This window comes from Prionailurus viverrinus, chromosome D4 (genome assembly GCF_022837055.1).
Source record: "Prionailurus viverrinus isolate Anna chromosome D4, UM_Priviv_1.0, whole genome shotgun sequence".
Lineage (NCBI taxonomy): Eukaryota > Metazoa > Chordata > Mammalia > Carnivora > Felidae > Prionailurus > Prionailurus viverrinus.
This window is the reverse complement of record NC_062573.1, coordinates 6,352,713-6,413,660: the sequence shown is the minus strand read 5'-3', so window position 1 is coordinate 6,413,660 and position 60,948 is coordinate 6,352,713. Positions and strand designations below refer to the sequence as shown.

Sequence of the window (60,948 nt, the reverse complement as noted above, 5' to 3'; positions counted from 1 at the left end):
TCAGAGGCCAGCAGAACTAGCACAGGGTGACGGTCAGAGCAAGTGCTGAGCAGTGTTGGCTCCCTCTCCCTTCCCGGGACCCCTTTATCTCTCAAGACAGGCTCAGACCCCTGTTTCAGAGCACAAACAACCGACAAACAGGATGTTTGCTGCTGCGGTCAGACTGCAAAACCAGGCTGCCTGACTCCGTCTTGCTGTGTGATCTCGAGCAAATCATTTAGCCTAACTCTACGGTTTTCTCACCTGCAAAATGAGGATTCAGAGTCCCTTATCTAAAAGCTGTGAAGTCAGATGGTTTCAGAGCTTGTCTGAGTTTAAAGTCTAATAGAGAATGTGGGGTCTGGGGCATGTCTTATAATCAGACTCGTTCATTTTTTTTTTTTTCCAACAAAACATGAATGTTCACACCAGGCAGTGAAATGAAGAACAAAAATAGCTTCTGCTTGGTTCAAGTCACTTTTGGCACAAACCTACATGACACCTTCTGGCCATTGAAGCTTTGAGGATTCCAGTATTGTGGAGACGGGATGGTAGGCCTGGGGTATCTACCTCATCATGGGACTGCCATGTGGATAAAATGGGTTCCTACACACGGGTCACTCAGAACCACACAGCGAGTACTTAAAGCGTTCACACGTGCTATTCGAGAGGTCCCTCTGAAGCCCTCCCACGGCTCCCACGGCTCCGGGGTGAAGCACCAGCAATTCCAAGCAAGACCCTTTATGACTGGAGCCCCGGTGACCTGCATCCTCGGTCTTACCTCTGCCCTGCACACCCGAAACTTGAACTTCATTGTCTTTTTCCAGTTTCTGAGACACGCCAGGTGCTCTCTCTGCAGGCTCTTACACTTGCTGTGCTTTCTGCTTGAAATGCCTCCATCCCTAACTACCTCCCTCCTTTTCTTTAAAGTTTATTTGTTTAAGTAATCTCTACACCCAACGTGGGGCATGAACCCATGACCCTCAGATCGAGAGACTCGTGCTCTTTTGACTGAGCCAGCCAGCTCCCCCTAAACTTTTATTTAAGTTTTATTTATTTATCTTTTAGTAAATCTCTACACCCAACATGGGGCTCGAACTCATGACCCCAAGGTCGAGAGTCTCATGCTCCTCGCCCCAGCCCAACCCCCTTTCTTAACTCCCGTTTCCTCCTGTAGGTCTCCAGCCCTCTTCTGAGCATAAACCAAGCACTAGGAAAACTGCTGGGCTTCCCCTCTAGACTGTGATGTCTGGGAAAGCCGTGGCCACATGCACATTCTTTTCTGGCGTACTGTCATTATTGGAATGAATGAACATGCTCACCCGTCAATGGCTTTGCCATTAGCTCAGGGATTGAACACGTTTGTTGAATGAATAAACGAAACAAGGAAGATCACTCTCCCATTTGCACCCCAGGAAAAGATTCTTAGACTGCCCTCCCCTCCCTCTTTCTTCAAATTCCTTAAGTGAGTTTTTGAAAAGGGACCTAGTCCAGGCAGGGAGCCGGTAGGGGGACTTCTGGGATTGGGATAGCAGGGCCTGGGGGAGGTGGCTTCAGTCTATTAGGCAGAAACTACTTGTCCTGGGTTGGTAGAGGCCTCGGGAGTCTGGGGAACAGAGGGTGGAGCGAAGGAGGCCTCCAGCACTCCGGAGCAATTGCTATAAAATAAACTCCATAATCAGGTAAATGCATTCGTGCGGGGGGATGGTTCCCGTGCAGCTGCGGACGTCCAGGCCGGAGGGGACCTGTCTAATCTCAAAGTAATGAAAACGTGGGTCCAATTACGATGGAGGGCCGAGGCTTGGGCCATGGCCGGAGTTTGGGAGCTGGGCCTCTGGCAGCGGAATTAGAACATTTAAGCTGTCAGGCTGAATCCGGGAGAGGCCTGATTACCTGGTCCGCGAAGGGGCCGCTTTGGTTTGGTGTCGACTATAATTTCCTGGCCGCCAGCCGTGAAGCCACGGGCCACCTTCTCTCCCCTGCTATGGGGGTCCAGGCCTTGTCTTTCTGACCTCCACCCACCCCCAGACTGGCCCAGAGGGGTTGACCTGGGCCTCCCAAGCTGCGCACGTGGGGCAGAAAGGGAAACAGGTACCTGAGTGACACAGTCTGGTTATGTGTAACACGGGTTAAGGAAAGTGTGTACAGCGGCCGTATGCGAATGACACATACATAGGTACACGTGGTACGGATATACTGAGTGTCTGTAGATGATGTAAGACATGTCTACGTGGATTGTATGCAGCTGGTTTAGCGATGAGGTGTGCGAGTAAGTCGTGTACTTGGGCTGTATGTACAGGAGATGGGCATGTGAGCGTGTACACAGGTTGTATGCGGTGTGTGTTCACAGTTGTGCGTGCCGGTCTGTAAGTGCCATGAGAGCAGGGAGCAAGTCTGTCATGCTAACTGCTATACCCCCAGCACCTAGATGGGTGCCTGGCTTGGTGGGTAGATATTGATTATATGAATGTTGAATCAAGTCATATCTATACAGTGGATGCATGTATTAAAGGAAGGAGCATGTGGAGTCTGCATGGATATGTTGTGCGTGTGTGCGTGTGTGCGTGCGTGTGTGTGTGTGTGTGTTACCTGTCTCTCTTGTATAACATGGAAGCATGAGCAGTGGAATTGCGTCAACGGCCTGAACTGTGTGGTCACACAGAACTGTGCTCGAGTCTTGCCTCCTCCGCTTGTAGATTGTGTGACCTCGGGCAAGTCACTTAACTTCTCTCAGCCTGACTGTACTCATCTATAAGATGGATAATAGTAGTCACAGGTAACATTTGTTGAGCACTTACTATGTGCCTGGTATTGTGCTCTATATGCTTCTCAACAATTATTATCTTACTGACTTTTCACAGTAACCCTTGAAGTAAGGATGACTATTGCCTGCCCCCATTTTCAGATGGGGAAACTGAAGCTCACAGAGGTTAGACAGTGGGGAAGCCAGGACTCAACCCAGGCATTCTGATCGCAGTGTGAGCTTTTAACTGCTAGGCTAAACGGATAGTACCTGTTGCAGAGAGTTGCCTGAAGGATCGAATAAGATAATCCGAGCACCTATGCCTTTGTCTGGCACATAGTAAGTACTCTGTAAATGTTGGTTGTTATTATTTGCACATGGTACATGTAGATGGGATGTATCAAGTAGGTACAAGGGAATATGCAGGAGGTGTGCACGTAGTATAGCTGTACGAGAGAGGCATGTGTAGGTGTGTTTGTGGGTGTGTAGAGTGTAGGAACACATCTACTCAAGATTTATGTTACATATACTTGGGTATATGCACATAATGAACACAATACATGTAAATAAATGTATTATGATGCATGATATTGACAAGTGTTTTATGAAATTAGAAAAAACATATACTCGAGGTATGTGATATGTATGACCCGACATAGGGTATGACCCTATGTATGACCCTATGTATGTGATATGTATGACCCTACATATGTATGACCCTATGTATGACACTACATAGGGCTCTTCACATTGGGGTGCTCTGTGAATTGAAAAATATATGTAAATGAGGGTGATGACAGGTATCCGAGGTGCAGGCCTGGCCATACATGGGCACATGTGCACACAGCATAGCACATTCGTGTCTGTATAGATGTGGTACATATACTAGATATAGATATACATGCAGTGGATATATATACGGTACATACACAACACATTGCATGTGGTCTGGCAGGTGCACATGTATGTGAAGGGCTTATGCATGGGGTGTATACAGGCACATTGATGTAAACAGTGTATATGTTTGTGTAATGCATATATTTGTGTAATGCATATACATCCTTTTGAGATATATATGTTTGTGATTTATGTCCTGTGTGTCTTTGCTCAAATGTCACTTCAGTTAAAATATCCATAACCACTTTATTTGAATTTTTATTTAAATTCTAGTTAACATACAGCGCAATATTGGTTTCAAGAGTAGAATTCAGTGGTTCATCACTTACATACAAACCCCCAGCGCTTATCATCACTAGGGCCCTCCTTAATACCTGTCACCTTTCTAGCCCATCCCCACCCACCTCCCTCCATCAACCCTCAGTTTGTTCTCTATTGTTAAGAGTCTCTTAAGGCTTGTTTCCCTCCCTCTCTTCTCCCCCTCCTGTATGTTCATCTGTTTTGTTTCTTAAATTCCACAGGTGAGTGGAATCATACGGTGTTTGTCTTTCTCTGACTTCTCGCTTAGCATAATACACTCTAGCTCCATCCACGTCATTGCAAATGGCCAGATTTCATTCTTTTTGATGGCTGAGTAATATTCCATTCCATATTCCATTCCATCTTTATTCATAATTCATTATTCATTTATTGTTTGATGGACATTTGGGCTCTTTCCACAGTTTGGCTATTGTTGATAATGCTGCTGTAAACATTGGGGCACATATACCCCTTTGAATCTGTATTTTTGTATCCTTTGGGTAAATACCTAGTAGTGCAATTGCTACATCTAGGGTAGTTCTTCTATTTTTAACTTTCTGAGGAATCTCCATACTGTTTTCCAGAGTGGCTGCACCAGTTTGCATTCCCACCAAAAGTGCAGGACGGTTGCCCTTTCTCAGCATCCTTCCCAACGCAGTTGTTTCCTGTGTTGTTAATTTTAGCCATTCTGGCAGGTGTGAGGTGGTATCTCATCGTCATAACCGCCTTATTTAAAATAGACCTAATTTCCCATACCAGTCAGTACCTTCTTTATTTTGTCTAAAAAAGTATCACTTTTAAATATAGTGTGTGATTCGGGAATTCATGGTGTTTTCTCCCTCACTAGACCATAAAGCGTCAGGAGACCAAGGACTTTTTTTTTTCAGTTCTGTTGACTGCTGAATCCCCAGTGCCTCGCGCAGGGCGCGGCAGGTTGGAGATGTCCAACCACGAATGAATCAACAAGTGGACGTCTGCGCGCCTGCAGTGCGGGCCGGGTGGGAGCCGGTGGGGCCGTGCGCGGGGTGGAGCTGAGACCTAGGCGCAGAGCACAGCCTGGCGACCGCGACCTAGGGGAGGGCCACCAACCTCAGGCCTGCGTGCGCACGCACACGCCGGCTGAAGCTGTGCGCTCGCGCTCGGTGCACGTGGTGCACGTGTAATTGACGGACGCACACCAGCTGCCGCTGGGCCAGCGCCCGCTCACCTCCGGCCCTGCCCGTGGCTCTGCCCGTCCCCTGCCGTCTCCTGGGGCGTGACCCCGTGTACCGGCGCGGTGGGCCCAGGCTCCGGCCCATTTCCCGGCGGCCGCAGGGCGGGGAGCGGGAGCTGGGCTGCGGCGGGGCCGGGCGGCAGGAAGCGGCGCATTGTTCGCGGGCCGCAGCCCCGGGCAGGGAGTTCCCGGCCCCGCACGGACATAAAAGGAGAGAGCAGCGCCCGCGGAACGGCCGGCCGGCCAGCGGCCCCGCGCTCCGCTGACCCCGGCATCCGCTCCGGGCCCTCAGCCCGGGAGAGAGGAACGCGCCCCGCCCTTGCGGCTGGCCAGCCCGGGTTCGAATCCCGGCTCGCCGCCTCCCGAGCCTGCCTTTCCTCCGGGTACATTAAACGGAGCCGCTGGAAGCCCACCTCCGTCCCCGCCTCATTCAGTTTGCTTGCCCCGCTAAAAACCCAACCTTGTGCCGCAGTCCCTCGAGAAGAAAAGGTACATTAGTGAAACCCAGGTTGCAGGGGGGAATGCTTTACCTAATAAAGGAAACTTGCCGGTGTAGCTTGGGCGACACCCCTTTGTGCACACGGCTTGGAGCCCCAAGGAGGCCCTCTTCCGGGTGGAACTTTGCAGGCACCAGTGTGGGTGGGGGAAACTGAGGGAAGAGGGAAGCCGTGCTCAGGGTCATCAACCACCAAAACCGTATCAAGCAGACTTTACAAATCCAGAGTCTTTCTCTGTGCTTAGAAGTATGGCCATTTTTGTGGTTGTTCACTATAAAAGTGATCCAGTGAACACCGCTCCTGGGTGTATCTTTTTGAACCGGCTTTATGCTTGTTATTCGTTTGGCCCTCACATCCCCTCTGAAGGGGGGGCATGAGTTAACTGAGGCCCAGAGGTACAAGTACCTTGCCCAAGCAAGTTGGGGAAGGTTGGAGATGGGGGTGGGGTGCCCCTGGTCTGTTTTATCTGTTAATCCCAGCAACTCTGGCACCATAATTTTGGGTGGGGATGTATTTGCAGGAGGGTTAAGATCTAATCAGGGCAGGAAAAAGTAAGGGATTAGCAACCCCACCCCATTCCAGCCCACCCCAGCCCAGCCCACAGCCCTGAGCTTTGCCCTCCAGACTTGGACTGTGCTCTTGCCTCATTGGGAAGGAAAAGGTGGAATTGTCACCATTTCCATAGGAGCCCAGAGAGGTTAAGTGACTTGCACCAGGTCACACAGCAAATGGCTAGGAAGCTGAGGCCGTCCACCACAGCCAGACCTCTCCTTCCAGGGAGAACCCCCTCCCTGAATCCTGACATTTTGGGGACCTGTCTTGGAGTGCACCACTGGGCCAGGAGATTCTGATTACTGAGAAACGGCCTTCCCTCCACCCCTGCCCCCGCCCGGCCCTGGAACCCTACACCAGGGGTAATTGACATCAGATGCGGCTGTGACCCAAGGAATGCTCCCTAGGAACCTGGAAGCATTTATTGTCTGGAAGAGAATCCAGGGCCCTCTCTAGGCTGCCCTCCCTCCCTGGCTGTCTCCTCCCCAGGCGGCCAAAGGTGGATAGGGGCCCTGAGGAGCCTCTGGTGCTGCCCCGGGGTGAGTGCAGCCGGCCTTGATGAATACAACTGCTGAAAGCACCTTCCTGGCTTTCTCCTTCCTGGGGATACAGTTACAGGGGGCCAGACTTCCTGCCCAGCCCGCCCAGCTTCACCACGAGGATCTGCAGGCTCTCCGGGCAGGCAGCTCCGCCCCCCACCCCCAGCTGGGATGCTGGCGGGCCCCCTCTCATTCAGAGTGCAGCTCAAATGTCACCTCCTCAGGGAGGCCCTCCCTGACCACCCTATATGAGCCAGCCCACCTACTGGCAGATTCTCCCTCCCACTCTGTTTAATTTTCTTTGTATCATTTAATCTCTAGCTGGTTGCTTCATCTGTTTTCTTATAATAATGATTATGTCCTGCACACAGACCCCTGCCTCCCAGAATGTGAACTGTGTGAGGGCAGGGACTTTGTCTTGTCCACTGCTGTATCCCAGGGCCTGGAACCATGCTCGGCACATAGTAAATGTTCAGTAAATACCTACTGAATGAACAAAGCAAGAATAAACCCCTGCCTTAAGCCTCTGAATTTATAACTTGACCTTGAATCTCTGCTCTGAGCTGAGATTTATCATCCCTGATCTCCATCAGGGATGGTTTGTCTGGGATTCTCCACACTGATTCCACTCTGGTATAAAACTCCAGTTTCTGGGGCACCTGGGTGGCTCAGTTAAGCGTCTGACTCTTGACTTCAGCTCAGGTCATGATCTCGCTGTTCGTGAGTTCAAGACCTGCATTGGGCTCTGCACTGACAGTGTGGAGCCTGCTTGGGATTCTCTCTTTCCCTCTCTCTCTGGCCCTGCCCTGGGCTTTCTCTCTCTCTCTCAAGATAAATAAACTTAAAACATTTTTTTTTAACTCCAATTTCTGATGCTCACTCTCCTGTCTGGATTTTATTGTTTCGGGCTCTCATCTGGGAGCTCAGGACTGACCTCTGAGCTCACTTCTTTGATCTTCTCCCCTGGCTCTGTGATGTGACTTTGGGCAGGTCTCTTGCCCTTCCTGAGCCAGCAAACGTCTTTAAACCGAAGCTTATATGGGAAGCCCAGTATATGAGACCGAGAAAAAGTTCACAAGGTAGGAAGGGGGCCTGAGCCCTGAGTACCTTGTCTTTCCATGTCCCCAACACACCTTTGCAGATCCCTAGAGCTTTGGAGAACATGGTTTGAAAACCCCAGATTCGATGATTTCTCAGTCTCTCTTGGGTCTGTAATTCTACAGTGCAATTATTTACATGTCTAGTCTTAAGCGCTCGCTTGGTCATTAATGTACTGGTCCATCAAACATTCATGGGCCACAGTTGTGTGCTAACCTGCCCTAATCCCTGTTCTCCAATGTCTTGTGTCCAGTTTCTGGTCTCCTTTCCTCATTCAGTAAGCAGTCCGGGAGCACAGCTCACGTGCCAGGGTCGGGAAATCTCAGAGAACTTGGGCAGGGCTGCCGCTGACTGGTATTACACCGTTGTGTGACTGAAGGAAAAGGCACCCCCTTTTGGGCAGATGCGGCCTTACTGGACGCAAGTTGACCAGCAGACAGTGCCCTTGAATGCAGAAAAAGGTGACTATGTTTCTGGCAGACAGAACCCCACATTTGGGTGCAGGCTGATTAGGTCCCAGGCCCCTTGCGTAGTGCATAAACCTCACTGGTGGCTCCACGGGTGTGCGATCTGTGTTTGGTTTAATGATCTAGTAACATCGTCTTTAAATTTTAAGTAATTTTTGAACGGGGTGGGGGCTGCACATTCTCATTTTGCAGCGGACCCCGCAAATTACGCAGCTAGTCCCGACTCGATACAAAGTCCTGGTTAGATAATAGCAGCCCCCATTACACCAGGGGGAAAGCAAAGCCCCAGTAAAGAGGAACTGCCTGCCAGTGTGGCCTGGTGGAGCTTGGCAGGGCTTGGGTGCCCAGAGGCTAGTCTGCCTGCTCCCAGCCGGGTGAGGCTGGACATACTCTGCGGTGGGGAAACCGGGCATGGTCCCCACCCAGAGGTGGTCAGGAGCAGGGGGAGAGATGTGCGTGAGCGTACTTAGAGCACGAGATCTTCAGAGCAAGAGGAAGTGCTCTTGGCTTGTTGGAAGTGCCTCGCCACAGCAAGGGCTTGGCGACTGAGGTGTGGGCAGTGTAGAAGATGGAGTGACTTTTTCCAGCGGGGGCTTTGGAGAAGCCTTCTCAGAGGAGGTGACAAGGGACCTGACAGTGAGGGATAAGAGGGCTTGAATTAGGAGGGGAGGGGAGGGGCATTCCCGAGGGCAAGTCCAGCCTGGGCTGAAAGAGTGGAAGGGTGTGGTCTGGGTGGGAGAAGACACAGGAGAGGTAGGGGGTGAAAGGCCTTGAACATCAGGGTGAGGGGTCTGGACTGCATCCTCTGTGTGGGCTTGGGAGGGTCCTGCACCCCAATTAGAGCAGATCGGTATGAATCTGTTCTCTATGTCATACATGGGCACTTGGGATTTTGTAAACAAAAAATAAACAAAGATGTCGCCTGTAAGAATATGTTTGAAAGTCATAGTAATGGGGGGTGGAAAGCCAGAGAAGCAGTTCAAAGTCCCTCTGCCAGCTTCTGGCTCCCATGCAGGGCTGTACTCTTTGCAGGAGAGAAGCTGAGAGGGGCAGTGCTGGCTCTGGATCACAGGCAGTATGTAGAACCCAGGACTCCTGCCTCCTAGATTGGGGGTCTTTGGATGCTGCGCCTGCAGGAACTCACATTTACAGGCCCCTGGGTGAAGCCGTTGGTCCACTTTCCCAGGTCTCCCCTCTGTCTGCAGCTCCAGCACAGAGATGCTCCTTTTTCTTCCTCCTTCAGGGACTTTTCTCGGAAAAGGAGGCCTATGCTGCCACCTGGTGGCAACTGTGAGGTAGGTGAGGTGCAGCTTCCCTGCTCTGAAGCTTGTGGACCGTCCTGGTCTAGACAAAGGGCCCTGTGCCCTGGGGTGGGGCAGCCCTGGCTTTCAGGACCCTGGGACCATTAATGGTGGTATAGCCCACCCCATATCTGTTCTTTGTCTGTCTCACCCCATCTCAACGACTTGGCACCCTAACTGATCTTGAAGCCTGGGTGTTACCCTTGGCTCCGCCCACTCGCTTATTCCCTAAATCCAGTCTGTCTCCAAGTCCTGTCAAATCTGCCTTTGAGGGCACCTGGGTGGCTGAGTTGGGTTAAGCATCTGACTTCGACTTAGGTCATGATCTCGCTATTTGTGAGTTTGAGCCCTGGCTCGGGCTCTCTGCTGTCAGCATGGAGCCTGCTTCAGATCCTCTGTTCCCCTCTTTCTCTGTCCCTCCCCTGCTCATGTGTGCTCTCTCTCTCTCTCTCTCAAAAGTAAATAAACATTACCAAAAGTCTGCCTTTTAGGTAGACCTGGAACGTGTCCATTGCTCTCTGTCCCTAAGACCATGGCTCGGGTCCAGCCACCCTTGTCCCTCCGCCCCACCCGGTCTGCTGCAGTAGCCACATTTGGTCTCCCCACCTGTTCTCTGTGCTGCATCCAGAGGGACCTTCCCGAAACCCGCAGCCACTCATGTCACTCCCTGCTCAAAACCACCAATCGCTTCCCATTCGTCCCAGTACGAAACTCAGCTTCTCCACCGGGAAACCCATCTGGGAACCCTCCCCTGCAAACACCCCAGCCCCACGTCTCACGGGCACCCTTCAGCTTCTCCTAGTCGGACAGTACGGGACAGTGGTTGCAGGCTTAGACTCCGGTGCCTGACGGCCTGCTTTTGTCATTTGCCCACCGTGCACGCTCAGTCAGGTTACTTGCCTCAGTTTCCCAATCTGTAAACCAGGACTGATGGTAACGGTACCTACTTCAGGGTACTGAATGATCATGGGATCACGTGGGGCCAATGACAAGGTTGGAGAGCACAGTCTGTGCATAAGACTGCCCTCACTTCTGACACTACCTGCGAGTTTAGGGGGCCCCCCAACCCACCCTCAGGTCCCGCCACTTGCTAAAAGGCTCACAGAACCCCCTGAAAGCTCTTATACCTGTTGTGAAACGATACAGATTAGGATCTGCCCAAGGGGGAGATGCGGTAGGGCAGAGTCACGTAGGTCACATGGTCAGTGGTGGTGGCTGAGGCAAGACGACCCCGGAGAGACTTGCACTTGCAGCCATATTGTCAGGGAATGTGTGCAGCCTGCCCAGCCCTGAGGGGACACCGGGCAGAGGAGGGTCCTGGAGGCAGCAGCAGAGACACCAGGGAGGCAGATTTCAGTTCCACGTGTCCAAGGACCTTCCAAGAATGAAGGCTGCCTGGTGGGGGCAGTGATCTGCTGCGGGGATGGGGACCCAGCCTGTTGGGAGGCCCAGGCGGGGCGGAGGGGGTGGGAAGCAGGGGCAGGTCCCCCTCCCTGCCTACCCCAGCTCTGCAGGGCCCAGATGGCAGTGGGGAGAGAGGGGCCGGGGAAGGAAAGTGGAAGGAAAAGCCAGCCTAGGCGGAGTTCAAGCCTAGGAGGAGTGAAGGAGGGCCCTGCCTTCCAGAAGCCTTTGCAGGGAGCTTGGATTCAAGCCTAGCTGTGTGTTCTGAGGAACAGGACAGTCCCAGGATTCACATGGGTAGCCAGGGTTCACATGGGGAGCAAACTACTTGAATTTGCTCTCTTGGGCAGATGGGGCACATTCCAGGCCCAAAAAGAACCCCACCCTGAGAGCCTGCTGGGGAAGGTCTAAGGGCCAGGAGCCCTGGATTCTGGCTCCTTCTCCTGCTATCTGTCCTTGGGCAGATCTCCTTCCCTCTCTGGGCCACAGCCTCCTGATCTGTTCAGTGGAGGTTTGGGCCCAAGGATCGGAGTCCCCTTCTACAGAGAGACAGTCATCGGGGGCTTGGAGAGAGTGTGGGAGGGCACTGGAGGTCGGGCCAAGACTAGTCGTAGCGGTATCTGTCCACAGCCTAGGAACCAGTCCTGCCCACCCCCTCCCCAAGTTCTACTCTGCCCACCACACCGACCACAGTGTCCTCTTCTCCTTTTCTATTTTCAGACCTCCTAGGGTTCTGAGGAAGCCTGGCCGGCGCCAGTCCAGGAACTCTGAGCTGCTGAGGGAGGCAGCCCCAGAGCGGTTAGATGTGCAGGGAGTCACAGGCTTAGGAGGAGGTAGTGGGGGCCTCCCTTCTGGTCTGGACAAGGGGCCTTTCTCAGGCTTGGCTCTGGCCTGGACCCCCAGGATGCTCTGGTTCCTGCTGGAGCCTGGACTGGTCAGGAGGCTGATGCATGGTGGGGCTGGGAAGAATGCATTCTTTTGGGCCCAGCCCAAAGGCTCACCTTGATTGAGACCCCGACAGTCTTGGGGCTGTGCCTGGCTGGGCAGAGAGCCTGCAGCCAAGGTCTCGTGGCTGGAATCTGGCTTCAGTCTGGCTAAAACCCGAGCCCTATCCCTCACTGCAACAGGCTATGTTGTAGGAGAGCCAAACCCAGCTTCCTTCTTTCCCCAGGACCTTTGAGGGCCTCCCACTAATGCTCTCAGAATTGTCAGGAAGGCTTGGGGTCAGTGATGAATGATCCTCATCAAAAGGGCACCCAGAATGCTTCTTGTATCTTTTCTTCCCTACCCCCCTTCCCCCCAGAGAATACATGTCACTATGAGACAGATAGACAGACAGACAGACAGACAGGAAGGCACTGATCTGAGATGGTGTGGCAAGACAGATAGTTCCCTTGTTTGTGGAGATGGCTTCTGGTCTTATTGTCATTCCATCTACCAGCCAGATGGTCTGGTACCCAGACCTTCCTACCCTGGGTGCAGAGTCTGGAGTCTCTGGCTGATAGGGTGTCTTTCTTGCCCCACTAACTCTACAGGAGCTTTGGCAAGACCCTTGCAGTCTCTGGGGCTCAGTTTCCCCATCCATGAAACAAGAAGATTGACTGGAACTCCCTCCTAGTTCTATGTGTACGATTGAGATTTTCTGACCAGGGAAGCAGTTTTAGCTCCGGGTTCAGCAGCTTCTGCCTGGGATGGCCTGCTGTTGCCTTGCTAGGGAGCAGGTGGAGAGAACAAAGGCATCTGTGCTCAGGAGAAATAGCTTCCCAGCCAAAGCGTGGAACATGAAGCAGATTGTGCCAGAAATAGAGACAGAGATGAAGAGGGACAGAGTCAGCAAGAGGGAGTTAGCAGCAAGAGAGATACTGAAAGAGGAAGAGAGTGTTGGAGACAGAGATGAAGAGATACGACCACCCACAGAGGCAGAGATATCACAGGGGGACAGAGAGAGTGAGAAACAAAGATACACAGATGCAGAGACCAAGACAGAGAGGTACAGGCAGGAACAGGGCAGCCATAAAGGATTGGATGGGCAGGAAAGCCAGTGACAGAGTTTTCTGCTCCTTGAGGGGCGTGTCTAGCCAGATCCTGTTGTTGTCCACACTGTGCCCAGGTCTGGTGGTCACTCTTCTGCCTGTGATATTTCCTCTGGGACTGGAACCCTGTGGCCTCCCAGTTTAAATGTCCTCTAGACATCATGCCCCTGGAGGTAGTGTGTGTAAAGATGAGAGCCCACATGGGCTTAGGATGTCTGATGCTACATGGTCTCAGGGCTTCATTAAAGGGTAGGGACAAATGGCAGAGTATCAGAGATGAATGAAGGTTATTACCTGCAGGAGGATGTGGTTAGGGTTGGGAGAAGAGAGCAGGAAGATGGAAAGTCCAAAGAAAAATCTCCCCATCTTTCTTTAAATGAGGCATTAACTTTGTGTCTGACTAGTTAGGAACTGATAGGAAATCTGGTAGGTTGGTGGGGGGGGGTGGTGGTGAGGGTTGGAATGTAGGTATTAAGGGTTGGAAAGAAGGAGGAGATACAAAAGGAGAAAAACTGAGCTGGGCAGGATGGGTTTAGCTGAGTTGAATCATGTTTAGTTGGGTCAAGCATGGTTGGTTTGGTTTGGGTGGAGCGGAGTTGTGTTATGTCATGTAGGGGTAGGTGAGGTAAACAGAATTCAGTTTGGTTGGATTGAATGGAAGTTGGGTTTGGGTCTGAGTGGAGCAGAGTTGAGATGGTTTGCTTTGAACTGAACTTAGTAGATAGAGTTAAGCTGAGTTGGGTTGTGCTGAGTGGAGTTGAGTTTGACTGAATCGGGATAGGATGGATTTGGTGGGGTAAGTGGAAGTAAGTTGAGTTGGGCTGACTTGAGTTGAATTTAGGAGAATTGTAGTGGGTTGCGTTGAGTTAGGTTGGGTTGGTCTGAATAAAAAAGTTAAAAGACTCCACGTAGTTTGGAGTAAGGAGGATGCAGTGTAATCCAAATCATGTTGCCAGGCAAGGAGGATGAAGTGAAATGCCAAGGAGAGGCCTGGTGAGGGGAGATAAGCCAGGCTGAGATCTAAGCAGATCTGTGAGTTGGAGGTGGTTTGGCATATAAATGATCTCAGTGTCTCTCCATCCTTTACCTCTCTGTACCTCCACTGTGTAGAGAAAGGCTCACTAAGGCTGTGATTTTCATCCTGCCATCAGAAGAAGGGAATATCAAAATCTCATTGAATGTGTGCAGGTGTGTGTGCATGTGTGTGTGTGTGTGTGTGTGTGTGTGTGTGTTGAGAACATTTAAGATCTACTCTGTTAGCAACTTTCAAGTATACAGTACAGTGTTATTAGCCATAGTTACCACAATGTACATTAGATCTTCAGAACTTATTCATCTTATGACTGGAAGTTTCTACACTTTGACCATCACCATTTCCTCCACTTGCCAGCCTCTGGCAACCGCCAATCTACTTTCTGTTTCTGTGAGTTTGGTTTTTTTAGATTCTACATGTAAGTGAGATCAGACAGTATTTGTCTTTCTCTGCCTGACTTTGCTTCACATAGCATAATGTCTTCAAGTTTGTTGTTGCAAATAGTGAGAGTTCCTTCCTTTTTTATGGCTGAATAATATTCCATTGTGTGTATATACCCCAAAGAATATTAACTCCTGCAGAGGAGTTCTTTTTGTGTGAAACCCTGGCAAGATTTTTTTAAAGGAGAATGAAGGGGGAGAGCAAAGGCCAGAAGGTTATCCCTGTTAGTCTCTCTTTTTTTAAATGTTTTTATTTATTTTTGAGAGGGAGAGAGAGAGAGGCAGAGAGAGAGGGAGGCAGAGGATTCAAAGTGGGCTCTGTGCTGATAGCAGGGAGCCCGATGTGGGGCTTGAACTCACGAAATGTGAGATCATGACCTGAGCCGAAACCAAGAGTCGGACGCTTAACTGACTGAGCCACCCAGGCATCCCCTTCCCTGTTAGTCTCTTAACCCAGCTCTTGGGTGGCAGCCTTTCAGGAAAAGGAAATGTAGCATTTATTGAACACCTACTATACACTAAGTATGTTTGCATCCATCAGCCTTTTAAATCATCATAAAATCCCTCTTTTTCTAGTGGAGAAATTGTGACCCAAGGAATTTAAGCAACATGGTCAATGTTGACCAAGGTCAAGAGCCAGTGTGATGCAGACCCAGGTGGGTGTGTGTCTAAAGTCCACATCTTTTCCTTTCTGCCAAGAGAGCAGGAGGACATCTAAAACGCATCAACAGGCAAAGGAGGTGAGAGGATGTGAGGAGCTAGAGTGGGTGGGGGTATTGGGAGGGTGAGGAGGACGGAAGCTGAGGGACAGGGCACCCAGAGATGCCCTGTTAATCAGGGCCTGGTCATGGTACCTCAGCTAGGCAGCAGGGCCAGGTGCTGGTTTATGGACCTTAGCATTTGGGAATTGAGATCCTCCTAAGGATCTAGGCACGCGGGCCTTGCAAGGAGATTCTCACGGCTCCTTCCTTACCCTCTGTCTTCTGTTCCTCTGAGGCTCACCCCACCCCCTCCCCGTCTGAGAGCTCCATGAGACCAGGAGGCTCTAGCAGCCCACCCAGAGGTTGGCCCAGATGTCATCTCGTGATTATTTGTAGGATGGGTGGTGTGGAACTGAAAGAAATCACAGAGCAGTGAGGCCACTCCTGTGCTCTGGCTGCGAGATGCCCCAAGGAAAGAGCCCATTCCTGTCCCCAAGGTGGCCTGGGGGAGGGGAGCAGGCCTGGGGACTCTGGGGCGCTCCTCTCTGGCTGTGGGCAGGCAGCTGACCAGTCCTCACTCACCACCCAGTTCTTTCATGTGGTCCTGTGGTCCTGGCCACGTGGCTGGGCCTCTTCCCTCCCAAACCCTTGAGTCACACACACACACACACACACACACACACACACCACAGAGCACTGGACAGCCCAGTGAGAGCCTAGGTTGGATGGAAGGGAGATAGGTCCTTCATGGCTGTGGGGTCAGGACAACCGCTCCCTTTCCAGGTGTTCTGAGAGGTTGGAATCCCTGCAGCTCCTTCATTCACTCATTCATTTATTCCTGGCTTAAAAATGGGTATTTGCATGGGATGCAAAATGCAGAGAAGCCAGAGTCTGATATTTCGGAGTTGCAACTGAACAACCAGTAGACCTTAGCCAGGTCATCTCAACGACATGAGCCTGGGCTTCCTCGTCCGTAAAATGTGCATAATGTTCCCTCCAGGGTACTGGAGGCGGTCCAAGGAGGTGACAAACTCATAGTGTTTGTTAACTGTAAACTCCTGATTGCGTGTGTGTGTGTGTGTGTGCGCACGTAAATGATAGTCATTCATTTATTAATTTTTTGGCTCATTTATTTAAGAAACATGGGGTGCCTGGGTGGCTCCGTCGGTTAGGCATCCAACTTCGGTTCAGGTCATGATCTTGTGGTTGGTGAGTTCGAGCCCCGTGTCGGGCTCTGCGCTGACAGCTAAGAGCCTGGAGCCTGCTTCTAATTCTGTGTCTCCCTCTCTCTCTGCCCCTCCCCTGCTCGTTCTCTCTCTCTCTCTCAAAAATAAACACTAAAAAAAGAGAGAAAGAAACACTGATACACTGCTTAGTAAGCATCAAACAATGTGCCAAGCACTTTATAAGCATTAACTCATTCAATCCTCAACAACCGTATGATGATGGTACTAATATTTTCCCCATTTTGCAGAGGAGGGAATTGAGGCACAGAGGAGTTAAGTAATTTGCTCAATGCCATATAGCTAATAAGTGGTAGAGCTGGGATTCAACACATAGTCCTGCTTGACTCCAGACTATTTGACTATTTCATTCATTCATTCATTCGTCAAACATTTATTAAGTGCTTTCTCTGTGTCAGAGAAAGTCTGAGTCCACAGAAAGCAGCCAGACTTGGTCATTGTGGTATTGTGGTTCCCTTGCAGAGCCAGTGATAGCCTCCTAGAGGGGAAAGAGTTGGAAATTCATGGGCAATGTTTGGTTGTTGCCATTACTGGGCTTAATATTAGCCAGCTAAACTTCCTGCCCTGTGTGGGGCAATCCTACACAGAATGTCAATAGTGCCCCGCTAGAAAGCATTCAAGAAAACAGCACAGGTTTTGGATTCATTCCAGACCTGGATTGACTCCCAGCCCCGCCATTCCAATACTTGTGATTTGGACAAGGTTGCCTCACCTCTCTGAGCCTCAGCTTCTGCCTCTGAAAAGTATGATTGGAGAGATGATGTCTGTCAAGTGCCCAGCAATGTCTGGCATGCCTTGAAATTGTTCAGCAAACATGAGCATTCTTTCCTGCTCAAGCAAATACCAGGAAGTACAGAGAAGCAGCAGCTTTGGACACCAGCATCCCTCCATACCCTTCTCCCTCTCTCTTGGGGAGGCGCTGAATCGCGCAGGTAGGAGTACGCTCACCCATCCATGTAGCTCTTTCCTTTTCTCTCCATCCAGGCTCAAGCCAAAGGCAGGAAAGCCTCCCTTCCCACCAGCCCTGAGGCTTCAGGCAAAGGCCACTCACCTCTCTGAGCGCTGGTTTCCTTGTCGGTCAAATGGAGAAATAGAGCGCAGCTCCTTTTGCCCCCTTGCCCTGCACTCCTTCTCTCTTCTTTTGATAACAGCATCCAGTTTTCTTTGGGGGAACATCTCTCTCCCATTCTTCGTTCACATGGGTACACGGTCTGGGACTCTAGGACTGAGAATCAGGATGTTCCATCTTCCTGGTCAAAACATTTGGTTTAGGGATGGGTGCATGAGCTAAGCTAGAGCAATCAGAAGTGTCCAAAAAAGAAGCATTCTCCTTTCATGTGGGATTGGGGCACTAGGGCAGCAGCGTGAGTCTGGCTGGAGGAGCCTGAGTGCTTGGGGAGCACCTGCCAGACAGTGATGCCAACAAGAGGGGAAAAAAGGATGAGCGAGACAGAGAGACAGAGACAGAGAGAACCTGACACCTGTATGCAGCCATACCTGGCCCCAAATTTTCAGCTCGGGAGCCAACACTTCCCTTCCTTTTGCCAAAAGCAGTTGGAATTGGGTATCTGGCATTTGTAATGAAACTAATCCTGACTTATTCAGGGCTAAAAACGTTTTTTGTCAAGAGACTGCTGTGTGGCTCAAAAGAGATGATGATGTCAGTGAAAATGTTTTCTTACACTGTGTGCGACTCCATGACGGTAAGTTATTAACGAGGTGCTAAAGCAGGAGCCCGCGTTCCCTGACAGTGATGAGTCAGCCCACTTCTCGCTGAAAGGCTCAGGAAAATGCACTTTTAAGGCTCTTGCCTGAGAACTGAAGGCTTGTTTAGAAGTGCGCCTTCTTGCCCACTAAATGTTCAGTCTCATCAAAGGATGAGATGTCCTTGTGTTGGGGGCACAACTGTTACGAATGTGACTCGTTCCAAGGCTGGTCATTTTACAAGAGGCTATAGGGCACAGAGAAGAGGTACCTGGCCTGTTTGGGGCAAGTCCCTCTTTTGCTCTGGGTCTCTGAGTCTGTCACCTGAGGGGGGTGAGTGGTTTGGACCTTGTCTTAGGCAGCTCCTGGCTCTGACCTTCTGCAGACCTGCAATTCTCAGACCCTAGCCTGGGACAAAAAAGACCTGTTCATTGCTGAATTCTGCAGCATGTACTTGTTAGACTCTCCAGAGAAGCCCACGTCAGAAACCATAGCCCACACCGGAAAGAGACCCTTCAGAGTCTGGCAGACATTGGAGGTTCACAGGACCGACTTCCATTTCCAACACCCAGTCCTTCCTGCCTAGTCAAAAACTCAATTTCCCATTCTCCTTTGCAGCCAAGCGAGGTCATGTGACACAGTTGTGGGGAAAGATTAGTGGAACTCGGCTGGGGCTGCCTTTCCCCTTTCTACCCTCTTTCTGCCTGGAAGGAGGCCTGAGGACACAACCCATTCTGGGATGACACAGCAGAGCTGAAAGATGGGGAGAGCCTGGAGCCTGATGGTGTTACAGAGCGGCCACTGAGGCCTGGCGTCTCACCTCTGGGCTGCTGGTTGTTGAGAAGAATCCCCTCCTCTTCCCCTCCAGCTTCCATGTTTGTCATATTGTGGCCAGACGCACTCCAGGGGCACGAGGCTAGCACTTGACTGCAGCCATTCTCTCTTAAATTCTTTTTGGCGTCTAGAGCAAGTGCCTTCACCTCTGGGGCCACGCCGACCGACTTGGATTGGTTATATAATTATTAATTACAATAATTACCAATAATGATCATTTTCTGAGTGCCTCCTGAGTGCCAGGAATTTTGCTAAGTCGTCCCATCCTCACAGGGGTCCCAGGAAATACATATTATTATTGTTCTTATTTTCAGATGAGGAAGCAGTCTCAGAGCCGAGATACGACAGGCCCCCAGGCATACGGCAAGAGTATCATAGCTGGGCTCCGAATCCAGGTCTGACTGACTTCAAAAGCTCTGCCCCCTCCGCGCCCTTCCTCCCCCCTCTTCAGCACATGTAATTCAGTAGGCTTATTTAACAAGTCGGGAAACTGAGGTCCAAGAAGGTGAGTGAGTCCAAGGTCACATGGTGAGTCCAGGAGGTTGTGTCACTAGAAACCAGATCTTCTGGGTTTCCCTATCAGGGAAATTGAGTTTTTGATTAGGCAGGAAGGACTGGGTGTTGGAAATGGAGATCTTTCTAGGGCAGCTGCTGCCTGGTGAATGATAAATCTGAAGGCCAGGCTAAGGTCTGGGGCCGTGGGAGCTATTGAGTTTTTTAGGCAGAGTTAGGAGGGTGTTTCACATACCAAAGGAGGACTATGAAAACAGCTCCTTTTCCTTCAACCGGTGGAGGGGGAGAGGTATGCAGAAACCGACACTTTACAGCCCCAGCAACCTCCAGAGTAGCTGCTGTCTCTTTGCAAGACGATGGTTCTTTCCCCAGCTTGGTTCCTCCTGCTCTTCCTCCCCAGGCAGCTGGGCCCCCAGATCTCAGGAGCTGATGTCTGGTGCTGTGCAGATTACGATGTTGGTGGGGGCGGGCTGGGGAGGATGCCCGTGGTGTGACCACTGGGCCATCCTGTGCTGATCCGATGGCGTCAGCTGCCTAATGCTGAGGTCTGTAGGACAGGGGACCCTGCAGTGGAAACTCCCCAGATGAGCTTGGAGACTCTCCATTCACCACCAATCTCCTGCTTGTTTATCTGTCTTCTTGGCCTGCCTCCGCCAGGATCTGAGTGTTTGTTTTAAAGATTCAGGGTTCAGGATCCAAGAGAGCCAGGGATGGAGCAGACAGTTATGCTTGCAGACGTCAACATCAAAGAGGCCAGAGCTCCAAGCCCAGCTCTACCACCTACTAGCCTGTGGCCTTTAGCAAGTCATTTTTACTGTTTACAAAAATGGAGAAAACCTGTCTCATGGAGCTGTTCTGAGTTATAGAATCGGTGGTGCACCTGAACCCTCGGCATAATGTCTGCCACACAGCAGGTGTTCCTGCGGGGGTTGTAACCCCTCCCCCCCCTCTTTACTGCAAGATCTAGGGAATTCTTTTTTTAAAAAATTTAATGTTTATTTTATTATTTTTGAGAGAGAGAGAGAGAGAGCGCATGAGCAGGGGAGGGGCAGAGAATGAGAAGGAGACACAGAATCCCAAGCAGGCTCCAGGCTCTGAGCTGTCACCACAGAGCCCGACACGGGGCTCGAACTCGGGAACGGTGAGATCATGACCTGAGCCGAAGTCCGACACCCAAACGACTGAGCCACCCAGGTGCCCCAAGATCTAGGGAATTCTTTGAGTCTCAGTTTCCTCTTTTCATAATGGAGCTGTTGTGAGGATTGCAGTGGGAAAGGGGTGTAAACAGCCGACCACCACCCATCGTGCATTTCCACTTTCTCTTCATGAACTCCAAACACCGGCTGGCTGTGCTGGGCCTTAGGTGTGCAGTACCTGGTATCCAGAACAAAGGCACTGGACCTTGAAATCTAACCTTTACTAGTTGTACAACCTTGTGTAAGTCATTTCAGCTCTCCAGGCCCCACTTTCTTTTCTTTGTAAAACGGAGGTGATAATATAAGGCTGTTGAGAAAGTCACATGTGATAGTGCCTGCAAAACACATAGCACTCTGCCTGCCATGTAGTAGTTACTCAAGAAATAGCAGCGATTTTTATTATTGTCGCCAATGCCCAACGCTGGCCTGGCACGGGTAACGTAGGTTCAAAGGAGGAAGAGAAGTTTGCAGGAAACCCTCCCGCTCAGGTAAGGAACAGCAGGGAAAGCAAGCAAAGTATTTACATTGAGCTCCTCCTGGAGGCTGGACAAGCTCACACAGACCATCTTCTTTTGTCTCACGGTAACTCTTGCAAGAGTAGAATTATTAACCCCATTTTACAGATGGGGAAGCTGAGGCCCAAGAGGGGCAGTTGGTTGCCCAAGGTTGAGTTTAGAGCTGATGAGGAGTTTGGGTGAGGGTGGGGGAGATGGGATTTAAAGAGATGCTGGGTTGATTCCAGAGCTTTCCTGCCTGTCTGCAAAGCTGCCTCCAGAGGTGGGGCTGGGTGCGGCCGGGTCCCTGTGTGATTCAGGTAAGAGTCAACTCTGGATTTCCAAATAGTGGGTGGGGCCTAACAGAGATGAGACCTCTCCAGGGGCATTAAAATCTAGGCCCCGGTGTGGGTCTCTGGTAGGGTTGCCAGGAGCCAGAGGTAGGGGTGTGTGTGCAGAGAGGGAGAAACCCTGCCGCGGGTTGCCGGTGGGGTACAGGGTAGAGTGGAGTCCTTGCTGCTGCAGCCAGGAGGGGCTCAGGGCCCGGGGTGGACTTGTAAGTGTTGCAGTTGCTGGCCAATGGGCCCAGCTGGGGAAGACAGGGAAACTGAGGTAGGGCACTTACTCTTCTGGTGGTCGTCACAGCAGATGGATGGGTTGGCAGTCACCTGATGAAGCCGGCCTTGGACCTGCACTCACTTGTAGAAGGTCCATATTTTCTCATTCATTCAATCACTCCTACTTTATGCAATGAAACAACATTTGCAGGCATCTTTTATACGCCAGATCTTGTGCTTGGCCCTGGGGATATGACAGTGACCACAATCTTCTGACACAACATAGTCCAGTGTGCTGGGAAGTCCACAGTAAGCAGACAAGGCACAGGAATGTCCTCAGAGAGCAGAAAGAGGAGGTGTGCCAGGGAACATTGGAGTTGGGCTTTGCCCAAGCAGTGGAAACTCACTCTCCTGAGGACTAGGAAAACTCCCTAGATGGGGAGGTCACAGGCTTTGGAGTAGAGGCACAGGGAAAGGTGACACTTGCTGTGGCCTTTCTCAGGGCTGGCGCCAGGGCTAGCCCGGACCTCTCCCCTGTATATCCAGCTGCGGGCTGGAACTTGCTGCTGAAATGGACTAAACACGACGAGTCCAAATTCAAGTGCCATCTCCCCCAGCTTGCCCCCTTCCCTGATTCCTTCCCTGGGTATTCTTGCCAGCATCAAGCCAGAAACCTAGGTGCCCTGCTCGGCACTTGTCTTTCCTTCAAGCCCCAGTGCCAACCAGTCAGCACACCCTGGCACTTCTGACACCATTGCTCTCACCTGCCCCTCCTCCAACTGGCCATCTCAGTGCGATCCTGTCCCCAGAGGACTGTCTACCATCTCACCTCTGTCATCTCCTTCATTGCATCCATCTTGGTATCTCCAGCCCTGGTCACAGAGTCTGGCCACAGTGAGGGCCCTGTCACTCCATGCCAGACCTGTTCTCAGAGACCATCTGATTTGACCTTTATATTGTTCAGATGGGGAACCGGCTGCCCAGAGAGGTGCAGAGATTTGTCTCAGTCAGTCCCCGGGAGAACTGAGACTTGAACTCAGTTCTCCTGACTCCTAGCCTGAGGCTCTTTCTCCCAAGGCCAAGGCCACCCAAGTGTTCATCCCTTTGAGCACGGTGCGTGGCGTCAGAGTAAGGAGTCAGCAGAAGGTCCAGGCGGTAACTTGCTGGGCCCACAGCCTCAAGGGAGGGTGGACCCTGCTAGTAGAAATGGGGCTCATTCAAGCTCTTCTCTGCTTTCTTCATCGCCAGAAAGTCCCCTTTTCTTTGGGTACCTGGACCCCCGGATCTCTATGCTGAGCCCATTCCTTTTACTGATTATCCATGACTTATGGCTCCTCGCCCCTGTCTGGGTAGTCACCAGGGGCCCTGGATCTAGGGTTGAGGATGGAGATGCATGTGGGTCGGGGGGAGCTGCAGCCTGTCCCAGCACCCCAGGGCCCTCTATCTGCCCCACTCCCTCCTTGAGTCTGCCCTGGCTTGCTCTGTCTCCCTGGAGCAGCTGGCTTTTGTCCCAGTGGAGCATGGGAACAGCTCGGGTGGGGACATAGGAGGGGCTTCCCAGCAGGTCTCCCCTCCCCCACCTGGCATGGTTCCCACCCTGCACCTTGAGGATGCCTGGGCACCTCCTTCAGCTTCCCTGCTGTGGAGCCCACGGAATGGCTCAGCGTGCTGGGGAAACCAAAGGAGAAAATCTTTGGGTGCGGGGACCAGGAGACTCTGTGTGACCTAGTGCCCGTCCCTTCCCCCTGCTAGGATCTGTCGCCCCAGCTATAAAATCGAGGAGCTGGATCTTGGTGTTCCGGGAAGTCGGCAGGTAGATGTGAGTCTGGCTAGAGTGCCAGCCCTGGCCAGCCACGAGCTGGGAGATCTCTGAAAACCATGCCTCCTGATACCCGAGGCTTGCAACAACAGATTTGTGTGCCTCTCAAGGCATCTTACATCAGTCCTCTGGGAGGGTTCTTATGATTATCCCCGTTTCATAGATGGGAATACTGAAGACCAGAAAGGGTAAATACCGGGTCCAAAGTGACACAGCTAGTAAGCTGTAGAGTCTGGATTTGAGCTCAGGTCTCCTGGACTTGAAGCCTGTGGTTTTCATTTCTGGCAGCAGAGGTTCAGGCCGACCCGGGGCCTCAGAGGGCAGAGCCTTCCTGTGCTCCCTGTTGGGTCTGAGGGTAGTGGGTTGCCCATCCAGGAAACCATGTGCAGCCCAGCCTGGACTGCTCCTTGGAGCCCCCTTTCCTCTCTGGGGGTCAAGATGTGTGGTTCAGGCCGGCGCCTCTGGCCTGGCATTCTCCCGGCTCTGCCCTGAAGCCTCGGGTGACCTCAGCATTGCACATAATCTCTGGGCCTCAGTTTCCTATCTGCCAAACGGATACCGTTCTGGTGCCACCGGGCTTCAAAGGCTCACATGCCTCACGGGTCTCAGGTGAAAAACTGCTTTGGTTGCAATCAGAATGATTAATAAAATGTTTTGGCTAGGGCGGGAGCAGAGGAAGTAAGTGGGCGGCGGCGCTGCCGAGGTGACAGCTGGCTGGAGAGGTGGAGCCAGGGAATGGGTGGGGAGGGGGCGGGCCGGGCTGGCCAGAGCTCGGGGCAGAGACGCACCCCAGGGAGCTGACCGTCTACATCCCGCAAGCACCAGCCGCGCTGCCGAACTATGAGCCGTGAGTCCGACCCCGGTGTCCCCAGGAATCCATGCCTTTGCCTTGGCGGAGCCTTGAATGCCAGACTCAGCCCTAATGTCTCTCACTCTGCAGGGAGGAGTCGTTTGCTCCGGTTCCCGCTGCTCCTGCTGCTGCTGCTGCTGCAGCCGCCCCAGGTCCTGCCCGCGGATTCCCGGGCCCCCGCGCCGGGTAGGCGCCCCCCCCCCCCCCCCCGACCCCGGGGAGCCTCCCGTCCCGAGCCCCGGCCTGGCCCCTCCCCCTGCTCTCCCTTCGGGCAAGCCCAGCTTCCCCTTTCTGCTCTCGGTGCCTGGAATGGGGGAGGGCCCTGAGTCGGCGGGAGAGGGGTTCTCTGGAGACCCCCGGGGGTGTGTGGCCTTGGATAGGGCTCTACAGGGGTTTTCTTTGCGGGGGAGGCGGGTGGAGAGGACAGACTGGGATCTCACGGCGGCTTTGGGAGAAGGACAGCCCCTCTCCAGCCCCCTCACCTGTTCTGGGCCCCCAGCTGTCCAGGCTCCGTTGTTTCCTGCGGGGGGTGAGGCTGGGGGTCTCTTTCTGAGGAAGCAGCAGGCACCTGTCCAGCCTCTTTCTGGGAACCCATGGGGATTCTCAGCCCGGGGATAGAAGGTCTCCCTTGGTGAGGGTCCGGGTAGAGCAGCCGTTCTGGGAAGACCCGGGGAGGGGGGCGGTGGAAACACATTTATGTACAGAGCTGGGTTGCCTCCCCGAGGTTTACATCCTCACCCAATGGGTAGGTGAGTTAGGCGCAGGTAGGTGCCGTAATTCTCTCTAGCTCGCTCAGCACATGGTGGTCTAAGGGTTTGCACTTGAATCTGTCTTGCCCTAGGCACTTTGCAAACTCTTTCCACAGACAGTCCCCCTCCTCCCCCAACCCCCCACCACTGCCCTCCTTGGTTTCATCACCCAGAAGATGATGGGGAAAGTCAGATCCTGTAAAATTCCACCACTCCTGCACCCCCCTCCCCATGAGTGTATCAGGTTCCAAGTGGAGGAATTCAGCTCCACCCTTAGCCAGCCTCTCTCCCCCAGCTTACTGCTCGTGTGTGTGCGCGCGCGCGTGTGCGCATGTGCGTGTGTGCAAGGCCCGGACGTAGCTTCCTTCACCATCTAGCTGTACGATCCATCCCTCTCTGGGTCTCCATTTCCCATCTGTAAAATGGGGGCAGGAGAGGATGTGGGCGGGGAAAAGGGCTGAGCTCTCTGTTGCGATGCTCTGGCGATTTGGTGCTCAGAGGAGAGAAGAAAGATGTCTATGTGGACTGCGAATCAGACCAGGTTTCTGAGAGAGAGAGAGGGTTTGAGTGGGTGGCATTTGGGGACCCCAGGAGGAGGATGGGGGGTGCTCCAGAGACCAGGTATGAGCAAAGGCCCAGTTAGTGGGAAGAAGAAGACTCATGTGGCCAGCACTTTACAGTTTCCAAGGCCCAGCTTATGGGCTTCCATTTCTTGGTGCTCACAACAGCCCTGCCAGGGAGACGTGTCAGACCCATTTTACAGAAGGGAGCTCTGTGGCCCAGAGGGGAGAGCCCATCTGTCTGAGACCCCAGCAGCAGAGCCAGGGCCGACCAGGCCGCCCCAGTGACCCGACTCCTCAGCCCGTGGATCAGCACAGCACTTCCTCTGAGGCCCCATCCAAGGGGATGGGGATACGAAGGGCTGGTCTGCCCGTCTTCCTGTGTGTTCACTAATACCCAGTGAACCATGGTCTGTGCCGTTTTGTTTTTGTCTTTTCTACTTATCTTTATATCAGAAGTGTTTAAATGGAATTATTCTTTTCACTCCACAAACATTCCCAAGGGCTCGCTTTAAGCTAGTTTTTGGCTGGAGCTGGAGGCACGGGGCCGGGAGGGGCCCGCCATCTCATACGGGACAGAAACGCCAACAGACTGTCATCCAAAGCGGTCAGGGCCATGGGTGAGGGCCACACAGGGGTGTGTGAGGCTCAGGGTGGGGAGAAGTTCCCTCTCAAGTGTGAGGAACCGAGGGAGACATCCTGGAGGTGGTGACGTTTGACCTGGACCCTGAAGGAGGTGGTGAGTGCTGGTAAGTGCTCTGAGGCTTTACTGTGAGACCCTGTAAGGTCTTTCTGATAGAAGCAATGGCAGAGATGGAGTCTAAAGGTCTGGATCTCGGGAGGCAGGCAGGAGCATAGGGAGCCGTAGGACAAGGGGCAGGTGCTGGCTGGCAATGTGGGTGAAGTGCCAGGACTCGGGCCTGAGGGTAATTGGGTTGCATAGGTGACTTGGGGTTGAGACTGGAGGCCAGGAAACCTTTAAGAGGCTGCTGCAAGGGTCAAGGACAGAGCGATGACAAGCTGGGTGCAGCAGTACTTTGTGCTTCCAGTCTGTGAGTGAACTGAGGTCCACGATGTCTGGGCATCTGCTCCGGGAAGCCAGAGCCTGTGCCTCAGAGGTACAGCAAAGGCCGACCCCCCGCAGAGGAGGGCTGCTTTGGCTTCTCGGTGTGGGGGAGGAGATAGGCTTGGAGGGCAAGGCCATGCCACGGGAGTCTTAATGCTCAAACTTATCCCCTCTAGCCCCTGGACTTGACTCAGTGCCTTCTCCTTGGCTAGGGACACGGCATGACCTGGCAATCGGAGCTCTGTGCTAGGCAGAGGGGCCTGAGGCCAGTTAGCCCTGGCCCATGGGAAGGGGAATCCAGCCTGTGCCAAGGCCTCCCTGCTGCCTGCCGTCTCCTATCTGCAGCGCCAGCCGGGTCTGTGGGCCATGAGGGGGCTTCCTCTCCAGTTGGCTCTTCCAGCTGTGGGCCCAGCTGTTGGGGCCTGGTGTGGGGGTGCCCGGCCCCTGACTGTTGGCCTGGCTGAGTGTAGGGGCTGGGGCCCAGGTCTGGCTAGTCAGGGCCTTTTTTTCCTCTTTGGTTGCCAAGCTCCTGGAGCTTCTCTAAATATTATTCTTAAGAGATTTCAGTTCAGTCCCATTAAGGGTCCCTCTTGTTGCCTGGTGTCTGTGCATCCTGGAGGACTTGGTGTTTCTTCATTGTGCCCGGGGCTCTGACTCCTGGGCTGGGGGACATTTCCTTGCCTTAATCCTCAGAAAGTTCTGGAGCCAAGCAGTTCTGGATACTTCTTATTTGTGGGAATGTGTGCGGTATGAGCATACTGATCGACCCCACCTCCGGGGTGGCTTGAAGATTCAGTGAGAGCAAGTTGCAAGGTTCTCTGCTCTGGGCCAGGGGATTCATACTGATGCAAATAATAAAGAAGGGGAGGCTGCAAAGGAGGCCTCCTCAGAGCCCGCCTGCCCCGTCCCCCTTCTGGGAGACACAGGAAAAATGAGGCCCAGAGAGTGGAAGGGACTTGCCCAAAGACACACGACCAGTAAAGAGCAGCCGCTCTCCCGCTCTCTTGATACATTTCCCCCAGCACCTACCTGGCACTTGGCCCTGTGCTGGGAACTTGGTAGATTCGGTGCCCGCACCTCTCCAGTTCTCTTTCTGGATGGCTTATTATGCAGGGTGTCCTCCACTGAGCACAGAACTGGGCTGGCATGAAAGCATGCCAGACTTCAGTTAGACTGAAGGGAGGCCTTTCTTTGTGAGTAGTTCCCAGAGTTCTTGTGGCAGGGGATGGTGATCCCTCTGAGGTCATTCCCAGCTTGTGGATCTAAGTGCCTCTCCTACCCCATCCTTTTCCCAGATCCAGGCCTGAAAACCTCCAGGGAGAGAAAGGGAGGGAAAGAGAGGGAATCCAAGTCTTAGCTCTGGAACTTCAAAGCAGTGGGGCTTGGGCCAGTCTCCTGATGCTGAGCCTGGAATTCTTCCTCTGTGCCCTGCAGGGCGTCTCCCCACCCTCCTGGGAGTGCCAGGCAGATAGAAAGAATGGGGGCACGCAAGGCCGTGGAGTGGTCAGTCGCTAGAGCCCCGGATTTCCCGGCGACTGTGACAGTCCAGCGTGGTCAGGCGCATCCCGGGGAGGAGACACTCAGACTCCACTCTGCTCACCCGGACACCCTGGGGCCCCAGAGGCAGCTGTTTTCCTCACTGGGGAGAACTTTTCCTTCCAGGGGCAGCTGGTGTTTATGGAAAGATCGTGGAGGAGGAGGGAGGGAAGGTTGGATGGTGGGTCTGGGAGGGAGGAGCCTCTGCGTGGACATAGCCTCTCTTGGCAGGAGAGGGGTGCGGGCAGGAGCTGGGGCAGAACTCTAGGGCAGGAAGCAGGAAGCCTCCAGGCTAGCCTTCTGAGCCAGCAGCCAGGGCTGGGAAGATGAGGGATATCTTTGGACAAGCTCGGGGTAGCCATTCTCCTGGCTTCATTTTATTGACTCTGCAAACATCTGTTGAGTTCTGGCCACCACATCCGGATCCCTTGGGTGGCTGGATCTCTCCAGGACTTGGGTTGAGCCCCAGTGTGTGCATGGCCTGTGTTAGGGAGGAGAAAGTGGGGAAAGTATTGCCCCTTCCCCTGGGGGCTCATGGTGGAGAAGAGCAGGTTGAGTGGGAACACAGAGCGGAGTGAAGGACGTTCATGGGAGGTTTCCTGAGGAGGCAAGGCATGAGCTCTTTGGGAGGGTCAGATGGCCCTGGAGGGGATTGTTAGGGAAGAACCGTGGTCTGGGCAAAAGGAAGGAGAGCTTTTAACTTTGGGGCTAAGGGATGGGGCTGCCACAGAATGAGCTAGAAGGCCCTCTTGAGGTTCTTTTGAAAGCCCTACAGTGGTTAGGGTGGGGAAACTGAGCCAAGTGAAGGGCTGGGCCTTAGCTCCTATGCCTGCTTAGCAGTAGACTGATGTCCATCTGGGTTAAAGGGCCCTGTGTGCCCAGGGTTGGGGGCTGGGCAGTGGGGAGCTACAGGGGGTCCTGGGCAGGTGTATTAAGCAGGTAGGTAGAGTGTCCTGAGCAGGAGGGATCAGTGAGGAGAGTTCCAGAGCCCTGAGCCCGCTGGGGTGAGTAATCCCAGTGGGAGTAATCCCACTGCTCCCCCCCCCCCCCTTGGCATTTCTGGGCACATGGCTGTGGGAAGGGAGGCTGCGTCCTGCCTGCTGGGTCTGCCTGTATCAGCTTGATAAGGCCATTTCATCCAGCCCTCTTCCTGTAGGCCCCTCCCTTCTGCACTCCCTACGGGGGCCACAGAGATGCCATTGTGGGGCTGTGGGGAGTTGCCAGGGCTTAAGCAAAACTATTTGCATGATTCCTGTGATTCTCTTTTTGCTTGCCTGAGTGTATGTGTGTAGGGGGGTGTGGGGGCACTGCTGCTGGGGCCCTCTCCTGGGTCAGGGCCATGAGGACCCTATTCTCTAGGCCCCATGCTGCCAAGTGAAGAGGCTAAGAGTGGAGGGGTTGGTCCTTGCCCAGGGCCATGCCCTCTAACCACAACACCCTTCTGCCACCTCTTGCTACCCTCTTGGCCCCCAATAATCCGTTGTACAAAGAATAGGGGTTCCCTATAATGTTGGCTCTGAGCCTAGATAAGGAAGTGTGTTTGCAGAAGGGAGTCTGGTGTTTTCTGTGTGAAGCTGGTAAAGCAGCCCCTGCCAGGATCCAGGAGACCTGGGTCTGCAGGAGGTCCTGCTCTGTTCTGTGTCCTTGGCCAGGCCTCCGCCTCCCCCGGGCCTCAGTTTACTTTGCTGAGCTGTGATGAACACTGAATGAGCTCTGAGAAGCCTACCTCTGCTTTTGAAGAATCACTAAAGCAGTGCAGATTCGAACAAAGGGGCTGTGGTCAGCAAGACCTGGGTTAGACATAAGGAGAGATTCCTGGTGGGGACTTCTCCAAGAGGCAGGAGGGCTGATGCCAGAGCTCCACTCACCCCCTCAGGAGGGTTTTCCAACTATATCTCCCCTGTCCCTTGGTGCCTGACCATCCTCAAGATCCTTGAGCCCAGAGTATGCTTTGACATAGGCCAAGGCTGGGCCTATCAGGAATGGGGGCTGAGATCCCCTCAAACCCACACTTTGTCCACAGGGTTCTGGGAAACTTCTTTCCTTGGACTTGAATGTCAAGTCTTGGGTGGGGGTGGTATGGTGTAAATGAAGGTTGGTTTTGTCTGGTGTGACTTGCTGGGTGACCTGTGTGGGGTTTGCCTTGTCTGGCCTCAGTTTCCCCATCTGCAAGTGGGCATTATGATTCCTGCTCTTCCCCCACTTCTACAAAAATAGAGGGATGGTGGACAATCTCATCTTCCCAGTGTCCAGGTACCTAGAGTTTGTGGGCTGGTCTGAGAGGACCCCCCCATCCTTATCCCTTTCCTGAACTTCACAAACCCAGCCCTTGGTGCTGGGCTCTGACTGGGCAAGAAGTGAATGCTCTAGAAGCCTGTGGTTGTTGTGTCTTATCAGTTGTTTCCTAACCTTTGGTGTCACAATTTGGTGTTTGAACTCTCCCCCTGCCCTATTTTGATGGCATCAGGGAAGAGGTGGGGACTTCCCTTTGGGGCCTAGGGTGGAGACCAAAACAGGGTCTGACCAGGGCAGGGCCTGGGGCTTCCAGCCATAACTTTGGGAGCAGAGAGGACCCTTAGGTGAACACTGAAGTCCAGAAAGGGCCACCAAGTGAGTTAGGACAGACCTGTGACTTGAGTCCATATGTCTGGCCCCATACTTCCCCATCGGGGACAGGACAGGGGTTGAGAGGTCATCCTCGAGTCACCTCTGATCTCTGCTTCTCCCCTGCAGTGAATCCATGCTGTTACTACCCGTGCCAACACCAGGGGATCTGTGTCCGCTTCGGCCTTGACCGCTACCAGTGTGACTGCACTCGCACGGGATATTCTGGCCCCAACTGCACCATCCGTGAGCCGGGCCTCCTGACTCCACTCCTGTCCTGGGCTCCCTTGCTCCCTTGGGCTTGTTCTGAGACCCCCAGTTCCTGCCTTTGTCTCTGGCCTTAGCCCAGTTCTCCTTCCTTGCCTGGCTTTGACCTTTGACACTCTCCCTGACCCGGCTGAAGCAGAGCTCTCCCTCCTGGCATACCTCATGCCCTCGCCCTGTCCCCTGCCCTCTCACATCTGCTTCTGGCTCTGTCATGTGTCATCTCTTCCAAGATTCCATCCTTACTCTGCCCCGTACATTCTGACCGGTTCTGTCCTGGCTTCATTCCCGGTTCCTGTCTTCCACTTGGGCCACTTCTGGTCCTACTAGGAGGCCCGACTGAGTGGCTCCCATTGTCCCTGCAGCCGAGCTATGGACCTGGCTCCGGAATTCACTGCGACCCAGCCCCGCTTTCCTCCACTTCCTGCTGACACATGGGCGCTGGTTCTGGGAGTTTGTCAATGCCACTTTCATCCGAGACATGCTCATGCGCCTGGTACTCACAGGTGGGTGGAGGGTAGCATCCCCCCCACCCCCGTTCTGGGGAGCAGGAAGTCCTTCCAGCTCTTGGAATTCTTGGCATCTGATAAGGGCAGTGGGTTGGGAGACTATGATGCCAGGTTAAACAAGTCCAACCCAAGAGGAGGCAGGGAGGGGGGTGTAACTGGAGATGGGAACCCCCTTGTCACCATATTCTCCCTCTGCAGTGCGTTCCAACCTTATCCCCAGCCCTCCCACCTACAACATAGCACATGACTACATCAGCTGGGAGTCCTTCTCCAACGTGAGCTATTATACTCGTATTCTGCCCTCTGTGCCCCAAGACTGCCCCACGCCCATGGGAACCAAAGGTAATGGAGATGGGGTTGGGAGTCACAGGAGATGCCCTGTTCTCTTTGGGGAAAAGCAGGTGAAAAAGCAATTATTGACCCATTTCCCAGATGGGTGGTCAAAGGCAATACATACGACATATCAGAACCATGGACAAGGACAGGGCTGGGGAATGAGGATAGGAAGGGGTGGTGGAGACTCTTGCCTGTGGTCACCTAAGAAGTCAGTGGCAGAGTCAGACTAGTGCTTCCATATTTCCAGGGTGCCTCTTTGCTTGAACCTTGTCTACTGAATTGGTGGGATCTTGCTGAAATGGGGGTGACTTAAGAGTTGAAATGTAGGAAGGAAGGAATACTGTGCTATTTGGGTGCTGACTCCATGTTTGGTTCTTAACTGATATAAATAGTTTACCATGCTTCATCAGTGTAGGTTACACGTAAAGTCAGAGTTTTTTCTTTAGTTTCCCAAGACCCCACTTGTTTGCATTGGCAGGGATCTTCCTCCTAAGTCCTTCTTTCCACTCCACTCCTGACTGCCTGAAAACCCAGGGGTTTACTCAGTTCAGAGCCATGAATTCTGCTTCAAATACAGAGGGGACATGAGAGGCATTGGTCCACTGCTGCCATCACTTCCATCCCTGTCCACATGGTGACACTGTTGAATGCTGGGTCCTGTGCAGCCCTGTGGTTGTGGGCTTTTGTGGGCTCAGCACCTTGCATAGGTATTGATGTCCTAATTTGGGTCTCAGGGCACTACTCTGATGGTTTGCACTCACATGTTTAGCTCCTATGTCTAAAGCATGACTATTCTGCCAGATAGCTGGGTCTTACAGAGTCTCTGGATTCTGCCAGCACTTTGCTGGAACCAGCCCCTTTTCAATGTTAATCCAAGGGGTGAGTCCAGGTTATAGGGTGCAGACCACTCCTTCCAACTTCCCTTTTGGTGAGTTTCCTTTGGGGTGCTTGATCTCCTTGCCTGATAGAGGAAACCAATCGACCATCTCAATCCAGAGAGGTTCTCTTGATCTTGAACCTTCAACACTGAGCCTTGCTTGAGGTACTATGAAAGGGTGCCTTTACCAAAACACAAAAATTCAGTTACTCCTTTCTGTATGGGCATTGGGTACCAACGCATCTGACACTGACAAAATTAAGGAAGGCTCTTAATACTTATTCTCATGATGACAGACACCTGCTTTGAGATGACCTGTTGTCTTTACCCCAGACAGAAAGACTGGCATATTTAAAATAGGTTGGCAAACTCCAGCCCACAGCCTAAATCCAGTCCACTTCCTGTTTTGGGAATAAAGTTTTATTAGAACTTCGTCACGCTGATTTGCTTAGGTACCATCTGTGACTGTTTTCCCCACTACAAGAGCAAAGCAGAGTGGATGGTGACAGAGCTTTTTCAGGCAAAACCTGAAAGAAAGATCGACTATCTGGCTTCTTACAGAAAAAGCTTGAAGTTCGCTGATCCTTGATTTACAAGATCCCATCTCACCGGTTCTCAGTCATGCTTACATTATCTCATGTACTCCTCAAACTACTGCATAAAATAGGTATTTTACAGATGCCCTATTTTACAGATGAAGGCATCGAGGCTCAGAGAGGTAAAATGACTTATCTATGTTCACACAGTCAGCAAATGGCGTACCCAGATTCAAACATAGGCTACCTTGCTCCAGGGCCAGGGAGTCCAAGATCTTTTTTGTTTTTTGTTTTTTTCTTTATTTATGTTTTATTTACGTTTCTTTCTTCTTTCTTTTTGGTTAACTTTTTTCAGAGTTACAAACACACACAAAAGTTGGGAAGAAAGTATAATAAACTCTTATGTAGTCATTTCTCCGTTTCAATACATATCCATAATTTGCCAATCTTATATCATCTATCCCCCTTGCCTTATTTTTAATGAAGTATTTTAGAACAAATTTCAAATATCATGCCATTTCACCCATAAATACTTCCAGGGTAGAAAAGGTGCAAGGGGCCATCTGGTAGGAGGAAGGCTGATCTGGGCTTCCTGTGTGGACCAGTTTGGTCCAGTGAGCCCAGAAGGCTGTGGGGCAGGGAGATTGAGACATCAGACAGCTACTGCCCTTCCCTACCTCCCCAACCAGGGAAGAAGCAGTTGCCAGATGCCCAGATTCTGGGCCATCGCTTCCTGCTCAGGAGGAAGTTCATACCTGACCCCCAAGGAACCAACCTCATGTTCGCCTTCTTTGCACAACACTTCACCCACCAGTTCTTCAAAACTTCTGGCAAGATGGGTCCTGGCTTCACCAAGGCCTTGGGACACGGGGTGAGTACCTAGGAGGGGCTCAGGACTTCTCTGGGCCTAACTTAGCACATGTAGGTCACCATCGCTGAGGCGGCACCCCAGTCCGCTGACCGGACCCTCTTTCTGTCCTCAGGTAGATCTCGGCCACATTTATGGGGACAACCTGGAACGTCAGTATCAGCTGCGGCTCTTTAAGGATGGGAAACTCAAATACCAGGTAGCACTGTGGTTGCAGATGGGGCAGTGGGAAAGGCCTCCTGTGGCCTTCCCTGGCAGAGGCCACTGGGGGACCTGAGTGGCGTCTTACAAGGACCAGCTGCAGGAGCTGGAGATGTGTGTGAGGAGGAGAGACAATGAACCCTGGGGGAAGGTGCCGGGCAAGGGAAGCACACTAGGAGCAGACACAGCCTCTCATGTTCTCCTGGGGGGTGGACTTTGGGGTGTCCATCTCCTAGAAGATGAACATTTCCAGTCTGCATATGTACTTGTCATTTTTCCACCATATCATTTGGACACTATGGTGTGCCTGGCACAGACAGTGGAGCAGTGACCAGGATAGTTAATGGGCCCTGACCTTCAGGAACCCACAGCCCATCAGGGCTGCACCCACACACTAGGATGCCAGATCCACGACTTTCTGTTTGCACTAACACTGTCCACCAGAAACGCAATGTGACCAACACATGTCATTACAGTTTCTCTGGTGGCCACATTAAAAAAGGTAAAAAGAAACAGGTGAAATTGACTTTAATACTATATTTTATTTAACCCTCTATGTATAGCCAGAATATTATCATTTCAATGTGTAATTGATACAGAAATTATTTTTGATACAGAAATTATGAATAAAATAGCTCACATTATTTTTTTTTCATGTTAAATCTTTGAAATGTGATCTGTATTTTATATTCATCGCACATTTCACGTGGGATGCCAAATTTTCATTGGGGATAATCTGATCTGTACTTAGATTTCATAAAGTTACAGCTGAAAAGCAGGTTCACGTGCTCACGTTGTTCTCAGCATACTTAAAGGTTTTCCAACTGCTGAAGTGTCAGTAAATCTGAATTAAATAAAGTTAAAGATTCAGTTCTTCATTCACGCCAGCCACATGTCTAGTGCTCAACAGCTACACGTGACTCCTGGCTACCGTATTGGACCACACAAATCTAGACAAACCCAAACCCAAGCCCAAAGTTCACTGCTGAATCTTTAAGGCTAAGAACAATATTTGGCATGTAGTAGGCCCTCGGTATATATTTATTGAATGATTGAAAAGGCTGCCATATAATCAATTACACTTGTGATCACCCGCTAGGAAAAAGCTCTGTGAGTGTTCAGAGGGCGGGGCAGGCTTCCCTGGGAAATTCAGATACACCAAGAGCTGCAGGGATGATGAGTTCAGGAAGCCAAGACGGGAAAAGGGCTTTCCAGCTAGCAGTGCCTGGACTTAGAGAGGAGAAGCAGCTGGTGTGGCTCGGAGGAGTGAGGGAAGGGAAGTGTGGCTGCCTGGACACCCAAATGATGGCAGGCGAGGGTGGAGTTGCCTGTGGGGCCTTAGGATCTCTGATTTCTGCCAAGAGCAGAGAGAGAACTTGGAAGGGTGTGAAGCCAGGGCATGATACTAGATTTGGGTTTTGTTTGTTTTTTTATTTTTTTTTTAAATTTTTTTTTTTTCAACGTTTATTTATTTTTGGGACAGAGAGAGACAGAGCATGAACGGGGGAGGGGCAGAGAGAGAGGGAGACACAGAATCAGAAACAGGCTCCAGGCTCCGAGCCATCAGCCCAGAGCCCGACGCGGGGCTCGAACTCACGGACCGCGAGATCGTGACCTGGCTGAAGTCGGACGCTTAACCGACTGCGCCACCCAGGCGCCCCTTGTTTGTTTTTTTAAAGGATTACTCTGGCTGTGGTACTGGGAATGGACTGTCTAGGACAAGTGTCAATGTAGGGAGACATTGATGAGAGGGGTCAGCATGGAGGATGAGAGTGGGTTAGAAGCAGGTGGTGGCAGTGGGGATAGAGAGAAAGGGACCCGTTCTAAGAAAGATTTAGGAACTAGAATCGGCTAGAACCATCAGCCTGGGTTACAGAAGATGGGCAGTTGCCCTGAGTGATATGGGCAGCTGTCAGAAGGGAGGGTGTCAGCTCTGGCAGGTGCAGGCACCTGCCCTGTCCCCAGGTTGCCAGGCGGCCCCATCCCGCAGGTGCTGCATGGAGAGATGTACCCGCCATCGGTGGAGGAGGCGCCGGTGTTGATGCACTACCCACGAAACATTCCACCCCAGAGCCAGATGGCTGTGGGTCAGGAGGTGTTTGGGCTGCTTCCCGGGCTCATGCTCTATGCCACGCTCTGGCTGCGTGAGCACAACCGCGTGTGTGACCTGCTGAAGGCTGAGCACCCCACCTGGGGTGATGAGCAACTCTTCCAGACGGCCCGCCTCATCCTTATCGGTGAGGACTCCAGACCAGCCCTGTCCTGGAAGGTCATGTCCTCCATCCTAAAAAGCAGGGTGTGTGTGGGGGGAGGGGGGTTTGGGGAGAGAGAGTTGAGATTAGGACCCCACCTCCTCTGCTTACCAGCTATAAGACCTGGAGCAGTCCCCTTCCCCTATGTGAGCCTCAGTTTCCAAATCTGGACACTGGAGGCAATGATAATTGTAAGGATTTGTAGAGATGATGAAAAGCACTTAGCACATAGTAGGCCTTTGGAAAATGGATGGCTGTGATGGTCAATTATGGTGACTTACAGCAGATTTGATTAGCTACCCCCATCTGTCTCCCCATTGTACCGCCCCAGAAGCACACAGTGACATCCCCAGCGTGTGCAGGTCAGATTCTAGCCTGCCCTGCCTTCAGGAGTCCTGTTTCTGCTCTGCATGCATCCGCCTTCCTGGAGTTTGGTAGCTTCTGGGTGACTCAGGGACAAGATATTTTTGTGTCCCTTACGGGGGCGAGTCTGCAGCCTAAAATGTCAGATGGTTTCCTGCCTGGGAGCTTGGTCCCTGACACCCCTGTCCAGACGGTGTTCACTCTGAGTCACCAGTAACCACTTTCCCTTGCCTCTGGGCATCACTGGGCATGGCTGGTTCCAATTATATTGCCTGATTCACTAGGGCCTGGAAGAGCCAGGCATCAGGGATAGCAACAGTCTAAAGAAGGAGAAGGGGCTTGTGCTGAAGTCCTAGCATTTTGGAGACTGACTAGAAAGGGCAAGTCTGTGGCTGGAAGCTGGTGTCGAAGCTGTGATCAAAGGTAATGAAGCTGTATGTCCAGTGCTTCGGCTAACCTTCCCCCAACAATGCTATTAACCAGATATGATTACCCTTGTGAAAATTAAGATTCAGAGAGGTTAAGTGAAATCTCCAAGGCTACTCAGTAGAGGTCTGGCTGCTGCAGGAGCTCCTGCTTCTTGCACCACATCGCAAGCGGAGCTCCTTCCTGGGTGGGGGGAGGGGGTTTCCCCACACGCCCACACATAGCCATCCTCCTTCCCGCCTGCATGTGGTCATACTCCCAATTACACAGGGCCCTGGGCCAGGCTGCTTCTGTCTGCTATTCCCAGTGGTCCCATCCATAGTATCACGATGCATATTTTACGGAGAAGGAAGGTGAGGTTCAGACAGATGAGGTGACACAGCTCAAGCTTGGAGAGGGGAGAGGGAGGCTAGGAATGGTGATGCCAGGCTCTGGACCTTACCGATGGCAAATCTCATGGCTCCAGATCAATTTGCTAGAAGCCAGTTTGTCTCATGGCTAATTGGCTAAAGTAATCAGTTCTTTTTCCTATCTTGATGACCAGTTTTCATTCTGTTATGGAACGTTCAGTTTGGTTCTTCCCTGCCTCTTTGACTTGAAGCTGGTTACTGAGGGGGCAGAGGAAAAGCTGTTCATGAGAGTTCTGATGTGTAAGAAAATGCAAGACATGTACATGGGACTAGATTCATCTTAAATCCTCAGCCTGCCTCTTTTGCTCCTGCGGCAGCTCTGAGGGGTCTCTCTGAAGCTGTCCTCACTCCTGGAGGCTCACTCTGAGAGCCCCCATGAAGTTAATCTCCACTTTCTCATCATTTGTGACCACTCCCACATCTTGTGGGAGGGTGATCACCATAAGGCCACAAAACCAATTCTCGGGCACTTCCTTCCATGTCCTGCTTAGCTGGGCCTATGACATCCCTTTGGAATGTGGGAATAGCATTTGGCTCTTGTCTTGGGACATTGGTCCAACATGAGACAGAAAGTTCCTTTCTTGGGGCTCCTGGGCGGCTCAGTCAGTTAAATGCCTGACGACTGATTTTGGCTCAGGTCATGATCTCATGGTTGTGAGATTGAGCCCCTCATTGGGCTCCATGCTGAGTGTGGGACCTGCTTAAGATTCTCTCTCTCTCCCTCTGCCCCTCCTTCACTCATGCTTTCTCTCTCTTTCAAAAGAAAAAAAACTCCATTTTCACACCCTGTTACAAAAAGACTAAGTGAAACTGGCCCCCCAAATTCACCACCAACAATAAAGAAGCGAGAAGCAAGCACCATTCATGAGCTGGCCTGCCTCCTGAGCCAGGTGGCCAAGTCCCTGTGCTCCCCTGACTTTGCCCAACCCCCCACCCCCAGGGGAGACCATCAAGATTGTGATTGAGGAGTATGTGCAGCAGTTGAGCGGTTACTTCCTGCAGCTGAAGTTTGACCCGGAGCTGCTGTTCGGCGTCCAGTTCCAGTACCGAAACCGCATTGCCATGGAGTTCAACCAGCTGTACCACTGGCACCCGCTCATGCCTGACTCCTTCAAGGTGGGCTCCCAGGAGTACAGCTACGAGCAGTTCCTGTTCAACACCTCCATGCTGGTGGACTATGGGGTCGAGGCCCTGGTGGATGCCTTCTCTCGCCAGAGCGCTGGCCGGGTGAGCCTCGGGAGCGTGGGGGAGGGCAGATGGGGTCTGGGGTGCAACAGACCCAGACCCAAAGCCCAGTGTGCTTTTCTGTTCCATAAGGGTGGTGCCACTCCGACATTCCTTTACCCATTCCTTTATTCCTCCTCTTGTCTTTCGTTCACTCAGTAATAGCAGGCATTACTCTGGGTGCTGGGGGATAGAGTGGTGAGCAAGGTCAGCGTGGTTCTTGGCTCCTTGTCCTCTTGCCACTGACACCCTAGTGAGGAACAATAGCCATAGAACAGCTAACATCATGTGAGCACTTACTATGTGCAAGGCACTGTGCCAGGTGCTCTTCTGACATTATCAGAATTATAAGAGCATGTTAAGAGCCACAATACAAAGAGCCCACAGTGCTTTGAGAACTTGGGGAGGAGCTTGTGACCCAGTGTGGAGAGCTGTAGATAAGGAAATGATGTCTGCGCAGAGATCCAAAGGATGGCTAGAGCTCTCCCAGGGAGAGGGGTTGTGTTAATGTCAGGGGACGATCATGCTCCTGGTGGAGGGCACAGCATGGCAAAGGCCTGGAGGTCAGAGGGCATGGCAATTTGAGGACCGTGAGGACATTCAGGGTACGGTAATATATGCGAAGGTGTCTTCACATAGTTGGTCTTTATCAAATTACAGGCCTCCGTTACAGGCATAATTGTCCCCACCCCCCATTCATAGGTTGAAGTCCTAACCCTCTGTGCTCAGAATTGTGGCCATATTAGGAGACAGGGCCTTTACAGAGGTCATTAAGGTTAAATGAGCTCAAAGGATGGGCCGCACTGTGACTGGTGCCCTTATGCGGAGAGGAGATTAGGGTATAGACATACATAGTGGGAAGACTTAGGGGGAAGATGACCATGGATGAACCAAGGACAGAGGCCTCAGAATGAAGCCCACCTTGCTGACACCTTGACCTTGGACTTCTGGCCTCCAGACTGGTAAATTTCTGTTGTTTAAGCTCCCCAAGCTGTGATACTTTGTTATGGCCACCCTAGCAAATTAATACAGCATGTTCCCTGGAATTTCTAAGCAGCTCCCTCCTGAATCTCTCCTCCTCCATGCTTGGAGGCCCCTATCTCCTCTGTCCTAGCCCTGCTCCCCGCGCTTCTCTCTGATCCTTCTCCCTAAGCCCTATCATGATATTGTGGCACCCTGTGGATTTAGGTCTACCGCTGGTAATTTGATTGGAATAGCATGTGCTACCACCAATGGGCAGCTTCTGGCTGATTTATGGCCTCTCTTCTCTGTGGGGACACAGAGATGAACAGAGATAGCAGCTTTGTGTGGGGCTGTGTCGTTTCCAAAGCATTTTCAAAGAGCAGCCATGGTGCTGTGGGAAAAGCCCTGGGGTTGTACTTGGCCCAAGGCAAGTCATAAGTGTGTCATCTCTCAGGATGTTCAAGAGAGCATGGGCAGTGATAAAACAGGGCTTCCCCTGATAATTGCCACACATGGCTGTTGTCTGGGGGTGGGGGGTTTACCATGTGACCAACACTGAGATAACTGCTTTGCATACTTTATCTTGCTAATGTCACCACAAGGGATCAGGTGAATGCTCTTGCCTTCCCCATTTTTTGCATATGAAGGAACTGAAATTTAAGTAATTTGCTCAAGGTCCCTGCATGAGTTTCCTAGGGCTGCCTTAACAAAGGACCACAAACTGAGTTTATTTTATTATTTCACATTTCTGGAGGGTAGAAGGTGTGGGCAGGGCTATGTGCTCTCTCTGAAAGCTCCTGGGGAAAATCTGTCCCATGCCTTTGTCTTAGTTTCTGCTGGCTACTGACCATCCTCTTAGACACCTCATGCCAATGCCAACATGGAGTCTCCCTGAGTCCCTGTTTTCTCTGAGGACATCAGTGGTTGTCAGGATCCCCCTAAGGGAGTATGACCTCATCTTCACTTGATTACACCTATTTCCAAATGAGGTCACCTTCACAGGTGGTGGGGATTAAGATTTCAACATATCTCTTTGGGGGACACAAATCAACCCACAATGGTCCCACAGGTTGTAAATGGTGGAACCGACATTTGCACTGGCCTCTGCTAGCTTTGCTCTGCTCCAAGTTGCATGACTTCACCCAATTATGATTTTCCTCCTTCCCATCCAGTTATATTTGTTCTATTTAAACAGAACTCTTTCTTAAGTATTGACATTATCAATTCATCCCAAGTAATAGAGTTTTCTTTAGACCAATACTCCTTAACTGTTATGAATCAGAATTTTTCTCTGGAGCCTTTTGATCACACCAGGTTACCTGAACTCTATTTTCATTCCTTTAACAGGATATTACACCACCCCTTGGTCTTGGAGTTAAACTCCAAGTTTAGTTAAGCTAAAGTTGTAGATACACTATAGTTTTCATGGCAAGATTTTAGCTCCCTCCCTGCTAGCTTATGACTGCTCCCTGCCCAGGAGACCTGGGCAGAAGGAAGGAGAAACAACAGACTTAGTCACCTGCATTTCCATGAGTAGCTTTATCTGGTGTGAATGCAGTGACATGATACTCTGTGTTCCTACCTTCTGGCTCTGAGTTTCCCTTTTCTAGTGGTGGTCGGTTAATAGTAGTTCACTTTTGAGGCATTTGGGTGGCTCAGTTGGTTCAGCGTCTGACTCTGGCTCAGGTTATGGTCTCATGGTTCATGAGCTCCTGGGGGGCTTGCAGTTGTCAGTGTAGAGCCCGCTTCTGATTCCTCTGTCCCTCTCTGTCTGCCCCTACCCCACTCATGCGGATGCACTCGAAAATAAATAAAATATAAAATAAATAAATAAATAAATAAAACATTAAAGTGTTGTTAAAAATAAATAAACATTAAAAAATGGTTCACTTTTTTTAAAGATAATTTTTTAAATATTTATTTTTGAGAGAGAGAGAGTGCACGTGAGAGCGTATGTGAGCCGGGGAGAGGCAGAGAGACAGGGACACAATCCCAAGCAGGCTCTGAGCTGCTGACAGCACAAGCCCAACATGGGGCTCAAACTCACAAACCGTGAGATCATGCATGACCTGAGCTGAAATCAAGAGTTGGATGCTTAACTGGCTGAGCCACCCGGGCATCCCAACAGTGCCTCACTTTTTAATCATTAGAATTTTGTTGAATCTCGATGCTATAATACAGGAATGAAAACCAATAGGAAAAAGCTCCTTAGCAGGACCCCCCCCCCCCCCAGCTGAATGATTAAGCATCTCTATTCTTTGATAAAAACAGATTTGAAGAATACCATAAAGTTTCGGCTCCCAAAACTAACATCTGTCCATCCATTTGTTTCTCATGTGCTGTCTCAGAACCCCCTCTGCCCATCCAGATTTCATTTCCAGAGCCACAATGCCCTTCCTTCTACTTGAGCTCCTGGCTAGTGCCATTCTGCCATTTCTTTTATGGAATCCTAGTTGCTGAATCTAAAACTTGCAGAACCTTTTGTAACAGGATGTTGGGATTCTCACTTAAATGCAAAGCATTGGGGAATAGTGTGGCTGGTAAGCCACTGGAGAGGTCCTGTTGGCCCACTGCCACTTTAACAATGAGGAAGCTGAGACACAGGGGTGTTCCTGAAAGAGCACGACAGTGGCAGACCTGGGGCTGAGTCCCCAGCATGGTGACTGCTGGATGCAGCCATGCTCTGTCTGGGCTTGGGAAGAGCTCCTAACCTGAAGATCTCCTCTAGAATACTGTGGCCTGGCTCTCAGACCACAGCTATGTTTATGTCTTGGCAGATTGGTGGGGGTAGGAACATGGACCACCATGTCTTGCATGTGGCTGTCGATGTCATCAAGGAATCCCGTGAGTTGCGGCTGCAGCCCTTCAATGAATACCGCAAGAGGTTCGGCCTGAGACCCTACACGTCCTTTCAGGAGCTCACAGGTGAGCAGCTGTTTCCTGGACGTGGGTCCCTCGAGGGACTTGCAGTGAAGTGAGGGGGACATTGTGGAAACAGACTGTGGAGGTCATGAGGGGTGTGTGAGCACCGTGCTGGAGGGTCAGGGAGGTGAGGGGTGGGAAGGGAACAAATGATCCCTCTTGGGGAAAGAAAGTGGTTTCTCAGCTGGCTTTGAAGGAGATAAATAGGGATATTCTGGATGGAGACCAAGGGGGAAAGCATTCTAGGTAGAAGAACAGAAGGGACAAAGGCACAGAAGCCATTAAGAATGAACCTGTGGTGGTGGTGGGGGGTGCACAGTGGTGGGTGTGGCTGGAGCAAGGTGCTTATGTGTGGGGAGGGGTGGGGTTAGGGGCCAAATTGTGTAGAACCTTGGATTCTATGTAAAAGAATTTGGGTTTTACTCTATCTAGTGGTTCCTAAATATCTACTTACGGACCAGTTGCCTCAGAATCACTTAGGAAACTGATTAAAAATATCAAATCCCAGATATCTCTCTCCAAGATTCTGATTCAGTAGACCTGCATGGTGCCAAGAATCTATATGTATGTGTGTATAGTATATACACTTCTTTTTCTTTCTTTCTTTCTTTCTTTCTTTCTTTCTTTCTTTCTTCTTTCTTTCATTCTAGCTGTGGACTGCCAAGAGTTTGGGAACTGTTGTCATAAACAGTGGGAGGATTTTCTTTTTCTTTCTTTCTTTCTTTCTTTCTTCTTCCTTTCTTTCCTGCTGTGGACTGCCAAGAGTTTGGGAACTGTTGTCATAAACAGTGGGAGGATTTTCTTTTTCTTTCTTTCTTTCTTTCTTTCTTTCTTCTTCCTTTCTTTCCTGCTGTGGACTGCCAAGAGTTTGGGAACTGTTGTCATAAACAGTGGGAGGGCTTGAGCAGGGTGTGACATAACTGTGTGCCTTATAGAGGGAAATGGGTAGGGAAGCTCAATGTCTGTCTCCCTTTCGCCACTATCTGTGAATATGTGGTCTTCATAGACTGGGGAGTGAGCTCCCCATAATTCTGGAACCACAATCTCTGTCACTCTTTAATTTCCTGTGACAGTCCAGAGGGGGAAGAGAACACTATAACTAAATCTCTATGTGAGCTTGGACAGGTTACATCACATCTCTGAGCTCCAGAAGAATGAAGGGACTTGAATTAGCATACGTCCTTGAAACCTGCCTGTGAAGGAAGCAAGACGGATAGTGTCTCCCTGTTGTCACCATTAGGCAGTTAGGGCACAGAGAAGAGACATGAGTTGTTCAAGGTCACATGCTGTCCGGTGGCCCATCCAGGCCCTTGATTCCTTCTTTAGTAGCATTCCTTCCCTAGATGCAGCCATGGAGAAGGGTCAGTCAGCCAGGCCAGATGTTAGGGCATGTACTCAATTGTTCAGTTGCTCTTCTGAAGTCCCATACTCTCTCCAGAAAAAGGTGGGCCTAGAAGTTTCCCTCCCCACATTAACCTTAATGGTGCCATGATTCTGACTCTAGCTTCCCCCCTTGCAGGAGAGAAGGAGATGGCAGCTGAGTTGGAGGAGCTGTATGGAGACATCGATGCCTTGGAGTTCTTCCCAGGGCTGCTTCTGGAGAAGTGCCATCCAAATTCCATCTTTGGGGAGAGTATGATAGAAATTGGGGCCCCCTTTTCTCTCAAGGGCCTCCTAGGGAATCCCATCTGTTCTCCAGAGTATTGGAAGCCAAGCACATTTGGTGGTGAGATGGGCTTCAATATGGTCAAGACAGCCACGCTGAAGAAGTTGGTCTGCCTCAACACCAAGACTTGTCCCTATGTTTCCTTCCATGTGCCCGACCGCCGCCAGGATGATGGGCCTGGTGTGGAGCGGCCATCTACAGAGCTCTGAGTGGGGAGAGCAGCAGCACTCTTGGGGGGGTGGACTTTGTGCTGGTCATCCCAGAAAGTTGAGGCCAGGGTTGTTGAAAGTCTTAAATGTTGGGTATCTGGTTTGGCATTGAGAGTATCAAGGTCAACATTTAGAACTTTGTGTCTCTCACCCATTATCTGGAATATTGTGGTCTTGTTTGTTATTCTAAATGCTGAATTATTGATTGACCATCCAGAATGTTAGGAGCGATTCTTATTTGGCATCCCAGAACACCAGGTTCCTGGTTGATGACCTAGAATGTCAGATTTCTGGTTGAATTGGAACATAGGCATTCTGAAATGTGGAGCTCCTGATGAAATCATCTAGAAAGTTAGGGATTCTCATTTTGCATTCTAGAATTCTGGGTGCCCTCCAGAATGTTGATTTTCCAAATGGCAATTCAGAATGTTGTACTCCTGGTTCCTGATCCAGAATGGTGACTGGTATGCCAGATCAGTCTTGATCTGAATATCTAGACTGGTGATTTGATTCATTTTCCTGTTCGGTAAGATATCCACAGAGCAGGAGAATCTATGGTCTAAGGTCTAACAAGAATGCATTTCCCAACTCTGTGCCTGCACTGAGGGGGCAAGGAAGTAGGGTGTTCTTAGGACCCCAACTTAGACCCTGGTCCAAGGAGGGAGAACAGGTGGGCTTTTTCCAGGCCATTGGTTGGAAGCCACCAGAGTTCTATCGCCATCCATGTCTTGACTCATGGAAGCTGTTTCTCATGAAGCTAATAAAATTCTTTTTCCAAATTGCCTGCTATGTATCACTTTTCATCCCATTTCCAGAAGCAGAGGTGATACTGGTGTGGCCTTTCTCCTAGTTGCAAGCTTGATGGGCAGGTCTTGAGACCTTCCACTAGGGCCCCTAGCTCATCACCTAGCTTTTCCACCACTGATCTCCATTTCCCACTGTGGGTCAGGCATTGTCCCTTCCAGGCTGCTCTCCTGAAATCCACAACTCCCCAGCCCCAGGAGACAGAGCATTCAGTACCCACCATCTGATTAGAATAATTTCCTTCCTTACAAAGAATACAAGGGCAGAGACGAGGGCATCTGGGGAGGATAGCACTTACTGTGTGCCAATTTCCCACATTTACTTCTCATTTATTCTTACCTAAGAGTATGAAGTACGTGGCATAATCCTCGTTTCAAAAATGAGGAAACCGAGACTCAGGATGGTCAAGTGGCATGCCTCACAGGTGCCAGAGCCAGACCAGGACCCAGGTCTGGCTGGATCTGGAGTTGGGCTCTTCCCCCATCCAAATTCCTCTTTCTTCCTGATTTAACTCAGTTCCAGGCCTGATCTTGCCTCTCTGGCTCAGGGTCAGAGGCAGAAGGTGGGGTGTAGCTACTGCATGCTATGCTTTCAGTCACATTGATTTTGCTAAGTGCTTACTACACATCAGTCACTGCTACAGGCTTGGGGCTATTAGCAGTGATTGAGACAGACAAGGCTTTTGTCGGTGTGGAGCTCACATTCCACTGGGGCTAGAGCAGATGATAAAAAAATAATGAAATAAGACAAAGGCAAGGTGAGTATGCTTTCCCTTCTAACCCATACTACTCTGCCTTCCCTTGCTTGGCTCCTAAGACTTGAGACCCTTTCCCAGCCACATAGACCACCCACTCCGCATAGCTAGCCAGGAGAGGACAGGGCAGAGGGGAAAGGTAAGAGGTTAGGAAAGTTCCTTCATTCTCCTCACTTTGGGCTTAGAGTTCTTTAGGAAAAACAATGGCCCAGAAACAAAGGGGGAAAATGGGATCCCTGGGGCTGGGCTTCCTGTCTTACAGTCCAGAAAGCCCTTGTTTCTCCTTAGTTGGCTGGGGACTGCTTAAGCCATTCCTTCCTGGTCCTGTTGAATGCAAAGGATGCAATCAGCTCCCCCCAGTTGCTCTGATGATCAGGGATCCTTCGGCTGCTAGAAGTGTGCGTGAAATGGCTGTCTTGTCTTTGCTTACCTGGTATTTATTTCCCCTCTTTGCTAATAACCTTACTTTGCCTGAGAATCTTCACCCTCTCTTTAATTCCACTTTTGGTGGTTCTATCATGGCCAGGGTTTGGGTCTGTGAATCAGTCCTGGCCAATCAGACACCCTCTCCTTATAAACTGGCCCCTGAATGGAGTTACATAGAGATTGAAACAACCCACTGATTCATTCCCCACAGCTGGGCTCAGAAAGATTGTCCCTTAGTTCTTGCTTCCAAGGTCACTAGGGAAGCCTGAGTTCATGCCCTTCTCAAGACCTTAGCTTTTCCTTCCATCCTGGGGGCTGCTCCATGAATTCCTCTTTCACTTAAGTTGGTCAGAGTTCATGTCTATTGCTTGCAGCCAAACCTTAATGGCTGTTGGCCTGAAATGGTAGAAGCACTATGATGTTCTGAAAGGAATTTTAATTGAGGGAGACACAATCAGTCTAGTGTTTTAGAAAGAGCACTGTGGTGCCAGGTGGGCAAGAGAGTAGAGCAGGAAGGACCGAAGGCTGGAAGAATGGGGAGGAGGCTGTGGCCATGGTCCAGCTGAGAGATGACAGCAGTTGGAGCCAGGTGGAGGGATGTGCAGTTGGGAGGGTGGGATGGCTTCTGGGGTAGACTTCTCTTGAATGCAGGTACCTAACTTAGGTGGACTTTGTTCTGTACAGACAACTGTGTGTGAAATTTTTGCATGTAGAAACATATGTCAAATACATCAAGGAAACTCCTTCAGAGTGAAGCCTCTTAATGCTCATAAAATGAATGTTCATTCCTGGAATCTTGATCTGGTGGGTATGATGGTTAGTTTTATGTGTCAACTTGGCTGGGCTACAGGACTCATTTAATCAGACACTAATCAAGGTGTGGCCGTGAAGGTATTTTGCAGCCATGGTTAACATCTACAATCAGTTGACTTTAAGCAAAGATTACCCTGATAACATGGCTGAGCCTCATCTACTTAGCTGAAAGGTATTAAGAGTAAAAAGTGAGGTTCTCCAAGAGAAGAGAAAATTCTGCTTCAAGAATAGAGCCTCAATTCCTGCTTGAGTTTGCAGCCAGACATATGGATTTCAGACTTGATGAAGTGTGAACCAATTCCTAAAGACAAAGCCATCTATATCTCTCTATCTATCTATCTATCATCTATCTATCTATCATTGGCATCATCATCAATCTATCACCTCCTATTGCTTCTGTTTCTCTAGAGAACCTAGTGGGTAATTCACTCAGAGCTCTCAGTGCAAACAAAAGAACTCCCTCCTGCCTGTTTTTAGCAGGAAGGAATTTATTATGGGTCACTGCACAGCTCATGGAACCATTGGCAGGACCAGAGAATTAGGCTCAGAGGCTTTTTGCCCAGGAACAGTGGCTCCTGGTCCAGTAAAGATGCCTCTGCTCCTGCCACTGGACACAGGCATCTCAGATTGCACCTCTGTTGCCAAAACTCTACTGTTGCTGCCCCTGAAACCCGGCAGCTTCTACAGCCACCTCCGCCAGAAAGTGGATTCGTTCTGCATGGTGCCTGCTTCCCCACTTTCCTCTGCTTAGAATTAAAGTCATTTGTGTTTCGTGTCTGATTAGTGGGGCCTAGCACCCATGCCTGCACTCCAGCTCCAAGAAAGGGTGGGAAGGTGAGTTTTCTGGCTTGCACTTTGGGGAGGAGGGACATATAATATGGGAAATATAGGAAGGGTGTTCCATGGGGGACATGGAAGTTCTACCTCAGTGGATCTGAGTATTCTTAGGTCTGTTTTGCCTCTGTGGACCCTAGCCCTAGAACACTACAAAGAAAAACACAGTGGCACCACTGTCGACCTGGCAGCAGCTCAATGTAATTGCAAGCAAAGCACGCAAGAAGTGAAATTCCAGAAGTACCGAACAGTAGAGGTGCAAAGACACCTGGTGCACCTAGGTGCAAAGAATACACGCAGTCCACTTGTTCTAATACCACTTGAGTAAAAGGTGTCAAAAATGTCAGATATGCCCACAACCCACTTTCCTGCTTAATCATGCTTTTCCTATAAAAATGGACTTTAAACTAAAATAGTTTTGTGTGAATGACAGTAAAGAATATTAAAACTTCAATGATGCTTTTATAGAGCACTCTTACGGGAACTACAATAAAACGCTTTCCTCACAATCTTGATCTTAGCTGTTATTTTTGTTTCACTTATTTAAAATTGGCTGGGGTGCCTGGGTGGCGCAGTCGGTTAGGCGTCCGACTTCAGCCAGGTCACGATCTCGCGGTCCGTGGGTTCGAGCCTCGCGTCAGGCTCTGGGCTGATGGCTCGGAGCCTGGAGCCTGTTTCCAATTCTGTGTCTCCCTCTCTTTCTGCCCCTCCCCCGTTCATGCTCTGTCTCTCTCTGTCCCAAAAATAAATAAAAAACGTTGAAAAAAAAATAAAATAAAATTGGTTTCCTCCCAGGCTAGGTAAAAAAAAATTTTTTTTTCTCTCAATCTTTATACTTTTGGTCAAAAGGACTTTTGAACCACTGGCACAAATTCAGGCTTGGTATTTTGGGTTTTAGGAACGTGTGGAGGTACATTCTTGCAGACTTCTGCAGCGGGTTTCCCCCTGCCTCCCCATATAACATACAAACAACAGAGTGCTAATCTTAGTGCCTACCTCAGTGAGTTTTTATATAAACTCAATCAACCACCAAAAATTCAAGATACAGAACAGTTCTAGCATTATAAGCTCTTTTGTGCCCCTTCCTAGTCAAAAATCTATAAAATGTGACTATTCTGCCTTCCATCCCACTGATTAATTTCATCTGCTTATTAATTTCACTTGAATCGAGTCATACAGTGTGTATTTTTGTGTGTGTATTTTGCTCAACATGTCTGTTGACATCCATGTTGCTATGTATATAAGCCGTTCAATATTTTTTTTTATTGCTTCTAAGTAATGTATACCACAAAGGATTTATCTAGTCTCCTGTTGATGGACATTTGGGTTGTTTCCATTTTTTTGCCAATTATGAGTGAAGCTGCATCGGTGGCAAATTCTGACTTGTAACAAAGGACCTACATAAAGTGTCATCTTTTATCACATTTACTATGGAAAATGGTTCCTGTTCTCTATTCAAAATCCCCTGCTGTGTCTTCTGCTTTACAGCTTGATGGAAAGAGAAAATGGATTCATAAGTGTGATATGCACCGTTAGATAAAGGGAAAGGAAATATATATTACGAGACTGCTCTGCAACATGTACTTGACCTGCCTATTTCATGAACTCTTAGCCTCCTGAGTAGGTTTTCCTGTTTCACAGAGGAGGACATTGAGATGCAGAGAAATAAGGTGACTTATCCAGAGTCATACAGCTGTGAAGCAGTGGGAGGCAGCAATGAAATTCTGATGGGTGGCCCTATTTCTACCATGTGACCCATCAAGTCCTCCAGAACCAGAATCACAAAAGAGATGGGGGAATAGAGGTGTAGGGTGCAGTGATGTGGTGGGCACCGGTGATGTTAACACACTTCCAGATGATTCTGTTAATAACCTTGAGACGGAGACCTCTGCACCACACCGTGCGGGCTCTTGGTCACTCTTTTCCTCTTTAGATGAGTGACATTTTCTTTCATTTCCCCATGATTCACTTTTTCCAGGCTTGTTATCTCTTTTCAGATCTATGACTTGTACTCTGCACAGCACGATGATGATCACTGAAACCCGGCTCCCTGAAGTCTGAGAAGCTGTGCCCATTTATCTCCCCATCGCTGCTGACCATGCCCCCCCCCCCCCCAACTGCCCCTTATAGCTACAGTTGTGAAGCTCCAACCCTGAGCGCTGTCCTTTCCCCACTACTGGATACTCAAGTGCCTGCTCTTGTCTTGTTCTCAGTTCTTGCCTCCATAGGAGGGACTTAACACAGATCTTAGTTTCTTCCTCCTCCTCACCCTATGGCGTGGGGAAGGGGATCTGGCAGTTTTTGTTTTTTTTTTTTTTATTGTGGTGAAATACATGTGACAAAGGTTGGCCACTTCAGACATTTTAAAGTGTACTTTTGAGAGGCATTTAGTGCATTCGCAATGTTGTACAACCATTACTGATATCTAGTTACAGGACATTTTCATAATCCCAGAAGGAAACCCTGCACCCATTAAGCTGTTCCTGCCCGTTCCCTACCCCCCCCCCCCCCCCCCCCACCGACCACCGTTAATCTGCTGTCTCTCTGACAGTGTTTTAAGCACTTGCTACATGCCACCCACGGTGCTAATCCCGTTGCACAGATTTTATTAATTATCATGAAAGCAGCTCTGGAAACTGGGGTTCTCCCTTGCATTTCTGGGTGAGATGACTGGGGCTTAGGGAGGAGATTACTGTGAGATCACTGAGCCTGTAAATGGCAGAATCTGGACCAGAACCCCCAGCCAAGGGCTGTGTCCAACCCGATAATTGATGACTGAGACTTCCAAGCTTTTCCTATGACGAACAAAGCTTAGGTCTGGGTGACTCCATAAGCCCATATTCTTTCCATTCTGAATGTCAGAGGTAACAAAAAAATGTGGTTAGCACACATCTAAATGACTTAGGCTTTAGGAATTTTCCAGGATCCGGGATGCTGGGTTGTGGGAAGTAGCTGGCGGGCAGCTGCTTTTATCCCAGATAATGTGACCCAAGTCACCATCAGTTGCCCTCACGAATCTTGAGATGGCATTGAGGACAGAAGAGTACGAGTCTGAGGGTATCTTGCGAAGGGGTTCTAACAAGTGCCAGATGTCAGGTTCATAACCATTGGTCATTGAGGAGTCTGTCTTCAAAACTTGGGCTCCTGGTTCCCAGAACCAAATAGACTGACTTCCCTTATGGTTCTAGAAATGAAAGAAGCAATCAGTCTTCTTTTTGTGCACAAAAGACTTTTTTTTTTTGTGCTGTTAAGTTAAATCTATTTTGGATAATTTATCCTACATCATAATAAACATATTAAAGTGCATTCACATACCACATCTAATATAATTTACATATATGTTGAGGTGGATTTTACCTGACTAGTTAACACACCACATTTTGTAAACATTTAAGTAAACATTTATAATTTTAACAGTTTACTTTACTTTAAATTTTTACTTTACTTTTAAATTTTATCAGTTTACTTTAACATTTTGGACAATATATTCTTCCTTCTGCATCTTAATTCTCTAAGCCCTAGTAAACCTCAGTGACTATCAGGCACTTGCCTGCAGGTTTGTTGAAGAACATAGCTCTGCGAATCCCTCTGTAACCCTGTATCATCATTGTTGGATACCATGCTTCTCATGGTCTGAAACTGAACATCTTTATCATGTAGCCAGACAAAAATCAGAGGTGAGTACTCTGCTGATTTGGAAAAATAGAAACATAAGTTTTCCCCAAGTAAATGTCTCCAATGAAATATTTTTACATATCTTGTTTTAGCTGAACTGGTAACTGACATTCAAAATGGCAGCTGTATCTTACACATTTGTTGGTCTGGGCACTTCTAATTTCTGTCAAATGAGGGAGAAGTAGGGAATCTCACCATTGAATGGACTTTGGAAAGTGAAAATTAACAAATTATAGGGGTACCTGTGGACATAATTTTGCTAGTGGAAGAACAGGTACACATAAATTATCCATACTTATTATAGCAGTGTAGTGATTTAAAAATTATTTTACAGTACAAAATTGAAGTATATTTTACATTTATTTAAATGCACAAATCTTAAGTGTACAGCTCAAACTTTTTTTTAACCTTGAGGAAACTTTTTTTTAATGTTTATTTATTTTTGAGAGAGAGAGAGAGAGAGAGAGAGAGTATGAGTGGGGAAGGGGCAGAGAGAGAGGGAGACACAGAATCAGAATCCAAAGCAGGCTTCTGGCTCTGAGCTGACAGCACAGAACCTGATGTGGGGCTCAACTCAGGGCTGGATGCAGGGCTCAAACTCACGAACCATGAGATCATGACCTGAGCAGAATCAGATGCTTAATCAACTGAGCCACAAGGCACCCCACCTTGAGGTAATTTTATTATGATTTCTAGCACTATACATTAGTCTATTCTTGAACTTGATATAAATCACATCATATATATGTACCCTTGTTTCTTGCTTCCTTTGCTCAGTGGAATGTCTTGTAAGATTACTCACGTTTCTGTGTTTATCAGTAGTTTGTTCTTTGTTGATCCTGGATAGCATTCCATTGTGTAAATATACAGGAATTTGTTTATCCTTTTACTTGTTGATGGACATTTGGATTGTTTCTAGTTCTGGCTATTATGAATACAACCACTAGAAACACTTGATACAAGTCATTTGTAGATATAAATCTTTGATACAAGTCATTTGTAAATATACATCTTTGATACAACACATTTGTAGATGTATGTCTTTGTTTCTCTTGGATAAGTATTTGGAGTAGAATTTCTGGATCATTTTGGTGAATGTATATTTAACTTTATAAGAAACTGCTAAATAGTTTTTTGAAGTAATTGTACTGTCTTGTGTTACCATCAGCAATGTATGAGGGTTCTAGTTGTGGATCTTTGGCACACTTGGCTCTTTTAAGTTTTTAAAATTTTAGACACTTGTCTGGTGGATATTAAGTGGTATCTCACTGTACTTTTAATTTTCATTTCCCTGACTACTAATGATGTTGAGGATGGCTGGTAACTTGCATATCTTCTTTTTTTTAAGGTTTTATTTATTTTATTTTATTTATTTTTAAAAAAAAATTTTTTTTTTCAACGTTTATTTTTTTGGGGGGACAGAGAGAGACAGAGCATGAACGGGGGAGGGGCAGAGAGAGAGGGAGACACAGAATCGGAAACAGGCTCCAGGCTCTGAGCCATCAGCCCAGAGCCTGATGCGGGGCTCGAACTCACGGACCGCGAGATGGTGACCTGGCTGAAGTCGGACACTTAACCGACTGCGCCACCCAGGCGCCCCTATTTATTTATTTTGAGAAAGAGAGAGAGAGAGAGTGGAGTGAATAGGGGAGCGGCAGAGAGAATCCTGTCAGCACAGAGCCTGTCATAGGGCTCCATCCCATGAACTGAATCATGAGATCATGACCTGAGCTGAAACCAGGAATCAGATGTTTAACTGGCTGAGCTACCCAGGCACCTCTTGCATATTTGCTTTTATGATGTGCCTGTTCAGGCCTTTTGCCCACTTTTAATTGGGTTGCTTGTCTTCTTATTACCATTGTAAGGTACAGGTATTGCAAATATTTCCCCCTATTCTGTGGCTTGCCCTTTCATTTTCTTAATATAATTTTGGAGAACATAATTTAAGACATTCTGATAAAATCCAGCTTACCATTTTTTCTTCATGATTAATGTTTTTATTTTTTTCTTATCCAAGAAATTTTGCTTACTGCAAATATATGTTTTTGCTAGAAGCTTTATACATTTTAGATCTAAAATCCATTTTAACTTAATTTTTGTGAATCATGTGAAATAGGGTCAAGGTTTACATAATACATTTAGACATTTAGTTGCATTAGCATTATTTGTTGAATAGACTATTTCTCCTATTGAATTTCACTTGCACCTTTGTAAAGAATTAAGTGACTGCATATGTGTGGCTCTATTTCTGGACTCTGTTATGTTTCACTGATTTGTTTATCCTTATGACCCCATCACACCAGCATGTAGCTTTATGGTACATAGCTTTTTAGTAAGACTTAAAATTTTTTAACGCAAGTATTCCAACTTTGTTTTTATTTCTAAAAGTATTTTTGCTTTTCTAGGTTCTTAATATTTCCATACAAATCTTGGAATCATCTTGTTAATTTCTATAAAAACACTTGCTGTGATTTTTGATAGCGACTATGTTGAATCTAGAAATTAAGTGGAGAAGAAATCTTAATATTGAACCTTCAATTCAGGAGCATGATGTATCTCTTCATTTATTTAGATCTTCTTTAATTTCTCTCAGCATTGTTTTATGTAGTATTCAGTGTACAGGTCTTGCATGATTTTGTTAAATCCATCCAGAAGTATTTCAAGTTTTTGGTATTGTCAATGGAATTGTTTTTAAAATTGATTTGACTTGGATTTTCCCCCCAGGGATATATATTTTATTCATGACAAAGGTAGATCTACAGAATAGTGGTAATATGACAATATTTTATTTTATTTTATTTTTAATTAAAAAAAAATTTTTTTTTCAACGTTTATTTATTTTTGGGACAGAGAGAGACAGAGCATGAACGGGGGAGGGGCAGAGAGAGAGGGAGACACAGAATCGGAAGCAGGCTCCAGGCTCTGAGCCATCAGCCCAGAGCCCGACGCGGGGCTCGAACTCACGGACCGCGAGATCGTGACCTGGCTGAAGTCGGACGCTTAACCGACTGCGCCACCCAGGCGCCCCATGACAATATTTTAAATAAATGATACTGGGTCTAATATACAATTGTATATTCACATGTAAAAAATAAGAATTTCCCCCTACCTCACACCATATGCAAACAAAAATCCAGGTAGATTGCAGATCTAAACAGGAAAGGCAATCAATATATCTCTGAATAAGGAAAGCTATCTTAAACAGAATATCAAAAGCATTAACCATAAGACAAAGATTGGTGAACTGGGCTGCATTAAAATTAAGAATTTTTGCCCATCATTTACCATTAAGAATGAATGAAATTTATTCAGAATGAAAAAGCAAGGCTTGATTTTTTTTTTTTTTTTTTTTGCTAGTACATATACAGAAATACAACTGATGATTGATTTTTGGATTCTGTAATCTAGTTAAATTCACATATTGGTTTAGTAGATTTTTTTTTTCTAGATTCCTTAGGACTTTCTATGTAATTAATAGTGTTTTTTGAATAAAAACAATTTTGCTTCTTCTTTTCAATATATTTGCCTTTTACTTCTTTTTCTTGCCATGCTGTATGCCTAGGACCTGTAGTACAAAATTTAATAGGATCAGTGAAAGATGGCATCCTTCTCTTGTCCCCATCTTGGAGTGATTGCATTTTTTTTTTTTTAACCATAGATGTTAGCTATAAGTATTTTTGTGGAATGACCTTCATCAGAGAAATTTCCCTTTTAATCTGAGTTTACTCAGAATTCTTTTTTATTGTTGATTTTTTTTGTCAATGTTATTTATGTATCTATTGAGATTATCTTTTTTTTTTCATTTTTACTCTGTTGATATGGTGATTTACATTGATTGATTTTTTAAATGACTTTGCATTCCTGGGGTAAGCCTCTTTTGGTCATGAAGTCTTATCCTTTTTATATAGTACTGGATTCAATTTGATAATATTTAAAATGGATTTTTGTATTTATGTTCATGAGCAATATCAGTCTGCAGATTTCTCTTCTTTTTAATATCTTTGGTTTTTGATTTAGGGTAATTAACGCTGGTCTCATAAAGTAGATCGGGAAGTGGTCACACTTCTATTTTCTGAAAGAGTTTTCATAAGGTTGGTATTATTTATTCTTTAAATTTTTGATAGAATTTATCAATAAAGCCATCTGGGTTTGGAGGCTTTGCTTTGGGGGAGGTTTTATATTATTAATTTCATTTTTAAAAGAGTTATTTTTTTGAAATTTTTTTCATCATTTGTGTCTCTCAAGGAATTTGTCCATAGGTTGTTGAATTTATCAGCATAAAGTTGTCATAATATTCCTTCATAATATTTCTAATGTTATTATATGTATATATATATACACACACATACATAATGTTAATAATAGGAATACATCCTTCCTATTGATTTAGATAGGTGAAATTCACTTAGATGTACCCCTATTTTTTCCCTTTCCACCACATTTCATTTCTCCCTGCATTTTCTGTTTCCATCTGGGATCATTTTCCTCTCCCTTTAGTGTGAGACTTCTGAAGCATATGGTTATGCTCTTCTCTTTCCTGATTACTCACCCTGCTCTCAACATCCTGGGTTGTCATGCAGCTAACTCCTCACTGGTATTTATAACTGGGAGGGTATCTCAATTGTTTGTTTTGGCTATTCTTATAGGTTCTATTTTTTTTGTTCCTCCCCCCCCCCCCAAATATCTCTACTATTTTTGTTTTCCTCTTCCCACCAGAGAGTCACTACCACTTTCCTTTGTGGCCAGTCTTCTCAGCCCACCCACCAATAACTCTCTGCATAGCCCCAATTACCCACATCAGTGCAATAATTGCAACAATAAGCTGATGTTGAAAACACAGCAAAGAGAATTATTAACCTGAAGAGTGCTTAGGGAAAGCTATCAGAGAGAAATTAGGTCTTGAAGGATGGCATTAACTAAGTGGAGAATAGAGGTAAAGATATTACAATCACAAAAACATGGAGGTGTGAAAAAGCATTGTTTGGGGAGTGCAGCATGGCTCGTCAGAGTTTGGTATAGGGCCTGCAAGGTGAAGACACAGTGTTCATGCTACAGCCTTCCTATTCCATATCCATGGCAGACATTGCCAATCTATCACATAGCCTTGTTTCTCATTGGGATTGAGCAGAGGCCTTGAATCATTCTCAAATTAGCACTCCAGGCCTCTATTCTTTTTTTTTTTTTTTAATTTTTTTTTTTTTTAACATTTATTTATTTTTGGGACAGAGAGAGACAGAGCACGAACGGGGGAGGGGCAGAGAGAGAGGGAGACACAGAATCGGAAACAGGCTCCAGGCTCTGAGCCATCAGCCCAGAGCCTGATGCGGGGCTCGAACTCCCGGACCGCGAGATCGTGACCTGGCTGAAGTCGGACGCTTAACCGACTGCGCCACCCAGGCGCCCCAAGGCCTCTATTCTTAAATAGTGGTGGCATAAGAGATGAAACCTACTTATCTTGCAAGGTAATGGGACAATGATAGGTCATGAAGAGAAATGAGGCTGGGGAGTCAGGCAGGACCCAGGCTGGGACCATGTTTTGATGATGACATTAGTGACTGTAACCACTTGGGGAGGCCATGAAGCTTTGGGTGTGAAATATCAGAAAGGTTTCAGTGCTCTTGGAGCTGCCTCTGTGGGGCCTGTTCTATTCTATAACCTTGCTAATTAGGCCTCAGAGAAACTTCATTTGAGAATCTTCTGGCTATCCTGCATTGGCAGTTATTAGCCACTCAGAAGTTCTTCATGGTTTAATTGACATCTGTGGTTAAAAGTTTGGCTTCTGAGATGATTAGGAATTAAGCATGGTCTCTCAGTGGATCAGTCCTTTTACTGGAAACATGGACTTTGGCTATTACTGACTCAAAAGTTGCAGGAACAGAGACTTTCTCAGCCCCATCTGAGAAATATAACTCTAGACCAGACTTAGGAGGGCCTAGGGCTTTCCTAAATCTGGTCTGGAGTTACATTTGAAATTGAGATTAGGATGGAGGGCAGGCCTTGCAAAGCCACAGTCATCCCTTGCAATTTCCTTTGCATTGAAGGAAGTGTACAATTGTAAGATAGGATTGGTGAGTGCCCTGAGGCAAAAGTGTGTCTGACGTGTTTGAAGAATAATAAAAGGGCAAGTGGATTGGACTGAATGAGGCCAGAGAGAGGTCACAGGACCAGTTAGTTCATATAGGACCTTGTAGATCATTGCAAAGATTTTGTCTTTAATGCTGGCCATTTTTATCAATATTTTGTTGCCAATGCCTTTTGATCCTATTTAAAAATATCCCCTTAGCCCAAGGTCTAAAATAGACCTATCTTTATTTTCTACAAAATGTTTTTTTTTTTTTGAGTCAGGTTTTATGGTACATACATGTATTTATACATTTATGCATTTTATGTATAATAAAAATTATCCATGTTAAATATTCTGTTGGATGAGTTTTGATAAATGTATGCTAGTTATGTCATAATCACAATCAAGATATAGAACATTTCCATCACCCTGTAAATTTCTCTCCTGCTCTTTTGTAGTCATTACCCTTCTCCCACTCCTGGTTCTATACTAATACTGATCTGAATTTTGTTTCCTTTTCCTGAATATCAGATGAACAAAACCACACGATATGCAGCCTCTTTGTTTAGCTTTTTTCACTTTGTATACTGCTTTGAGTTCATCCAAGTTGTTGCACGTATAAGTAGGTCATTCCTTTGTATTGCTGAGTAATATTCCATGTATGGATGTACCACTTGCTTATCCATTCATCAGTTGCTAGACTGTCTCCAGTTTTGGGCTATTGTGAATAAGGCTATAATTCCTTGTGTAAACATATGTTTTCAGTTCTCTTGGGTAAATACCTAGGAATGGGATTACATGGCTGTGTAGTAGGTGTATGTTAAACATTTTAAGAAACTTTGAAACCATTTTAAGTAACTGCCAAAATAGAAAGTGACTATTCCATTTTGCAATGGATGATTTCCAGATGATGCCCTCATCAAGACTTGGTATTGTTAGTCCTTTAAATTTTAGTCATTTTAATGGATGTGTAGTGATATCTCATTGTAGTTTTAATTTGCATTTCTCTAATGACAAATGATGTTGAACATTTTTCATGTGGTTATTTGCCATCTGTATGAGAAAGAGAGCTATTTATTTGTTTGTTTAAAGGAATTGGCTAAGGCTGAAGACTGAGGGAAGTGTTGTAGTTCAAGTCCAAAGGCAGTCTGCTGACAGAAACTCTTCTTGCTTGGGGGAGGTCAGTATTTGTTTAATAAATATTTAATAAATATTCAACTGATTGGATGAGGCTCACCCACATTATGGAGGATAATCTACTCAAAGTCCACTGATTTATTTTTATTATTTATTTATTTATTTTTAAATTTACATCCCAGTTAGTTAGCTCTTTCTATAATTTGGCTACTTCAATGTTTATTTTCCATTTTTATAAAAAGATTTTTCTTTAATTTTTTTCTACTATATTTTTTATTTTTTGGTAAATTTTTTATTCTATTTTACTTTCTTCATTTCATTTTATTCTATTGTGTTCATTTTTTTTAATTTTCAAACGTTTTCCTAGTTTTTTTTCCTTTTTTTTCCTTTTATTTTGTTTCCCTTTTTTCTCTATTCTATCAAGCTTCTTCCAACAACCAGACAAAAACAGATCTAGGATCTAGCATTTTTTATTTGATTTTTGTGTTGTTTTTAATTTTTAATTTTTAATTATGCTATTAATTCTTTTTCTTCCTCCAAAGTGACAAAATGAAGGATGTCACCCCAAAAGAAAGAAGAGGAAGAAATGACAGCCAGGGACTTAATCAACACAGTTATAAGCAAGATATGTGGGCCAGAATTTAGAACCATAATAAGAATGTTGGCAGGGGTTGAAAAAAGCATAGAATCCCTGAGGAGATAAAAGAAATAAAATCTAGTCAGGATGAAATTAAAAATGCTATAACTGAGATGGAATCTTGAATGGATGCCATGGCAGCAGAGATGGATGAAGCAGAGCAGTGAATCAGCGATATAGAAGACAAACTTATGGGGAATAATGAAGCAGAAAAAAAAAAGAGGGAAACTAAGGCAAAAGAGCACGATGTAAGAATTAGAGAACTCAGTGACTCATTAAAAAGGAATAACATCCAAATCATAGGGGTCCCAGAAGATGAAGAGAGGTAAAAGAGGTAGAAGGTTTATGTGAGCAAATCATAGAAGAAAACTTTCTAACCTGGGGAAAGACACAGACATCAAAATGCAGGAAGCTCAGAGAAATCCCATTATATTCAACAAAAACTGACTATCAACAAGGCATATCATAGTCTAATTCACAAAATACACCAACAAGGAAAGAATTATGAAAGCAGAAAGGGGAAAAAAGCCCTTAACCTACAAGGGAAGACAGATCAGGTTCACAGCAGACCTATCCACAGAAACTTGGCAGGCCAGAAAGGAGTGGCAGTATATATTCAATGTGCTGAATCTGAAATATATGCAGCCAAGAATTCATTATCCAGCAAGGCTGTCATTCTAAATAGAAGGAGAGGTAAAAAGTTCCTCCAGATAAACAAACACTAATGGAGTTTATGACCACTAAACCAGCCCTGCAAGAAACTTTAAGGGGGACTCTTTGAGGGGAGAAAAGATGAAACAGAACAAAAAAGGCCAAAAGCAACAAGGACTAGAAGGGACCAGAGAACACCACCAGAAA

General features: G+C 48.5%; 1 protein-coding gene across 1 annotated transcript; it reads left to right on the top strand.

Moving 5' to 3' along the window:
- Window positions 1-24,301: 24,301 nt before the first annotated feature.
- PTGS1 (prostaglandin-endoperoxide synthase 1) lies at window positions 24,302-45,725 on the top strand. The gene is made up of 11 exons (XM_047830451.1): window positions 24,302-24,402; window positions 24,496-24,591; window positions 31,050-31,166; window positions 31,550-31,690; window positions 31,892-32,035; window positions 34,132-34,313; window positions 34,426-34,509; window positions 36,502-36,748; window positions 38,903-39,189; window positions 42,927-43,074; window positions 44,591-45,725. The coding sequence occupies exons 1-11, from the start codon at window positions 24,396-24,398 to the stop codon at window positions 44,944-44,946; spliced, it is 1,809 nt and encodes a 602-aa protein (XP_047686407.1). The 5' UTR covers window positions 24,302-24,395; the 3' UTR covers window positions 44,947-45,725.
- Window positions 45,726-60,948: the final 15,223 nt, after the last annotated feature.

Bases quoted from the DNA above. Each gene is read 5' to 3' on its own strand.
- PTGS1 (XM_047830451.1), top strand. The intron at 39,190-42,926 runs GTGAGCCTCGGG...ATGTCTTGGCAG, and splicing joins CTCGCCAGAGCGCTGGCCGG to ATTGGTGGGGGTAGGAACAT. The intron at 43,075-44,590 runs GTGAGCAGCTGT...CCCCCCTTGCAG, and splicing joins GTCCTTTCAGGAGCTCACAG to GAGAGAAGGAGATGGCAGCT.